At 37.8% G+C, this 72,089-nt stretch overlaps 4 protein-coding genes across 5 annotated transcripts; 1 reads left to right on the forward strand and 3 right to left on the reverse strand.

Annotated features, from left to right (window-relative positions):
• Positions 1-23,803: 23,803 nt before the first annotated feature.
• On the forward strand, positions 23,804-28,455 carry LOC120290600 (TMV resistance protein N-like). The gene is made up of 2 exons (XM_039306918.1): positions 23,804-24,477; positions 27,864-28,455. The coding sequence occupies exons 1-2, from the start codon at positions 23,804-23,806 to the stop codon at positions 28,453-28,455; spliced, it is 1,266 nt and encodes a 421-aa protein (XP_039162852.1).
• Positions 28,456-33,398: 4,943 nt separating this feature from the next.
• LOC104434763 (flap endonuclease 1) lies at positions 33,399-34,560 on the reverse strand (the record flags this gene model as incomplete). The annotated part of the gene is made up of 7 exons (XM_039306919.1): positions 33,399-33,458; positions 33,523-33,642; positions 33,865-33,915; positions 33,997-34,062; positions 34,212-34,259; positions 34,383-34,430; positions 34,534-34,560. Coding segments are annotated over 7 exons (420 nt in total), but the record flags the coding sequence as incomplete, so codon positions are not given.
• Positions 34,561-55,120: 20,560 nt separating this feature from the next.
• Positions 55,121-57,053, reverse strand: LOC120289551 (flap endonuclease 1-like). Of its 2 annotated transcripts, XR_005547572.1 has the most exons (4): positions 56,664-57,053; positions 56,327-56,571; positions 55,614-55,805; positions 55,121-55,280 (listed from the first exon to the last, which is right to left on the reverse strand). XR_005547572.1 is itself a non-coding variant. In XM_039304612.1 (3 exons), exons 1-3 carry the CDS (start codon positions 56,796-56,798, stop codon positions 56,348-56,350), a joined length of 243 nt encoding a protein of 80 aa, XP_039160546.1. In that variant the 5' UTR covers positions 56,799-57,053; the 3' UTR covers positions 56,111-56,347. The 2 variants fall into 2 exon arrangements, 1 of the variants encoding a protein (XP_039160546.1); XM_039304612.1 differs by lacking the exons at positions 55,121-55,280; positions 55,614-55,805 and having other exon boundaries at positions 56,111-56,398; positions 56,515-56,571.
• Positions 57,054-57,109: 56 nt separating this feature from the next.
• LOC104434158 (flap endonuclease 1) lies at positions 57,110-59,348 on the reverse strand. Its single transcript, XM_039306920.1, is given in 12 exon segments — positions 57,110-57,261; positions 57,382-57,409; positions 57,411-57,455; positions 57,519-57,650; positions 57,975-58,025; positions 58,107-58,172; positions 58,325-58,428; positions 58,553-58,611; positions 58,713-58,772; positions 59,009-59,067; positions 59,180-59,251; positions 59,337-59,348. Coding segments are annotated over 12 exon segments (840 nt in total).
• Positions 59,349-72,089: the final 12,741 nt, after the last annotated feature.

A 72,089-nucleotide genomic window follows, 5' to 3' on the forward strand; every position in this document is an offset into this window, starting at 1 on the left:
TTCACCAATGACATACCGATCACCAACACCATGCGTTCTTTAAGGCGCCGTTTTCACCAGCGATATCCTCGATCACCGAACCACGTGTCCTTTCTAGGGCACCGTTTTTGCCAAGGTGACATCAGTAATAGACAACATCGTGAGTTCTTTAAGGCGTCGTTTTCACCAGTGATATTTCCTTAATCACCGAATCATGTTTGTCTATAAGTCATTCACGTGCGTTCTTTAAGGTGCCGTTTTCGCCAGTGATACTTCCAATCACCGAACCATGTATGTCCAATAATATCATACTTGATTGGTCTCAGCCAATAATATTCTCAGTTAGCTCTCACCATTCTCTCTACTATATGGCCCATCAACGTAACTGAAGCTATATACCCATACTCGGCCATTTACCAATCAAATATTTAATTACAAACAATTTAGAACAAATCCTCAAATTTCACAATTTAAATCAATTCCATATAAATTGAAGCTCAATTAAATAAACGGGCTACACCACGACAATCAGCACAAAATTCCGGTCAACGGCCATCCCGGTTGAATTTCCGGAAAAATAATTAATTAAATAATTAATTTCGAAAATTAAATAAATAAATATTAAAAATCCAACTTAGGCCCGTATTGCCTAATCGGAGCCCGAAACAAGTCGGGAAGAATCCCGAGATGCTTTCAATAAATATTAGAGACTCTTTACTTGCTAATGACTAAGTCTAACCACCTAACATGCATCATTAAGTCACTAATTTAATTGTTCTAACCTAATCTAACCACCTAAGTGTACGTAATTAAATCTAACCAACCGTAGGTATAATTAGCAAACTAAAAAAGCATTAGTAAGTAAAACTCACTTGATCAAAAGTGGGTATCAGAACACCGCAACGGCGGCCGAAATCGGGCTTTTGACAATATCGACGGGGCTTAGACCGGGCCTTGACCTTGGCCCAACAAATCTCAACCCAACTAAGATTTGTTCTTACTTTTAGGCTGGACCCAAATTGAGTTGGGCTTGCTGAAGATGGGCTTCAATTTGTGGGCTATAGTTGGGCTTGAAAATTCGGTGGACTATGGGCCAAATTACTGCGAAGGAGAAGGTCCAAAGACTGCTGAAGAGAAGACTGAACTGGGCTGGAAATTGTGGGTCTCAATTGGGTTGAGCAAAATGCAAACTGGAAGCTGGGCTATTCGGTGGCTTCAAATGAGTTGCTGGGCTGATGAAGATGGGCCAAACAAGGCAAAGATGGGCCTCGACAATTTCGTGAAGGCTGAGGGCACGCCGCTGGAGAAGACTGAAGACGGAAGTTGCTCGTGGATGCTGCTTCGCTGGCCAAATTCGACTAACTCGGTGGATTCCTGGACACGTGCTGTTGGGGCGTGAAGACCAAAGGGAAACAACTCGGACGCGTGGACAGCAAGGGCATAGGACTTCGATCGTGGCTAGCATGAAGAGCTGAAGATCGGTGGAATGGAGCTGGCTTCACTAGCAGTCATGGGATGGAGATGCAAAGTCAATAGAGGAGCATCTGCTGGTTCGTTGTTGACCGGCGCTGGCAGTTGGGAGACGCGTGGAGGAGGGCTGCGGCTGGGACGCGAGTAGCCGACCAAACTCGGTGGAATCACACGGCTTCCTTCGACGGTCTTCAATTCCGCTTGCTAACTGAAGAAAGACAGATGCGGCCAAGTGGCAGCAACAGATGGCTGCCAGTCAATCAAAGGCTCCGTTTGCTGCTGGAGTTGACCGTGAGCTGGTTGCACAGGGGAAGGTCTTGGGTTTTTGGTGGGGTTGTGCGAGGGTGAAATGAAGATGGCGCTCAGTGGCTTGCTCCTTTTTGCTTATTGGTTTCTTCGATTAATGCAGCCGCACGAATGGGGGAAAAGTGAGGTGCTTTAGTCGGCAGCTAGAGGGGATAAGGGAGAGATGAGTGAGGGCTCCATCAAGGCTTGATCTTTCCACAAAATATCTCTCACACTCCCTCTGCGCCAAAAGATATCCATCGCCTTCATTAGCCACACCCACACTTTTCACAACTCCTCAATTGGGCACACTTTGGACTAGGGAGGTGAGTTACGAATTTACAAGCCAACTCTTCCAATTGGACTCTCACACTCACTTAATTGAGTCACAATTGGCCTTACTAAATCCAAGTGATGCCTCAGTGCTTCAATTGAATATTTTCCTCATCCAATAATCCCTCTTGCATCTCAATTTTGCCAACAAAAGAAGTCTTCAACCTTTTCTGCTCAAAACGACACAGGACTACTTTTTTTCCCAAAAAGTGCCTGGATGTCAAAAATCTTCCGAGATCGAGCCGACACTCCTAGAATTAATTGTGACATGACCGAAACTTCAATTTCTGAAATCGGACTTGAATTCTCAGTTAATTTCAACTTGGCGCATTTTTAGCGTGATCTAGGATACCGGGTAACTTTCATATATTTTTAAGTGCAAATGATCCGTGGTCAATTTTCTTCGAGCTACTATGAACCTACTTGACTCATTGGCGACTCTTGATTATCGTGAAAATCTCGAGGATTCAATTACAGACACAGGGTACCAAAACAATAAGAAAATCAATCTAGTGTCGGTCGACAAGAATTTTCTAATTCAGTGGTGTCACCCATGATTAGCCACATATCTCCATCGATCCAGTCTATCTCTGATTTTAAATCGATTTTTAACTGTGCCGTAATGACCTCTAAAGATGGACACGGTCTAGAAGCCGATTCCTAATCGAGTTCTCAAGTTTATTGCCTTAAAATTTCTTAATAATTTTCCCAAATAGTCTAGTTATCTCGAGAATGATCAGCTCTGAGAATAACCCTATAGGCGCGTCAATGAAATGCCCGATTTATTTAGTAGAAGACAGGGTTGAAAAATCTGGATGTCACAACTCTCATGTCGTCTTGAGAAATAATTGCATGTATACTGACTCGGTGACTCTATATGTCATCTCGGAGAATGGATGGTATGAAATACCGGCTCGTGACTCTATATGTCATCTCGAAGAATGGACGATATGAAATACCAGCTCGATGACTCTATATGTCATCTTGAAGAAAGGACGGTATGCCATAACGGCTCGGTGACTCGACATGTCATCTTGAAGAATGGACGTTATGATGAATATACTCGGTGACTCTATATGTCATCTTGGAGAATGAATATTATAATATACTAGCTTGGTAACTCAATAGGTTATCTTAGAGAATGAATAGTATATTATAGTGGCTCGGTGACTTAGTATGTCATCTCGGAGAATGAATCATATAGTATACTAACTTGGTAACTCGATGGGTTATCTTGGAGAATGAGCAGTATGTATTAAAATGATCGGGGAATGGTTTGATTGACATGTAATCGACTAGGTCGATTGATCAATGATTTGATCTGATATTGTGAATTGATGTGGTTCATGTATATTTGATATATACTGACTTGCAGGAAGAAACTAAGGCCAAGGTAAGTCCTTTGGCCCGTGTTGTGTTTAAGCAGCCTCTAGAATGTATTGGTTTCCTAATCGGATCTTAGGAAGTAGAACTCGCTGAGACGTTATTTCACTAGTTATTGTATAACCATTTTCAGGTCCCTAGGTGACGATTGTGGAGAATCGGAAGTCCCGGAGTGTGTGAAGGTGGAAGAAACAAAATCGGCAAATCGGTATGGCTTGTTAGTCATAGGACGGTTCCTTTTTTATTAAGCTGGTACTTTTGTAAGTGACATGATGTTGTGAATAAACCCGTTTGTTATAAAAAGGTTTGTTTAGTTTGAAAGGTTATGGAAAAAAATTGGCCCTACTTTTTTATCCCATTGTTTTATTGTCTAGCGATTATTTTTATATGCTTTCGCATGTGTATTAAAAAGCAAAAGGGTCGGCAATGCGTCCTGGGACATCGCTATTAATCAACCATGTGAGGGATGGGTTCACACTCGAGGATCGGGACGTGATAGAAAGGACCTTGATGCGATGAGCGTAACTATATAAATATATTTAATAGAAATTTGAGGTTACGTAATTAATATTATGAATTCACATAAATTAACCATTCCAAAAAATGTGGGAAAAAAATCTTGAAAAGGAATTGATCTTGCATATCTTTGTAGATGTTATTAGCAATACTTAAGAAATCAATAAATGAATTTTAAGATATGTGCATGCACTAATTGCGTACACTGCAAATCAGGAAATGGTTGTGTGGTATTATTACCAGTGAGACAAATGTTATAACTCAAGCAAAACGAACATTTCATCAATTGTCGTAGTATAATAATAATATTGAAAGGATTTGGTCTTACATATCAAATTATAGTCCTTTCAAATGAATGAATTATGGTGGTGAGAATTGACTTTTCACAATGAACTTCAAGGATAACCATTTAAATTTGCTTTGAAATTCGTAAACAAAGAAAAGAGTGAGAAGTGGCTTTTTAATAGTGAATAAATTATTAAAATTGATAGAAAAAGATGAATTTTTAGTACCTAACAACACCAACTAACTTGATCGAACTAAATTCTCAAGCATGCTACGTCATCATTTTACCATCGACCATCCAATCATTTTAATACATATAGATTCAAGCAAGTAAAAGCAAATTTACTTTCCTTTTTTTATACAAAACAAGTTAGGTTGTTCTCAAGATTTATCTTTTAATGAAATGGATGATCGTTGTCCATGTCATACTTAATCGAACAATTGATTTTGCAATTCCTTACCATTCTATTGATTATGTTCCTATAATATTTTAAAATGTTCAATATCATCTTCATTTTAATTATTACAAGGATGGAATCCATGTTAACATCACTTTCTCGTCTTTTGCCTATTAAGAACAATTGGTTGTTCTTTACTTTCTTCAAGCTCTAGCTACTATTGTCGATCTGATTTTGGACACTTAAATTTTTGTTCGAAGACTTCTTGTTCATTTAATAAGAAAACTAGGCTCTAATTCGATAGAATTTGATCCCAAACCAAAATACCAGTCTTGCATAGTCTTGCATTTACAGCTGTTACTGTATTTCTTCGCATTTAGATAAAGGGAAATTTAAATTTTGGGCATGAAGCATTCGCAATTAACAAAACATGGATCTGGCTATGAGTTTGTTTGGGATTGGCCCAATAGTTCGCCCAATATGAGTCTTAAACTCACTTGAGATTCCAAAATCGAGCCCATGCAAGCCCGGCCCTAAGCTAATCAAACTCGGCCTAATTAAGGGAAAGAAAGTGCGGCCATTCTGATTTCAATCGGCTGACACCCATTTTCGGAGCCAATTCCAGTCTGAACACATGAGATGGAAGGAAGGTCTTGTTCAACTGTACGCATCGAAAATGGAAGAAAAGACAAAGGAGAATCAAAGAAGGAAAAGAGCGTGCAGTTTCCATCTTGGCAAAGGGAGCGATCTCAGCATTCATGGACCGGAATTCACGGCCAAAACAGAGCAAGAAAATCTGCTTATAAAAAAAGCGGAAGATTCTCGGCCAAGTGGGAAGGTGACTTTTCAGCATCTATTTATTCATTGCCAAAGAGAACTCGTAAAAGTAAATGTGTAAGCTTTTCTTCACGGCCAAGAAAGAGGAATACAGAGAGAAAGTTATGGCGGGCAAAAGAAAAGAAAATAAAAGAAAAACAGAGGAGGCAAATTCTCGTGGAGGTGGAAAGAAAAAAAAGGAAGAGAGAGAGAGAGATGCAATTTCACAGTAAGTTCGTTTAGTTCACTTCCATATCATTTCACTTTTCCTTTGCACTTTAATTTCCAAGAATTTTATGCCTCACACTTAAATTTCTCCATCATTTCATTTTAAAGCCCGACTTTAATGGACAAGAATTACTTGCTATCTAACTGGCATTTTCAATATTAGCATCTACCTCTAAACAGCCTTTTGCTTTTTGCCGAGTCTTTCAAAGCTAACTTATGGACAAAAATTTCCTGAACAATTTCGTAACCGCATGACATCGTTTATTCGACTCTTCTTTGTTTCCACATTCAACCATCAAATCCAAATGCCCAACACAGACGAAGACCATATCCTCTCATTTTCGCACACACAATAACCGAAGATATTTACAATCAGTTTTTCTTGCTTCAAACCAAATTATTGGGAAAATTTCAAAAAATGACCTGAAGTGGATTTTATCTCAAATAATGGCCTGATTTGATATTATTTTCTCAAATAAAGGCTTAAAGTGAATCTTATTTCAAATAAAATTCTGAAATAGTTATATATGTTTTAAATAAGGACTTGGAGTGGTTATATCCCTTATAAACAAGGACTCAACTTTCTAGTGGTGAAGGGATTTAAGTCATTTACCATTTTCCTTTTTTTCTTCCTTTTGTCTGTTTTCTTTCCTTTTTCTCTAGCTCTTCTTCTTCCCCGGCCATTGGTGATGCCCATAGAGGGCTGGGTGAGGGTCGCCCTCACCCGATTCGGCGAGGGCTACCCATGCTAGCCGCAGGTGAGGGACGGCCTCATCCTGGGGGAGGTTGCCCTTCATAGCCATCTGCGAGGGCTTAGCAACCTAGCTAGCAAGGGTTGGCCTTACTTGTCCAAGGCAAAGGTGGCCTTGCCCCCTGCTCGCAAGGGCTTGCAGGCCCTCTCGCGCTACAAGCAAGAGCTTGAAGGCCCTTGCCGGCTCTTTCCAATGGCCGCTAGCTAACATCGAAAAAGAAAAAAAAAAAAAAGAGAAAAAAGAAAAGAAAATTTGGACGAAAACACCCTTAACCAATCATAAAATTTTGCTGGCTGGTGACAAGCAAGGTTAGGTTCTTATTTGAAACAATCATGGCTATTTCAGGTCTTTCTTTGAAACAACCAATGTTACTTTCGGCTTATATTTAAAACAAGATTTACTTTGGATCCTTATTTGGGAAATGAAGGCATTTCGAGTCATTTTTTGAAATTTTCCCCAAATTAAAACACCATCTTCGAATTTCCCTATTCTAGTTTTAAAAATTTGAGATGTTTGACGTTAATCAAGTTCTGATTTTGAACTTTAAAAGGTTGAAAAATAGAAAAAAAGCATAAAGTTAAAGTATAGAGATATCCAGATATGTGACAAAATTACAAGCCGAAAAACTCCTTTCAAATTTACGCCTAATATCTATTTTATGTCCTTTGGACTATGACCTTTTAACAGTAATATCGCATTAAAATCATTGATTTATGAAACAATGTCACAACTTGTTATATTTGTAATGCACATCATCCACAAATACTAAATCTTTCACACATACAGAATATATCATGTACGTTCTGTATAGTCTGATTGTATCTAGAATCATAATATCGTATATCTATAGTATATTAGTTTATGTTATAGATAAATGATCGAAATTATTTGCATAATGCATTCCGGTGATATACAAAAGGCCTTTACTTAACTATATCTTGCTGACATAACCTTTCAATCAAAACTGGTCACCACGTACTTAGATAGTTTTCGCCACAATTCACTACGAAAGGCTTTGAATCCTAGATTCACATTGTTGAATCGACGCCAACTGCGACTCAACTCCACCATGGATGAAAATATCACGTGCCGAGACAACGCAACTCGTCCAAATCTTTACCTTCGTAGCCCGTTGCCCTTCGGTGCTGGTTACTCAACGAACCGCCTACCGGACAAGTAATTGTCCTCCGAGTTGAACACTGGAAACAGAGACTCGGATCGCTGCCACATGCGGCTGGACGGTTGAGACCACAAACTTAACCTAGTTCATGTGTTACTAGTCTCTTTTTTTATCCGTGCCAGCTACGTGCTCAGGAAGATTACACCAGCATCAAGCAACCGCCATATCATTTGCGCCACTCACTGCTCCACATCACCACAACGTCAGTGTTATTAGAGTTGGCAATTTGTGGCCACGTATCTTAATCGGGTTTTGTAATCTTGTCAAGCAATTCATCCAAACGTAGACCTGTCAAATGACTGGTTTGGGTTCTGATTTGCAAGTCAATCGGTCAAAGCATAAGATCGATGATGGATTTATGAGATGGGCTTAAGGCCCATCCGATCAAGTTGGGCCCAAAAGGCCCGGCCCACGGGAATAGGGCCCGTGGATGGGGGAAGGTATAAAAGGGAGGAGAGAGAGAGAGAAGACACCCTTTGGCCATTTGAACGTACGCTCTTCACTCTCTCTTTCTCTCCAAACGCTTAAGGCGACGACGCTTCCCTTTCAAGGCGAATTGACATCATCGGATCAGAATTTTTCCTCGGTCTTCGGCATTGGTGTTTAATCTATGGCTAACAAGGTACGCTCGAATCCGTGGTGTGCTTTAAGATCGGTGATACGTGATTTTCCCGGGCATTCGCTTCCGCATTGATTTAGGGGTTCGATTCGGTGTCGAATCCGGTTTTCGGGGATCCGTTATTCCCAACATTGGTATCAGAGCCCTAGTTCACGTTTTTCCCGATCAATTCTGATGTTTTTGATTGATTTTTCGCGAACTTACTTCGACCGTACGGAACCGGGCGAAAATCCCGACACCCGAACGCTTTTCGACATTTTTTCTGAGTTTTCGTAAGTCAAAATCAAATTCTGAAGACACTGGGAGAAGCACGACGTCGAGACGAGTCCGGCGATGTGTCGACCGGGCCGCCGGAGCCACCGCACGTGCCCACACGCGCGGGAAGGCGCTGCGCGTGGGCGCGACGCGCCGGGAAGCGCTGGCTGGGCCGCGCGTGGCGCCACACGCGCCGGTGGCGAACCGGCACGTGCGCGCCGGGCGACCGGCGAACCGGGCACGCGCCGGTCCACGGACCGACGCGTGCCGACGTCACCCGATGACGTCATCGTGACGTCATCAACGGCCGATAACCGTAGGGGATGACGTCACCGATGACGCGCGCGACGACGGTTGGCCGGCCGGTCACCGGCCGGCGACCCGACTCGACCCGACGGCGACCGACCCGACCCGATCAGCCCGGCGCATGCCGCGCATATGCGGTTGACGTCTGCGTGACGTCAACACGATCACGCGCGAGGCACGTGCCGGCTAACGTCTGCGTGACGTCAGCCAACGCACGCACACGGCACGTGCGGTAGGTTCGTCCTACCGTCACTGCCGGTCCGACCGGTCCGTCCGGTCCGACCCGCGTGCCCGTTGACCCGACCCGTTGACCGACGACCGTTAACCGACCGTTGACTTTGACTTTGACCGTTGACCGTTTAAAAAAAGGAATTTGTTTTCTTTTTCAGTCATGCCTATATGGGTTATAAGTAATCCATTTTTAATTCTGCATTTTTTACACGAATTTTGGAAAATTATGTATTTTCTCTTATATTAATTATGGATTATAAGTGATCCATTTTTAATTCTGCATTTGTTGCAGGAACTATGATGCATTATGCAAGGATACCTGCAATCCCGAGAACAGACGAGGGAAATGCAAGACTTAAGAGGCTGATGACAGAGTTAGCTGATTATCGATGGCATGATGGTGATTTAGTATCACATGTGGTCAAGGTCAATCAGATGATACAAGAAATCATCTGGAATGGTTATCTTATGCCGGATTTTGAGAAGGTGCCGGCTTTGATGAACACTCTTCCACCTGAATGGCAAGCAATGTTGGATCGGCTATGGGAGGTCAACGTGGCCCCGGGTTATAGGAGGCTGGTGGAAGCTTTTGTAAGAGAGCACTATAGGATTGAGTTGGCCAAAACTTCAACCCTTGGATTGAGCGCCACATGGCGCCGAGTGAATGCGCCTTGGAGGCGACATGAAAGCTCTCCAAAAGTTTTTCCATGGTTGGCAAATGTGCCTTCAGTTTTCTCAGATATTTTGACTGATAGATTAGAAGGGACATTCCCTATTTATTTCTTTGATTAATTATGTAATGTTTACTACCTGATTGTTGTTGATGTAGCAACCGATATGTTAGTTGTATCAAGTGAAAGCATTGTTATTTTATTGGATGTTAAGATTTTATTTGCTTTCTCGTTATTGCTGGTTGTGGGTAATTAGTCAGGGTAGTAATAGAAGTTTTTGTAACTTCATAGAATTTATTTGCATAAGACAATTATATTAATAATAATTTTGAGTTAAGATTTTTGGAGGATGATTGGAAACATAGTGACCTTTTGATTCTGAAGCCTTACTTGAAATTATTTATTAATATGATGGGTCTATGCAAATAGGGATGCATAAATGATAGGCATTAATAATTCGTGCATGTATGTCTGATGTGTTCAGAACGATGGTTCAGCAACTAAGAATGTAATTGCTGATATGAACGGCAACAATTGTGAAATATTGAATATGAAGATTCAATATGTGTTGAAAAAGCAAGAAGCACTAGAAGCTCTTGACCACATTATGGAAGATCTTGAGGGTGTCGTGCACCACCTTGAGCTAGTAGAGGACCGCTTAACGGTATTTGAGCCGAAAATAGACATTTGCTATGCTGGTTCTAACTCAGAAAGGGCTTTGTGCTCTAAGTGCAAGCGTATTGATTCGTTCAATATGTGGAAATGCAAAGGATCAAGTCCTTATTGCAAGAAATCAAGAGTTAACCAACACAAGAGAGGAAAACGTCCTCAAGTGAAGAAAATGTCAAGGGTGAGGTGTTACAATTGTGACAAGAAATGTCACTATGCTTGCAACTGTTGTGAGTCAAAAAAAAAAGTCAACACCTCTTGTACATTTAAGAACTTTGCTTATGTATCAAGTTCTGTATTATTGGCTGAATCCAATCCTTTGTGGATCGTAGATTCGTGTTTGACTGATCATGAAGAGAAGGATAGAGAATCCTTTGTTGAATTCCGACAAGTACCAACTGGAACTAAGTGGATCCATATGGGAAACAACTCCAGAGCTGAAGTAAAGGAATTGGCACCTGCCAATTGAACATGAGTGGTGGACGCACCTTAATGTTCTATATGCTCCGGAGATTCGTCGAAATTTTGTGTCTGTCTTAATGTTGGTTAAGCTTGGTTTTAGTGTGAACTTCCGTAATAAAGGTGTAGATTTGTATTTAGATACAAACTACTATGGTTGTGGTCACTTTCTAAATGGTTTTATTGTACTAAATATTGACTGTGATGATGTCAATATATTATTTCCTTGTTTCACGTCTTCTACCTTATATGATAATGATGTGAATATGGTGGCATGCTAGACTTGGTCATATGGGCCAACAACGTATGAATAGACTAGCCATAGAGGCTTGTTAGGCAATATTGAAAAAGTCGATTTGTCCATAAGTAAGCATTGCCTAGTAGGGAAAATGACAAGGAAACCATTTGGAAAAGGTAAAAGAGCTGAATTTCCTCTGCATTTAATCCATTATGACGTCTGTGGTTCAATGAATGTGAGAGGAAGGCATGGGGCTGTTTATTTCATCACTTTTATATATGATTATATTTGATTCGGATATGTCTATTTGATTTCTCATAAATCTGAAGCATAAGTTGTTTTAGAAGGTTTATGAATCTGGTAGAAAATCAATTAGACAGGAAAATAAAGGTATTTAGATCCGATCGAGGTTGAAAATATTTATCTGATAAGTTCAAAAAATTATGTGATGAAAAAGGAATAGAAAGATAGTTATCTTTTCCATATACTCCTCAACAAAATGGTGTTGCAGAGAGAAGAAACAGAACCTTACTGGAATGGTTAGGTCCATGAAGGCACATGCTAACTTACCCATCACTTTTTGGAGTGATGTGTTGTTAACTGCTACCTATATACTTAACCGGGTGCCTTCCAAATCGGTTATTTCCACTTCATATGAGTTATGGACAGTTAGAACACCAGACTTAAGTTTTCTTAAGCCATGGGGTTGTGCTGCCTATATTCATGAGTCCTCTCACAAATTTGGGAAATTGGGTCCCAAAGAAAATAAGAGTATTTTCATGAGATACTGCGAACACTCAAAAAGGTATGTGTTCATAGGTGAGCAGGAAAGTGGGAGTATAACTGAATTTGAATCACGAAATGTCACATCCTTAGTGGATGAATTTTCTAAGAGGGGCGAAATAAGGGAACATATCTCCCTATTTGAAACCTTGGATCAAGATAATGATGTCAGTGGAGTTCGTTCAAGTGGGAGTAATATGAGATGTAATGAATTGAATTCAACTCATTCTCAATTGCAACCACCTGATGTGACGACATCATCATTACCTAATCCAAGTGGGAGCATGATAGGGAATGATGTGCTAAGTGTACAATCTCCCATACGGTGAACAAGTCGCCAAAGTATTCCCCGTCGATGTTTTGACATTGAAAGGGAAACTTTTATGGTTGCTCCACAAGATGAGGATGAGCCAAGAAATATTAATGAGGCTCTGAACTGCCCTAATAAGGAAAAATGGATTCATGCAATGAAGGAGGAAATGGAGTCAATGAAATCAAACCAAGTCTGGGAATTGGTTGATCTTCCAAAAGGACGCAGAGCTATTGGGAACAACTAGGTTCTCAAAATAAAGTGAAAGGCTGATGGCTCGATAGAAAGGCATAAGGCTCGCCTTGTGGCGAAGGGGTATAATCAACAGGAATAAATTGATTATGACGATATATTTTCTCCTGTAGTGAGATTTACCTCGATTCGCATTATTCTGGCAATAGTGGCTAGTATGGATCTTGAGTTACATCAAATGGATGTAAAGACTGCTTTCCTCAATGAAGAATTAGATAAAGAAATATATATGGAACAACCTGCTGGTTTCATAGTGAAAGGCTAAGAAGAAAAGGTATGTCGACTTTGGGGGTCGATATATGGCCTTAAGCAGTCATCAAGACAATGGTATATACGTTTTTCATAATGCCAAAAGGGCATATGACTTTACAATGATAGATGATGATCATTGTGTATATATCAAAAGATCCTATGATCAATTTGTGATCATATCATTATATGTTAATGATATACTAATTGCTGGAAATAATAAGGAGTTTGTTAATACTGTCAAGAGTTGGTTGTCTTCCAACTTTGAGATGAAGGACATGGGTAATGTTACATATATTCTTGGAGTTAAGATTTCAAGATTGTAAACCCATAGACACTCCTATTGTAAAAGGTGAAGGATTGAGCCATAGACTGTGTCCAAGGACTCCACAAGAGAAGGAACAAATGAAACATGTTCCTTATGCTAGTGCTGTTAGAAGCTTGATGTACACTATGAAGTGTACAAGACCTAGCATATGTTTTGCAGTTGGAATGGTGAGTAGATACCAATCCAATTCAGGTCCAGCATAATGGAAAGCCGTTAAGAGAATACTGAGGTATCTAAAGGGGACTGCTGATTATACGATGAGTTATAAAGGAAAGGATCTGCGACTCTAAGGCTATCCTGATTCTGATTGGGGAGGAGATTTAAATGAAAAGAAATCTACCTCTGGGTTTGTTTTCTTACCAAATGATGGCACCATATGTTGGAGCTGTAAGGAACAAACATGCATAGCCTTGTCCACGATGGAAGTTGAGTTCGTGGCATTATCAGCAGTAGTATAAGAAGATGTTTGGCTTTAGAGATTTTTGGATCATTTAGGTGTTATTGGAAGTGCTGCGGATTCATTGTTGATTAATTGTGATAGCCAAGCAGCAAAAGTGTACACCAAAGATCCAAAATATCATGGCAAGACCAAACATATAGATACCAAGTATAATCTTGTCAAAGATATGGTTGCACGAAAGGAAGTGAACTAAGAGTACACACTACGCATAGAATGGTAGCAGATCCTAAGATAAAGCCAATACCTAGAGATGTGCTTTTGTGGCCATATGAAATATCTAGGATTGCGTAGAAACTGATGTACTGAATATTGTATTTTCCCTAAGTGTTCACAATTTGATGAATTTGTGTTTTCATCATTAATGCCTATGAATCTTTGTTTGATCTTTATGCATTATTTTAAGTTGAGAAGTATGTCAGACAGATATAAGATTAGCCTACTCACACGGGTAATCGCCTCTGTTTACTGTGTGATAAATAGAGATGAGACTGTTTTTAAGCTTATTATCTAGGTGATAATCGAGAGCTCAAGCTTAAAACACGTATGTCGCCTTAACTGAGTGTTAAGATGAGGACATAATTCTTACGATGTCCGAAAGTAAAATACCCCACATATTTTACCTTATCTGTCTAAGATGCCAGATGTGAATTCTGATGAATTTTGTGAATGAGTAGATACGTGAACTCAAGTTAGACATTGGGTATGTCTGAACTATCATCTGTACGGTATTGAAAGTGTAGACATACGCTCCATGGGAAAGGAGTTAATACCGTAATACGTATTTCATACTACGTATGCATGAGACGACCAATAAGAGTGACAAAAGTTTGATCTCAACTTTTATGTCGTGTGAGACTCTTGAGGAAGAGAGTTCCTCAATTTTTTAGTCCCCTCATGACTCTTGCTTATTCTCAAGGTTTCTATTTAGTGTTTGCTATCTTAGGATGTTGCCAATGGTCATGAGTGATTCGATCTAATGGGGCATTTCTAGAAAAGCAAGCTGGACTGAAATTGAGAGTTTTGAAGGAAAGAGGAAGATCGATTTTGGAGAATCACATTGTAGTTTTGTATTCACCGGTTAACCAATTATGACTGTCTTTGTGATAATCATAGTTGTGAATACAATAAATATATCATTGTTTAAAAGAGATCAAGGGAGATATAAATGTGATCGATCGATCTAGGGTACTGCATACTAAATATACTCAAGATGTGATGCCCATTATGAGCTGCTATATACTCCTAACAGATATATGGCAACGAGCTCTCAAAGTATGCTGGTCGCACGGATTATTCACCAGTATGAATGTTGAAGAGAGGAAAAGAGGATTCTGTTTGGCCCACCATGTTGAGTGAGAGTCTATGATGGATTTTTCTCTGATGGGGCTGAGTAGGGCCTATCCGCCCATGTTGGTTTTGTACCATCATGTGCGAGTGGGAGATGATGGATTTATGAGATGGGCTTAAGGCCCATCCGATCAAGTTGGGCCCAAAAGGCCCGGCCCACGGGAATAGGGCCCGTGGATGGGGGAAGGTATAAAAGGGAGGAGAGAGAGAGAGAGAAGACACCCTTTGGCCATTTGAACGTACGCTCTTCACTCTCTCTTTCTCTCCAAACGCTTAAGGCGACGACGCTTCCCTTTCAAGGCGAATTGACATCATTGGATCAAAATTTTTCCTCGGTCTTCGGCATTAGTGTTTAATCTGTGGCTAACAAGGTACGCTCGAATCCGTGGTGTGCTTTACGATCGGTGATACGTGATTTTCCCGGGCATTCGCTTCCGCATTGATTTAGGGGTTCGATTCGGTGTCGAATCCGGTTTTCGGGGATCCGTTATTCCCAACAATCGATAAAGTTGGAAAATATGCCAATTAGCACAAAAAAGAGCGCTCGTGTATTTAGATGCATGAGTGTAAATGATATGTAGGGAAGTTTCGTGAATGCACCGGTTATTCTTGTTTAATTAACGCTTAAAAAAAAAAAAACTAAGGGCAATCCTACCAAAAAAAAAGAGGGAACGAGAAAGGAGGAGCTTATTTTTCTTTTGAGTAGGTTTTTTCCGCTTTTGCCTTATCACTTTCTTTGCAACTTAGCAAGTGAGATGGTGGAAGAATTTTGACTTCTTTGGTAGGAAGAAAAGAAGAGGAAAATGCAATGAAGTGAGCAAGATATTAGAAGACTCTTGGGATGATTTCCATGTTACACGCTCTGAAGTACATTATCCAGTACATTATCCAACGATGATGATTTGGGACTTGTGTGCTTTCCAGACAATTAACAAATCAGATTTTATTTAAATTTGATAATTCATCGCCCTGCTCATTCCCTTCTTTTAATATTTAAATATAAATTTAAAATAAGCATGTTACAACTGGAAATTTCGAATAAAATATATCAAGCTACTAATGGTTGGATTACAATCTATAAAAAAAGTTCATATTGAGAATTTTGCAAATGAATCCATTTTATAAATAAAAAACATATTGTTCGTGGCACTCTACATTCACTCCATTGATAAATCTGATTATCTAGGCTATTTCATAGCTTAATTTCCAAAATCAAGCTAATTTCAGTGCAATCATCTTATTTTATTGGAATGCTAGATATATTTGAGTCTGGTTTTGTGTTATCTTTATTGATATGATCTGCAATTTACCGAATCTTACAAATATCCGAAATATTGTCAAAGTCTTTTATGTAACCGTCTTTATGTTTAATCTGTGGTATTATATATCAATCCATATTGGTTTGAGATATAAATCTATATACTATAATGATCATTTGAAAAGGTACAGCATAGTCAAGCATTCAAAATGTGACTAAGCAATAATATGAACTCTTTTCAATCTCTTATATTATTTTAATTCTTTTATTGGTAACACCGGCCACATAATACTTCATAAAAGGAGGTTAAGATCATGATAACCATATAATAATTTTAATTTAAGTAATAAATTAATTCCAAGTAAGGTTAAGATTCTGATATAATAATTTTGATTTAGTAACTACATTAATCTCAATAACAGATAAGTCTCTTAACTTAAAAGCTATAAATGTGTTTTTCTTATTAGTAATGATGATTTTATAGAATTCGCATCTTAATATTTAATTTGAAAAATTCGGTGGCCAAACCGATGCAAAACAGACAAGATATAACATGAACATGAAACAAATTAATCAAAAGATGAAGGAATAAACCAAACCAATTTGAAAATTTATTGCCTCCTTTCATCACCTTCTTTTAAAGTTATCTAAAAATTTAAGATAAGCGAGTTGCAATTTTAAAATTTAGAATGAAATATATATAACATAATTAATAAAATAATTCCTATTGAAAATTTTGCAAATCAATCCATTTACGTATTGGTGTTCATGGCACTCTAGATTCACTCAGTTGCTAAATCTGATTATCCAGGATGTTTCACAGCTTAATTTCCAAAATCAAGCTGTTTTCATTGCAATCATCTTATTTTGAGTGGGATGCTAGATTATTTGATCTAATTTTATGTAATCATCACTAATATGATCCGTGATTTATCGAATCTCACAAATATTTGGAATATCGTTACCATCTTTTATAGAGTTGTCCTTATGTTTAATGTGTGGTATCATATATATTTCTATAGTTTGAGATCTAGATCTATATACTATGAATGATCATTTGGAAAGGTTTAGCATAGTCAGGCATTCAAAAATTTGTCACATTAATTTGTAACTAAGTAATAATGTGAATAACACTTTTCAATCTCTTATATTATTTAACTGCTTTTTGTTGGTAAAACCAGCCACTTAATACTTCATATAGTGAGGTTAAGATTATGATACATATATAATGACTTTAATTTAAGTAAATAAATTAATTTCAAGTAAGGTTAAGATTCTGATATGTACATATAGTAATTCTGATTTAGTAATTACATTAACTCCAATGACGGATAAGTGTCTTCACTTAAAAGCTATCCGTGTGTTTTTCTTATTAGTAATGGTGTTTTTAGATAGAATTCACGTCTTAATGATTTTATTTTGGGAAATTCGGTTGCCAAACCGATGCAAAACAAGCAAGATATGCATGAACCCGAAACAAATTAATGAAAAGATGAAGGTGCAACAAGGAATGCTGTGCTCTTTCCATTTTTACTAAGTAGTGGAAATATGGATTGACCAATTACACCAAGGTGATCATGTGATCCGCGCATAATATAAATTTTCTTAGTAGAGGGATAGTTTAATCTTCTAACTAAAGATTTTTGTTTGGAGATTAATGCGGTTGCAAATGTCAATAATTCAGAATCGTATATGATAAATACAAAGTTGATTGGATTTTTTAAAAGTTCTCAACTATGGTTAAAATAAAGAAAAGCTCAAAAATCATCTTCATTTTGGGAGAGAAAAGGTCTCGGCGTGACGAAGGAGACTTGAAGATGAATGTTAATTTCATGGTTTTACATATTATGTGAGGAAAATTACCAAAAAAATCTTAAATTTATTGTACGGATGCCAATTCATACCTTAAACATTTCAATTTAGCTAATTTTATAACAAAGTCTTTGATAATTTATCAATTTAGTGCTCCTGGCTTTTTTTGGTTGGGAATCTTTGGTGTGGACTCTGGACTTCTTATGTGACATGGAAGGCATTTACATGGACTTTTTTTTTCACAATTTTTCATTAAAAATGTTTTTTATTTTTATTTTTTGTAATTTTCTTTTTCTTGTTCTTTTTCTTGTTCTTTTCTTGTTCTTCTTCTTCTTCTTCTTTTTTCAATCATGACCAACGACACTAGGATAAGGCCTGCAAGCCCTTGCCTTGATCGTAGCCATAGGCAAAGCTTTCATGGTTGAGGAGGGCCTTCACACCCTCCTTCGCCTATGACTAGCATGGGCCTTGGTGAGGGTCACAACCCTCACTAGCTGCCACAAGGGGTTGCAAGTCCTTGCCTAGTGGTTGACGATCCTCTTTGTCCACAATGAAAAAGGAAAAAAAAAATGATGATACGCATCATTGTAGCTTTGAGCAAGATGCCTCTAATTTCAAGTTAGGCCATGGCAAAGAAGAGAGAGATGCAGACAAAGGTGGGGCTAAGTGTGGAGGGCGTCGTTGGTTTTGATCGAGCAATGACAACGTCTACTGGGAACAAGGATGGTGACATTGACTGGCAGTATGGTTGGGGGAGAGAGAAAGAGAGAGAGAAATGACATGGCAAAACAAAAGGTATTTCATGTGACAGTTATATCATGTGGTGTGATAAGCCAATGCAAAGTGAATATCTTAACGTTTTAGTGCCTTAGACCAAAAAAAGAAAAAAAAAAAAAAAACATTTTAACGCCCATTCGAATGACTTGCATATTGCATGGGCAACATGGATTGATCGATTACACCATGTCAATCATGGTGATCGATGCATAATATCAAATTCCTTAGTAGAGGGATAGATTAATCTTCTAATTAAAGATTTTTGTCTGAAAATGAATATTGCTACAAATGTCAAGAACTCAAGAGTCGTACATGATATAGATACAAAGTTGATTGGATTTTTTAAAAACCTCAAAAATCATCTTCACTTTGTATTTCGATTTCACTTTATATTCTCTATTTTTAGAGCTACGAATCTTTGATTTAAAATTTGTAATTAAATGACTGTGACATGGAAGCTCCTAGTACGATAACCCATTGATTGATAAATGAAACTTCTAGGAAAATTTTGGGATGACTTGTAAACCGTGTTCAACATTTTGGCATGTCCTTTAAACGTGAATAATGGACATGAATTTATTGAAAAATTTTGTAAACCACGTCCGAGGAAGACTCTTTGATAAGGGTCCCTCATCTCACAATGCAAGATGGAGGGAGGAAGACTTTGACTTGCTTCCCTCACCAGTCTTTTCTTTTTGAGTGGGTTTTGTTGGCTTTTGTCTTATCGATTTCTTTGCAACTAAGCAAGTGAGATGGTGGAAGACTTTTAACTTCTTAAGTCAGAAGAAAAGAAGAGAAAAATGCAACGAAGTGAGCAAAGAGAGTAGAACCCGCGTTACACACTATGACGTAGATTAGCTAACAAAGATGATTTGGGACTTGTGTGCTTTCCAGACAAATTAACCAATCAAGATTAATTTAAATTTGATAATTCATTGCCTCTTCTCATTACCTTCTTTTAACATTTTAATTTAAAATTTAAGATAAGCAAATTGTAATTTTAAAATTTAGAATAAAATGTATAAAGTTGCTTGGTTGGATCATAATTCATAAAAATAGTTTGTTTTGAGAATTTTGCAAATATATCCATTTTATAAATAAATAACATAGCGGTGTTCACATCAGTCTACATTCACTCAATTGCTAAGGTAGTGCATGGTAACGCTCCTGTTTCTCCCAAATTTTTGTTCTTTTGTTCCTCAGAACAAAAAAAAGAACAGAAACCTATTTGGTAAAACATTTGTTCCCGAGAACAATTTCTCTAATTTTTTGTTCCCGTGAACAATTTTGAGAAGAAAAAAAAATTTGATTCTTGGTCCCAAGAACAATTTCTAAAAATAAGCTAATTTTCTTTTTTTATTTTTCTTTTATTTCTTTTCTTGCCACGGCCACCGTCACCGCCTAGAGCCACCGCCCACCGCCGCCACCGCCACCGCCAGCCGTCGTCAGCCGCCTGCCACCAGTCATCGGTCACCGGTCATCGGCCGCCGTCGACAGTCGCCGATCGCCGGTCACCGATCACCACCGCGGGCCGTCGGTCTCCGCCGCCATCGCTGCCACCGTTGGTCGCCAGCCGCCGCCGATCGCCTTTCACTACCGCCACTCGCCGCAAAGCAAAGAACGAGGGACGGCAAAGAATCAGTAAACAAGAATAAAAAATGAATAAATACAAAAAAAAAAAAATATATTGTGTTACCAAACGCATTTCTATTCTTTTTCTATTCCAAGAGTAGAAATTTAATGTAGTTACCAAATAGATTCTTTTACTAAGAAATTGTTCCCCGAACAGAAATAGAAAAGAACTATTTCTGAAAAAAAAAAAAAACTCTTCCCGAACAGAAGCGTTGTCATGCATAGCCTAAATCTAATTGTCTAGGTTGTTTTGCAGTTCAATTTCCAAAATCAAAGTTGTTTTCACCTCAATCATCTTATTTTGAGTGGGATGCTAGACTATTTGATTTCATTTGGTGTAATCATCACTAATATGATCCGTCATTTATCAAATCTCACAATATTCAGAATATTGTTAGCATCTTTTATAGAGTCGTGTTTATGTTAATGTTTGGTATCACATACTATATTTGTTTGGGATCTAGATCTATATACTATGAATGATCATTTGAAAAAGGTCAGGCATAGTTAGGCATTGAAAAAATTGTCACATTAGTTTGTAACTAAGTAATAATGTGAATAACTATTTTTAATCTCTTATATTATTTTAACTGTTTTTGTTGGTAAGCCCGGCCACGTAATCCTTCATATAGTGAGGTTAAGATTATAATACATAAATAATAATTTTAATTTAAGTAAATAAATTTAATTCCAAGTAAGGTTAAGTTTTTGATACTTATACAATATTTTTTATTTAGCAATTACATTAATTCCAATGACATATAAGTGTCTTCGCTAAATAGCTATCCCTGTGTCTTTCTTAATAGCAATGGTGTTTTAAATAGATTTCGCATTTTAGCCATTGCAGCACATAGTTATTTAGAGCTAATAGACAAATTGAAGAGTTTGACATAAATTGAGTTTACATTGTGTTGTCAGGCATATAGACTTCTTAGGACACCTAAGAAAAATTATGAAAACCTCATACCATGTGTCACAAAAATAAAGTTCCATATTATCGTTATGTTATGACCAGTTTTATCCATTCATCGTCATAAATGCTGGTCTCTTGTCTCCTAATGCACCTTAGCCCGGCAAGATTGACGGAAGACTCTTGACTTGCTTTCTCTGGTCGTTGAGGGGTCCTCAATGATGGTAACACACTTATTTCTCATCTCCTAATGCAAATTGAAGGGTTTGGTATAAATTGAATTTACATTGTGTTGTCGGACATTCAAATTTTTTAGGACACCGAAGAAAAATTAAGAAAACTATACCGTGTGTCAAAAAAAAAAAAGTTACATATTTTCGTCATGTCATGACTAGTTTTATCCATTACATCATCATTAATACTAGTCTCTTGTCTCCTAATGCAACTAAGCCGGCAAGATCGGTGGAAGACTCTTGACTTGCTTTCTCCGGTCGTTGGGGGTCCTTGGTGGTGACACTCTTTTTTTTCTTTTTCTTTTTTTTTGGTCGAAGTGACACACTCGTTTCATTATGCCTTTTCTTCTCGTTTTCCTTTTCTGGGCCCCGCTGATGGTGCGACGAGGTTTGGCTTAGAAGCAGGTATTCGGATCAGACAGCTGAGGATGATTCCATCAGGAGAGGGAGCAATTAGAGTGGGCCATGGGGGAAGATTAAGGCCCGGATCGACGCATGCTTAGATGCTAACACGTGTAACAATTAATTGGGAAGAGGTGCTTCAAATTTTTTCCATCAAAACGACATGCATATTACACGGACAATTCAAATGGACTGATTACACCATGCCAATTATGTGATCTCCACATAAAATGCATTTTAGTAATAAAAGGGTAATTTAGCATCTACTTAAGGGTTTTTGTCTCTAGATGAACAACGCCGCAAATCTGGAGAATGTGTAGATACAAAGTTTGATTGAATTTTTAAAATTTTTCTAATATAATTAAAATAAAGAAAAATTTAAAAAGTAATCTTCATTTTGTATCCCAATTTCACTTTATATCCTCTATTTTCAAGACTGTAAATCTCTGATCTTGAATTTGTTATCAAACATGTAAGGGACATGGAAACTCCTAGGACTACAACCCATTGATTGGCTAATGGAAACTTCTATAAATCTTCTAGGATGACTCGTCAAATGTGTTCTATTTTTTTTACCCATCTTTTAAATGAGACTTATGGACAAGAATTTCGTAATCAATGTTGTATGACACATGCCATTTCTTTATTCAAACCTTCATTTTCACTCGTACAAATGCCAAAAATATTGACAATTAATTCTTCTTGCCATAAACCAAATTTTTCTTGCTATATAAGAAATGGCACCACTATGATATCATGACATTTTAAAACCAAGCAGAGCCATATACTACATATTTTTTTATAATCCATAATTAAGATCTTTGATATGCTATATCAACTAATTAAGTTAATCTTATATAGTACTATGACAATACTTACTCCATCTTGTTTGTCTATACATTAAGAACCAAAATAGGAGCATAGCTACGATTCTAAGATTGCGCAGTCGACAGTCGACTTGTGCATGAACCGGTTAAAACTTAGTAGGCCTTTCACATTACTAGGGGTTTATCCAATCTATGTATATATATATATAAGGCTTTTCCCATTATTTGGGGTTTATATATACACACACATATAATACTAGTTGCGTTTTATTATTGAATGGATGGGTTTGAAATCTAATGGGTTCCTTAAATAATTTTAGAATGGGTGTCGGCATGATTTAGAATAAATAAGGTAAAGCAATATCTTTCTCTCCAAAAAATTTCCATGGTTTAAAATCTCAAAAATTGCACGGTCCATCTCTCAAAGAAAAATGAAGCAAAATAATTATGATTGTTTTTTTTGGTAAGTAAAATAATTATGATTGTTTTACTATAAATGTTCTAAAAAAATTGTGGTTGGCTGAAATTTATTAAAATGCTTTTAGGGAATATTTATATTCTCTATTGCGCTTTTATCATCTCAAAAATGGATTTGTTTTCTTCCTATTTTTATTTCTAAAAAAATTCCCTCTACCATAGATTCCTTAACTTTGACACAATACAGTTATTGATCGACCAATTCAATTAACGATTCTACTCTGTCAAAGACCAAACTTTCTGATGATATACAGTCTCATCCCAAAAACCATATAATACAATGTGAATCTCACCTTCTCCTTGTCTCCTCTTAGTTCAGTCAATTAAGGCTCAAACAAGAAGACTCCTCCCCATTCGCCCGCACGGCTATCTCGAAATGTCAAAAATGCCATCAACAACACCAATTATCAATTTATCACCGCCATTTATACAACAGAAACAAAAGTCGCTCATCCAACACAATGGCACTTTCGTAATAAAATTGCTAGGTGAGACTTTTAACAATGACATGGCAGATTTTTCACTCTCTCTTTCCTTTTCCTTTGTATCCATTATAAGGTCCTGCACTGCTTTCTCTGTCTCTCTCTGCGCAGAGCTCTCATTCTTCAATTCTCACGCATTCGCGTACTCCCTTAGCCTTTTCCACTCTCTCGCTCTTCGCTCTGCTAGAAACATGGCAGTTTATGGCGAACATCGATCTCTTGACGGCTCTCTCCCTCATGAGCTCACCTCCAAGACTCCCTTCCTCAGCCTCAAGCTCTACGTCCTCATCGGAATCCTCAGCTTCTTTGCGCTCTCCATTGGTCTCGTCATATACCTCTGCATCCGTGCCAGTGGCACCTTAGAGAAGCGCCAAATGCTAACAAAAGAGATGAACTCACAGGCATCATCAGGGCCTTCCCCTGAGGTTTTCCTAAGTTTTCGAGGAGCAGACACCCGTTATGGATTCACCGATTTTCTTTACTATGGCATGGTTGAGGCCGGGATCCTTGTCTTTAGGGACAATGAATCCCTCCATGTCGGTAAAAGAATTGGCCATGAACTTCTTCAAGCAATCGAGAACTCCAAGATTTACATTCCCATTTTTTCCAAGAATTATGCTTCGAGTCACTGGTGCCTCCGAGAGCTCGCATATATGGTCAAGTGTACCTCCAAATCGAATGAGAATAAAGAGATTTTACCCATTTTCTTGGATGTGGAGCCTGACGATGTCATGCTCAAAACAAACTTATACCGCAAAGCTCTATCGAAGTATCAAAAAAAGTTTTGCACTGAAGTTGAATCATGGAAAAAGGCTCTTATTGAGGTGGACGAGATAAAGGGATGGAACTTGAAGAAAGATGGAAGGTAAAATGTCTTAAACATTTCAACTATCATCTATAGATTTTCTTTTCCTCCCTAGTCATTTTAATTGCGGTATAATTGGTAAAATTATTCATCTTGCCGATCCTCAATAGTGTAAATTGTGGTTGTGGCCATTACCGTTATTACCATCGACCATAGTGGCTGACCGACTCTATTGCCGCGATAGCTTTGATTGATGGTGCTACTACATTGGTAGCACACCTACTCATCCTGATTTTGTTTCTCCTATCACACTATCTCGACACGGTAGCCACAAACATTGAGGGCCTGTTTGGTAACCATTATGTTCTTGGTAATAATTTATACTCAAAAATGATTATTTTTTTATTCCGTTCCCTAAACGAGTATTTGAGTATTTGAAGACATTTGATAACTATCCAAAATTTATATTCCCGAAATAGAAACCATTTTGGTACAACCCTCAAATTCTTTTGTGACTTAGAATTTCTTTTAATGTTTTAATAATTTTATTACATTTTTTTTTTTTTTTTTTTGCTTCTTCCTCCTTTAGTCGGTCATTTGCCTCGGCCATAGCTAACAACTGGCTAGACGAGGGCTAATGACCTTGTTGAAGTGCCACTGGCCCCCAACGAGGTTGGCCTCGTAATAACCAAGCGACACTAACCTCATGGTGGCCCAGTTAGGTTGAGCCTCGCCTAGATTTGCAAAGCCAAGTTCACTTAGCCACAGGAAATGCCAGGCCACCACAAGATCAGCCTCGCCTTAGGCGAGTGACACCGGCCTCGTAGTGGTCCGACGAGTTCGAGCCTCGTTGGTGGCTAGGTGAGCTCGACTTCGCTAGATTTGGGCGAGGCTGACCTCGCCTAGCTAAGCAACCAAAAGCCACAGTTGAGCCATTTGGCACCCACCATTTCTCCCTTCCAGTCACTGTCTTGAGTTTGAGTCGGATATGGGCTCGAGATGCCAATTCTGACGTGATCAAGCCAATATCTGGCATCGCCAACCTTGGGTGACCCCAAATCTAGAGTTGCCCAAAGTTGGTGATACCATCCCTGGCAATTACAAGGCCAGGACCCACATGATGTGGAGGATCGAGACAAGGCCGAGATGGGTGGGTCAATGGGGGCGTGACGAGCTACGACAATAGAACGCCACGGTGACGGCTTGGGTTGGGGAGGTGAGTGATGTTAATGGCGGCATGCCAGGGGCAGGGGCCAATGGTGTGCTAACTGGGGGAGCGGAGATAGATTGGGAAAAATTTGGATTGTTTTGGCGTCTGAATTATTTTGCGTAATTTCTGCAAATTGTAAGGGGAATTGAGTCACTTAGGGAGTAGTTTGCAATATAAAATGTATCCCTAACATGGTTGTTATGTTGTGGCAGCCAAGTAGATTTGATACAATATGTAATTCAAATTGTGTTGACTAAGCTGAACATCGGACATAAAAAAAATGTGATTGAACATCTAATTGGAGTTGAAGATCGTGTGGAAGCCATGATCAAAATGTTGCATGTGGAAACTGATAGCGTACAATTCCTTGGAATCCACGGAATGGGCGGGATTGGTAAAACAACACTTGCCAAGATCATCTTCAACCAACTGTCTTCTCACTTCCGAGGCTACAATTACCTTTCGGATGTCGGAGAGTCATCATGACGCCATCGTCTGGTACATTTGCAAAAACAATTATTATCCACGTTCCTCGATTCTCGTTCTATCCTCGACCAAATTAATGACGTGGATGATGGGGTCAACATGATAAAGAGAGTACTTTGCAATAAAAAAGTTCTCATTATATTTGATGACGTAGATGAGAAAGAGCAACTTAGAAGTCTAGCAGAAAAAGGTAATTGGTTTGGTTCCGGTAGTAGGATTATCATAACTACTAGGGACCAAACTGTCCTAATGACTGATGGAGAAGTGACAGGTGAAGGCCTTATAAAAAAGTCTACAAATACTTCAACTTACGAAGTATGTGCAATGGAATTTGATCACGCTCTTAAGCTTTTTAGCAGGCATGCCTTTAGAAGAGACTCTCCACCAGATCATTATATCTCCCTTTCAAAAAAAGTAGTCTCTACTTTGGGAAAGCTTCCTTTAGCTCTTGAGATTACAGGTTCATCTCTTAATGGTAAATCCAAAGCAATATGGGAAGACACATTGAAGAAGCTAAAAGAAGCCCCTTCCATGGGAGTCCAAAGAAAACTGATGATATCTTATGAAAGGTTAGATCATGCACAAAAGCAAGTATTTCTGGATATAGCTTGCTTTTTTGTCGATCAAGACAAAACATACCCTTTGTACATGTGGGATGACTGTGGATACCACCCACACGATGCCCTTGAAGTCCTCTTTCTCATGTCCTTGATAAAAACCAAGGACAACAATACTTTCTAGATGCATGATCAAGTGCGGGACCTTGGAAGGGAAATCGTCCGTCAAGAGAATTTCAAACATCCAGTGAACGTAGCAGACTGTGGAACCGTGAGGAAGCGCGCTGGACATTCTGAAGTTGAAAGAGGTAAAAAAGGGAATGGCAATTTACTTTACTGTAAATTGTGGTAGACTATTCTTATAAAAGGAAAAATAATCGTTTGGCGCTTGAAATTGTTTGCTTTTTACTTACACATGTGGACTTTTTGGTCTTACCATTGTCAGGAAAGTAGGAAAATAGAAGCACTGTCAACGGGACCTCAATATCCTTTCTTTCGTCAAGACATTCTGACGCATGATGGATTTGCTGATTTACGATATCTGAGGTTCTTTCAAGGGGAAGAGGTGTCCCTTGTTGGAGACTTCAATAATCTTCTCTCCAATTTAAGATGGCTTTCTTTACATCACGGCAATTCCAAGTTTGAGACAACGAACTTTCATCCGACTAATTTAATTGTTCTTAACCTTTCACTCAGCTGTATTTCGAGGAATGGATTGGTTGGGACCAAATCGAGTATGATACGAGTCCTGCTCCTAGCATAAGCATATCATTTCTTTTGTCTTGTTTTTTCCCCCTACAGGTTGTTTCTTAATATATATTTTATCAAATTGTTTTGCAGGAGGCTAGGAAACTAAAAGTACTAGATCTCAGCTATTGTGCATACTTAAAGAGAACACCTGATTTATCTACATGGGTGCACCTAGAGAGATTGGTTCTTAAAGGTTGTAGCAATTTAATTGAAATTGACCATTCCATTGTTAAATTAAAGGTCCTAACTATTTTGAACTTGGATGGATGTGAATCTCTTCGAGAGTTGCCTGAAGAAATAGGATGTCTACAAGCTTTGACAGATTTTATTATATCTCCCCTAAAAGAAAATTTCAAAAGGTTAGTGATCAGCAAACAACCATCCTTAAAATTGCCATACTCGATTGGAGGGCTGGCAAAACTTACGCGGTTGAATTTATCTAGGTGTATATACATAGAGGAACTTCCACATTCGGTTGGCAAATTACAATCTTTAGTCGAGTTGGATTTGTCATTGACAAGTATTGGTCACCTACCTGATTCAATCGGCAATCTCAAGCAATTGAAAATACTAAGGATAAGCGGCATAAGAGAGATAACAAGATTACCAAGTGCAATTGGGTTGGTGGAGAAGCTTGAAGAGTTAGATGCTCGAGGATGTTACAACTTGACTGGTGAAATTCTTGAAGAAATTGGGAGATTGTCCCGTTTGAGGATCCTAGATTTATCAAACACGTGTATATCTGGATTACCCGCCACAATGAGTCACCTCTCTAATCTCCAAACACTTAAGCTAGAAAAAAGTCCCAAACTTAAACAATTGCCTGAGCTTCCCCCAAATTTGACTTGTCTGAGATGGGGCCCTAAAAATTGTTGGTGTTCTTCTGCGGAGGAGCATAGATATGAGCCGGAGGAATATTGGCAGGAGCAAAACCGTGCTCGTGAGGAATATGAGCAGGAAATAGAGCGTCATGCTCTTAAAGAATACGGGATAGCTCTCCCTCTTCCCACTAGAATTGGTGCCTTATCTCAATAGGCAACACCCGTCACCACTCTACCCACTAGCATCGGTACACTATCTCAACTTAAAACACTAAAATTGTGCTACAAAAATGTGCAATGCCTCCCCCAGCTCCCATCTAGTTTAAGAGAGTTACAACTTCGAGATCTGGCGACCACACGATCACCGGATTTTTCCAATTTGAAAAACTTATCAATCTTGACATTTTATGGATGTTTGCTAGAATTCTCTAGTCTATTTAATGCGGAGTCGGAGGAACTCCGTATGGAGCTCTGTGAGCTTAGAAAACTGGACACACCGTTGCAGCTAGTAATGAAAAGATTGAGATTATTAGAGATGGCTTATTGTGAGTTCCTTCCGGAAGTACTTGATCTATCGCGCATGAAGAATCTATGCAAGGTAAGCCTGGGATTTTGCCTATTAGTCGAGATTCGTGGCTTTGAAGAATTGGGATCCCTTTTCTCCTTATCAGTTGACTATTGCCCTTCCTTGGAGAGGATGTCAGACCTATCAAAATTGAAAAAGCTATGGGAGCTCGAAGTAAAGTATTGTGGTAAGCTAAAAAGCATGCAAGGTCTCAACCACTTGGAATCTTTAAAGAAGCGGGAAATTTTTGGTAATGGAGAGTTTTGGGGTGACACCTCAAATGCTGCCTCCACTCCACCATAGTGTCTAGGAGTCTCGTTGGCAGCTCTAAATCTTCATCTGCATCTGGCGAGCTTAGATCCGTTGCATTATTCGATGTGTTGCTGCTGCCTTCGCCTTTGCCAGCGTCTTTAGAGCCCCATCGGTGGCTGGAATATGGCAACACCAAGTTCCGAACTAGAACACTTACTGGTAATTCTAAATTGCACACCATATGTTTGCACAATTACCTCTCCCTGTTCAGATCTGGATATAGAGTTTTGTTACAGGGGTTTGATAGGGGAAGTTTATGCTATTGAGGTACTTAGGAAAACTATACAGATAGACATCTTATTTTTGATTTGATTTGGTGTGCAGACGGTGGTAAAAACCTCCCAACATTTCAAGAGAATTTCGTGTTCACACTTGTTGGAGGGCTTGGGGAATCTTGTGGTTTCGAACATTAATATCCTCATTTTCGACAACTTCGTCTATAGTGGAAAGTAATTACTTCCTACCTTGAATCCATTTTGCTAACAAAACTGTTGTTGAGTTGTCTTGGATTTTGGTCCTTGAGTGGCAAGTGTTCTTATCTTTTCCTTTATAGTCTCAACCTACGTTTGGTGGTGATGATAAAATTTAAGATAAGAGAAAATATATCCCATCCTGCATTTGTTGCCTACTTATGATAGGATAAAATTGGATATAAAAGAAATATAGATTGAATAAAATTATTCTAAGGGGGAGGTAGAATAAAGGCAGATAGGATTTCTAATATCCATAATAGAAATTTTTTTCTCAAATAACATTAATTAAAAAATTAAAATTATATTTCAATATAAATAATATTTGGATTCTAATATAAGAAATTCAAAATAACAAAAAAAAAAATTTTAGTTTTTCTAGAAATTATACCGAGATAGCCGATGACCGAAATTTCGTGCCGATTGCAATGGTAGGTTTGGTTTATTTAATTGAGTGGAAAGTGTAGTTTTTGGTATTTATCCCAAATTGTGTGATTTTGGTATTTTAATTAGAAAATACCAAGCATCGGTTTACAACACCAAAAATGTGTTTATAGACTATATTAAATAGTGAGATTTTTGAAAAGAAAGATATTGCGTTTTTGGCTTAGACTGACTGTGTACCAACACACGATTATTTTTATTGGGTATTTTTAACACGATGAATTATCAGTTTGTGAGAGCATATATTATCAGCTTGTGCGAGCATATTTATCGGCAACTTGTGAGAGCCCCTTTACACGTCAGCTTGTGAGAGCAGTATACTATATCGGCCTATAAGCTTGATATGTCAGCTTGTAAGAACAATATACATTATCAGCTTGTGTGCACTATGATTGTTTTATCAACTTGTGGGAGCACAATCTATATATACATTTTTCAGCTTGTGTAAGCTATGATCGTTTTATCAGCTTATGAGAGCGCGATCTATATATATATTAGCTTGAGCGAGCTACTATCTATCTATATCAACTTGTGAGAGCTATGACCATATATTGCAGCTTGTGAGAGCAAATACTATCTATGTTAGCTGATGTAAGCAATGGTCATATCGAATTGATGGATAGTACTAATGGTATTGATTTGAGTGGATCGATTGATCGATGGGTTAATTTGAATTGAATTGAGTTGAATGGTTGAGTATATGAACTATATTGACTTGTAGAAATGAATTAAGGCAAGGTAAGTCATCTGTCTTGTGTGTACATAGACAGCCTTTAGGCGTATTTCCTTTCTAGTCGGGGTTTAGGAGGTGAACTTGCTGAGGCATTGTCTCACCCCATCGTGGGCTTCACTTTTCAAGTCCCTAGTGTAAAGAACTCAGAGCTTGAGGCGGAAAGGTCAGGAGCATGGGTGGCTTAGAAGTTCTTTTTAGAGATAGACCTCATGTACTTAGACCCTAGAGTTGGCCTCTATTTGTAAACCAGATTGTTTATAAAAGCTGTATTGATTGATTTAAAATTTGTTGTCCTGCTTTTCTATCCCGTATTAGTTGTTGTTAGGGGTAATAGTTCGCTTCCACATGCATATTAAAATGAATGAGTCGACGACGCATCATAGGACGTCGTAATTTAATCGACCACTGAAGAATGGGCACATGCTCGAGAATCGAGACATGACATTATCAGGCTTTTAAGCACTACACAGGTTCATTTTTTTTTTTAAAACCTACCCTTGAGAAATAGTGCAACTTGATCATCTAATTTCTTTCTTGTTCTACAACTTGTAGATTGAGATGCAATCTTGCATGACACAATCTGTGCTATTCAATGCATAAATTGATTACTTGTATGTTGTTGCATATGATGATTTGATACCATCCGACCTTATCTTCCTTGCCAGCTAGGTAAGAAATTGATTTGATGAATGACAAATTTCCTCATCAAAGTTAAGGATAAACATGTTTCATTGTTGAATTGTCATCTCGGACTTAACTAGTGTTGGTGAGTTTTCCCAAATTTCACATCGTTGCATTCTCATAGGAAGTCTAGGCTCAAGGAACCAACACTATAGTAAAGCTATAGGAAATTATTATTGTTGAGGGCTTGAAACTCGAAGATGTACCTATAAGATTGTATAAAGTCTATTTCTGCCTTTGAGATTGCCTGGTGCATAAGGATCACCTATAAGATGCATGTTTATCAAATAACTTCTCCAAGTGAGTTTTGTTCTTTTTTTAGGGGAATTGATTTGATGACGACCGTTTTATCTACAATCATCATTATCGTTGTCATTGGAGATCGACTTGTCCCTAATTAATTACCATAGAGATGTCAATTGAAGATTCATTTGTCGTTTTCGTGATTTTGCATATGATAATGCCTGGTGCTAACAATATTTCCTTTTTGTTCCAGTGGAGTAGAAGTTATCACAAGGTCCGAGTGAGAAAGGCATTCGCATGCACATTCTCCTCAGAATTCAAATTTACTTTGATGGGACACGTCTTGCGGAGAATTGGGAACTTTAGCAATCATTTGAATATGTAATATTACTATAGGCAAAGCAGAGGCTATGGCTATGTTTACATAAATAATATTACGCTTTCAAAATAAGACTCATCTAGATTGTTTCTCACGTTTCTTCTTTTCTCTTATTAAAGAGCTGCTGGGGATTGAGTTCATTCCTTCCTCTTAGGAGGTATAGATATTCTTAGCTGGCTTAAAGAAGGATTCTATTCTGTACAGAGTAAACGAAAGGAATCATCAGATAAGAAAAAGTGCATTTTGGAAGTCACTTTCATTTGTTCAAGCTTAAGTTACCGGCCTTGTGATGACTCATCCTTAGCTGCCTTAATCTTCTCTATTGCTCGATACACATGGTAAAACAACATTGAAAACATGTATGCTCTCTCCTTCAGAGGAAAAGAAGCAACTTCCTCCAGTAGACAACTGGCCAACACATTACTGAATATAAAAGCCATACCTTCGTCACTCTGTCAATGTTGAACCCATTCTCATTCATGAGAAAGGAAATTAAGCCCTTGAAAGGGAAATAACAATCAGTTAGGAAACGAGTCAAAAATTCAGAAAGTGAAACGTTGCAAGTAAATCTTAACATGAAAATGGCCCCCCTCCTCGTTTGGAGCAGTCCATTTTTTCTCAGGTTGTTCTTCCATAGAAACTATTGGTTCCTTGAAAAGCAGTCGAGCTTCGCTGTAAGGCCAATTATCTGGTATCTGATGCCTATTCATAAAACAAGCAAACATTTCCCTAAGAAGGATAACTGAACTGAATTAAGACTTCCAGTAATGCAAGGAACCTCTAGGTCTTAAGGATAGAGAAACCATATGAATTTGCTCAAGTGACATGAAGGAACAGACAAAGCAGACATCCGAATAGATAAAAGTATTATAGTAAATCAACACATGAAGTAGCATGGCCAATGCACTGATTGCCAGCTCAAATCTATTGGTGGCAAATGATCTTTCAGTTTCAAACTGTTGACGAAATTTTTCCACACCGGCTGAGTTTGAGAGATAATTCTTTGAAGTCAAGGAATTCAGCAGCCAAGACTATTACAGTGAGAAACTTTGCTGCCTAATTTTGCTTACAAGTCAGGGGACGAGATAAGAGCACAAGAAGCACCTCTTCTTATTTATGTTCTCTAGTATGTTTTCTATGGAACCATGTTGACATATAAGCTTAAGAGCACTCAGCCCTCCAATACCTGATAAATTCATTCCAAAGTAAAACCACTGAAATCATCAAGCTAAAAAATACAAGAGGGACAAATGATATGCGATAGCATAAAACAGTTAACAGAGCACTGCAACAATATCACATCAACCTCGAATGCTTTCCAATAATCACATCCAGAGAGGATGCACACGTCAATGAATTGATCCATATCCAGATTCATCTCCTCCAAGATCTAAAAGTCATGAAAGTGAGAAAAAAAATTTAAGCAAACACAATGAATAAACTTTTCTAAGTACCTTGGAAATTTCAAATTCCATGACTTGAACTTTTCTTGAGCTGGGATCCATCAAATGGCGAAGAAATATAGGAGCTCCAAAAGTAAGGGAATCCACATCTTCAGAAGCAACTGCATAAACCTGAAAAAAAAAAAATTACAGCTAAAACACCATTCATTATAAAAGAGTTCTGGTTAACACACAAAAATTGAGCAATGATAGTGAACAAGCATATGTGTGAATGAAAAGGAAATCAAATCAAGGAAATAAAATGGCAATTTACAAAGAGTTAAACGATTGGTAATCATGGAAAAACAATGAACTATCCTAAATCAGAAGACGATCAAACAGGAGGATACTTGCCTTTCCAGCTTTGCAAAGTGCAGCACACTGTGCCTCTGCTCCTGAAGGAGCCTAACATACAAAAACAGGATCTGGTATCTAAACATTTTGTTAGAAATAATAATGAATAAACTTTCTAGACAGACTTGTAACCTCAACTACTGGGACACCCATAAGTCTTAATAGTTTTTTGCAGCCTTCATTATGCTGTTGTGTCACCTGCAAGGGTATCAAAGCCATGTAGCACAAGCACACACATATCCAGTTAGCTATGCAGATAGGCTTTTCTGGAAAACAGAGACAAAATCAAACTTCACATCAAATAGGACAAAAATATTACACCATAAGGAAACCAAAACGGGACCAACCTTCACAGTTCTTTTACTGAATTTCTTGATGTCTTCCTTGTTCTGAGACTGCAGGTAACAAATACAGAGCTCACAAAGCCTTCTTGCACTCTGTGTTTCTGCTTGCTTATGTGTGTGTGAGAGAGAGAGAGAGAGTGAGAGAGAGAGAGAGAGAGAGAGAGATGCATATACCGCAAGGCTACTGCCAACTCCTCGAAGGCATCTTCCCTCTTTGAAAAACTGCTCAGAGACTCATTTAAGTTAACTAAACATATTCATAGACAATTGCAAAAAAGGAAAAAAGAAAAAATGGAAAATGGAAGGCTGCTTAATAATAAAGTACCCTTTTGCAAGCTCTTGCTTCTTCAAATCAGGCGGATGAAAACCTCGCGTGCCAGGATGGCGAAACTCGTCTAAATCTTTGCCTTCATAGCCCGCTGTCCTTCCGCGTTTGTTACTCAACTAACCACCCATCAGACAAGCAATCGTCCTCCGAGTTGAACACTGGAAACGGAGACTCGGATCGCCGCCACATGCGGCAGGACGGTCAAGACCACAACCTTAACTGTGCCAGCTTCGTCCTCAGAAAGATGACGTCAGCATCAAGCAACCACCACATCATTTCTGCCACTCGCCACTCCACATCATCACAACATCACAACATCATCGTTATTAGAGTTGGCAACTTGTAGCCACGTATCCTAAACAGGTTTTGTCATCTTGTCAAGTAATCATCACAAGATCAAAAACTATGTTCTGAATCGTGAGTCAAACGGTCGAAGCACCGGATCGATAAAGTTGGAAAATCTACAAAGAAATTCATGATATATATTAAAATATGCCAATTACCACGAAAAAGAGCACTTATGTATTTAGATGCATGTTGGGTGTAAATGATACGTAGGGAAGTTTCGTGAATAGACTTGTTTATCTCTTGTTTAATTAACACTTAAAAAGAAACTAAGGGCAATCCTGCAAAAAGAAAGAATGAGAAAAGGAGGGGTTTATTTTTCTTTGAGTAGGTTTTGTCTGCTTTTGCCTTGGCACTTTCTTTGCAACTTAGCAAGTGAGATGATGGAAGACTTTTGACTTCTTTGGTCGGAAGAAAAGAACAGGAAAATGCAACGAAACGAGCAAGATATTATAAAACTTTGGCTTGCTTTACGCGTTACACGCTGTGAAGTAGATTATCCAATCACGATGATTTGGGACTTGTGTGCTTTCTAGATTGTTAAAATATTTAAATAATAAATCATATTTTCATTTAACAACTTAAGTTTTTGGAACAATCAATGATCCCACAAAATTTCACATTGACAATTAACAATTGAGGTTTATCATCTCGCTCATTACCTTCTTTTTAATGTCTAAATTTAAAATTTAAAATAAGCAAATTGCAACTTTAAAATTTGGAATAAAATATATCAAGCTGCTCAAGGTTGGATCACAATCTATAAAAATATCCGTATTAAGAATTTTGCAAATCAATCCATTTTATAAATAAATAAAAACATATTGTCGTGGTACTCTTCCTTCACTCCATTGCTAAATCTGATTATCGAGACTATTTCATAGCTAAATTTCCAAAATCAAGTTAATTTTAGTGCAACCATCTTATTTTTATTGGGATGCTATACATATTTGAGTATGATTTTGTGTAATCTTCATCAATATGATCGACAATTTATCGAATCTCACAAATATTCTAAATATTATAAAAGTGGTATCATATATCGATCCATATTGGTTTGGGATCTAAATCTATACACTATAAATGATCATTTGAAAAGGTAAGGCACAATCAAGCATTCAAAATTTTTCATATTATTTTGTAACTAAGCAATAATACGAACTCTTTTCAATCTCTTATATTATCGTAATTCTTTTATTGGTAACACCGGCCACGTACTACTTCATAAAAGGAAGTTAAGATCATGATACATATATTATAATTTTAATTTAACTAATAAATTAATTCCAAGTAAGGCTAAGATTCTGATATAATAATTTTGATTTAGTAATTACATTAATCTCAATAAAAGATAAGTCTCTTCACTTAAAAGCTATTAATGTGTTTTTCTTGATAGTAAGTATGTTTTTACAGAATTCGCATCTTAATATTTAATTTGAGAAATTCGATGGCCAAACCGATGCAAAACAGACAAGATTTACATGAACATGAAACAAATTAATCAAAAGATGAGGGAATAAACCAAACAAAATTGAAAATTCATCGCCTCCTTTCATCAAGTTCTTCTAAAATTATAATTTATAATTTAAGATAAGCGAGTTGTCATATTCAAATTCAGAATGAAATATATCACATAATAAATAAAATAATTCATATTGAAAATTTTGCAAATCAATCCATTTAATAAATTAAAAACATATTGGAGTTCATGGCTCTCTACATTCGCTCAGTTGCTAAATCTGATTATCCAGTCCGTTTCACAGCTTGATTCCAATATCAAGTTGTTTTCATTGCAATCATCTTATTTTGAGTGGGATGCTAGATTATTTGATTTGATTTTATGTAACCATCACTAATATAATCTGTGATTTATCGGATCTCACAAATATTTGGAATATTGTTACCATCTTTTATAGAGTCATCTTTATGTTTAATGTACGGTATCATAGATCTTTCTATATTTGTTTGGGATCTAGATCTATATACTATGAATGATCATTTGGAGAGGTTGGGCATAGTCAGACATTCAAAATTTGTCACATTAATTTGTAACTAATGTGAATAACACTTTCAATCTCTTTTATTATTTTAACTGCTTTTGTTGGTAAAAACCAGCCACGTAATACTTCATATAGTGAGGTTAAGATTATGATACATATATAACGATTTTAATTTAAGCAAATAAATTAATTGCAAGTAAGATTAAGATTCTGATGTGTGTGTGTGTGTGTGTGTGTGTGTGTATCAATATAGATATAACAATTCTGATTTAATAATTACATTAACTCCAATGACAGATAAGTGTCTTCACTTAAAAGCTATCCATGTGTTTTTCTTAATAGTAATGGTATTTTTAAATAGAATTCACGTCTTAATAATTTCATTTTGGGAAATTCGGTGGCCAAACCGATGCAAAACAAACAAGATATACATGAACTCGAAACAAATTAATGAAAATATGAAGGTGCACCAAGGAATGCCATGCTCTTTTCACTCTTACTTAGCAGTGGAAACATGGATTGACCGATTATATCACATCAATCATGTGATTGGTGCATAATATAAATTTTCTTAGTAGAGGGATAGTTTAATCTTCTAACTAAAGAATTTTGTTTAAAGATGAACGTTGTTGCAAATGTCAATAATTCAAAATCATATATGATATAGAGACAAAGTTGTTTGGGTTTTTTAAATGTTCTCTACTACGATTAAATAAAGAAAAGCTCAAAAATCATCTTCACTTTGTATCCCAATTTCACTTTATATCTTCATTTCTAAAGCTATGATCTCTGATTTAAAATTTGTTATTAAATGAATGGGACATAGAAACTCTTAGCACGATAACCCAATGATTGATCAAAGAAATTTCTAGGAAACTTCTGGGATGACTTGTAAACCGCGTTCTACTTTTTGGCATGTCCTTTAAATGTGACTAATGGACAATAATTTCTCAAACAATTTTGCAAACCACATCTGAGGAAGACTTTTCAACGAGGTTCCCTCGTTTGGCAATGCAAGATGGAGGAAGACTTTGACTTGCCTACCCTCGCCAATCTTTTCTCTTGAGTAGGTTTTAGTCGGCTTTTGCCTTGTTGCTTTCTTAGCAATTAAGCAAGCAAGGCTATGGAAGACTTTTGAATTCTTCGGTCAGAAGAAAAGAAGAGGAAAATGCAACAAAGTGAGCAAAGATATTAGAAGACTTTGGCTTGTTTTTCTGTGTTACATGCCGAGAAGATTAGCTAACAACGATGATGATTTGGGACTTGTGTGCTTTCCAGACAAATAAACCAATTAGGATTAATTTAAATTTGATAATTCATTGTCCTTTTCATTACCTTATTTTAAAGTATAAATTTAAAATTTAAGATAAGCAAGTTGCAACTTTAAAATTTGGAATAAAATATATGAAGCTACTCATGGTTGGATCATAATCTATGAAATAGTTCGTATTGAGAATTTTACAAATCGATTCATTTTATAAATAAAAAACATATTGTTTGGGGCACTCTATATTCACTCCATTGCTAAATCCGATTATCTAGGCTATTTCGCAGCTTCATTTCCAAAATCAAGCTGATTTCACTACAATCATCTTTTTTTTTTATGGGATGTTGATATGTTTGAGTTTGATTTTGTGCAATCTTCATTGATATGATCTGCGATTTATTGAATCTCACAAATTTTCGAAATATTGTTAGAGTCTTTTATGTAGCCATCTTTATGTTTAATCTGTGGTGTCATATCTTTCCATATTGGTTTGGGATCTAAATATATATACTATAAATGATCATTTGAAAAGGTAGGGCATAGCCAAGCATTCAAAATTTGTCACATTATTTTGTGCATAAGTAATAATGTGAATAACTCTTTTCAATCTCTTATATTATTTTAACTACTTTTATTGGTAAAACCGGCCATGTAATGCTTCATAAAGTGAGTTTAAGATTATGATACATATATAACAGTTTTAATTTAAATTAATTAATTAATTCAAAATAAGGTTAAGATTTTATACATATATCATTATTTTGATTTAGTAATTACATTAGAATTACATATAAGTGTCTTCACTTAAAAGCTATTCATGTGTTTTTTTATAATAGTAATGGTGCTTTTAAGTAAAAATCACATCTTAATATTTAATTTCGGAAATTCGGTGGCCAAACCGATGCAAAACAGTAAAGATATACATGAACACTAAACAAATTAATCAAAAGATGAAGGTGCATCAAGGGATTAAAAAGAAGAAGAAAGAAGGGTGTTGACTATATTGACTGAAGTAATATTCGAAGTCTAGCGCCTTTTTCCCTACCCCCATGGCGCCAGAGACTTGAGAGCCTATAATATTGACAGCCATCTCTCAGATCCAAGCACACCCAAAGCAAACTTCCCTGAGAGACAGAAAGGATTTGAAATCTGTGGTGTTTAGAGATCCTACAATGGAGAAAGGGACGAGTTCATGGGCATCACTTAGATCTTCGTATGAGATTTTTCTAAGTTTTCGAGGAACAAACACTCATTATGAATTCACCGATTGTCTTTACCATGGCATGATTGAGGCTGGGATCAACGTCTTTAGAGACAATGAATCCCTCCATGTCTGTAAGGAAATTGGTGGTGGACTTCTACAAGCAATTGAGAACTCCAAGATCTACATTCCCATTTTCTCCAAGAATTATGCTTCCAGTTATTGGTGCCTTCGAGAGCTCGCATATATGGTCGAGTGCACCTTGAAATCGAATGGGAATAAAGAGATTCTACCAATTTTCTTGAACATGGAACCTGCTGATGTCAAGCTCAAAACAAACTCTTTCAAAGCGCCAGCAGATGTCCTGCACTGAAGTGGAGTCATGGGAAGAGGCTCTCGTCGAGGTGGGCAAGATAAAGGGATGGAATTGGAGGAAAGATCAAGGGTAAATTTTTAAACTTTTCAAACTCTTTCAAAGCGCCAGAAGATGTCCTGAAATTGTGTGATTTCTCGTCTTGTCGAGTTCCTCTCTATCTGCTGGATAGAGTTCTTCTTTCTTAAACCATTTCTTCAACCTTCAGCACTCATCGTCACCATGCAAACAGCAATTCTTCATCATCTCCTTCTCTTCGTCTCCTCCATGCGTCTCAACAGTTAACCTACACTCATCCCATCCTTTTTATACCTTGTTAATAATGTCTTCTCGAGTTCCTCTCTATCTGCTAGATCGAGTTCTTTCTTAAACCCTTTCTTCTACCTTTAGCACTCATTGTCACCATGCAAACGGCAATTCTTCATCATCTCCTTCTCTTCTTCTCATCCATGCGTGTAAACAGTTAACCTACACTTATCCCATCCTCTTTATCGCTCTGCGGGTTTCTGTTCTCCTCCACTTTGGTCTTCTCGGTTTCTACTTCTGCATGTCGAATTTACTTGAAGTTCCGACCTTCGTCAATTAAGAAGCTCCATCATTTTCTCAATGGCAACTGAAGATGATCCCGATGCAACTCGGGTTGCTGCGCTTTGTCAAAAATTAGGCCGATTATGCACAGAAAAAGCAATTGAAGAATGGCAAATTGAACCCGCACCTGGCGCAGTCGAGGAATGCAAACTCCTGTTAATTGGTAAAATTGCTTCAAACCCTACCTTTAATTACCAGCTTTCCAGTCAATCTTGAAGAGGGCATGGAGGTCGGACCAAGTCGAAATCCTACAGCGAGAAGCCAGAATTTATTTAGCCAAATTTAAATCTCACGCTGAAAAACAGAGAATTCTCGATACAGGACCTTGGCAATTATCTAGACATCTTATAAATTTTAAACCATGGGTAGCCAACACCCCTCTACACTGCTATGACTTTTCTATCTGTGCATTCTGGGTTTAGGTAATTGGGCTTCCCTTAGAATGTTGCACTGAAGATATGATCCGCAAGGTTGTCAGTACGGTAGGCTCTGTTCTGCAAGTTAAGTCTGATTTTGCTACAGGTTCCACCCTGAAAACAGGCCGCGCTCGAGTTGAGTTGGATTTATCTGAACCATTGAAGGTAGGTCGACTGATTAAATTCAGAAATCAAACTCTGTGGTTGGATTTCAGGTACAAGAGGTTACCTCATTACTGTTATTCTTGTGGACGGTTGGGTCATTATGCTGACTCTTGCCCCTCCGTCCCTTTTGAAGAGGACATGATCACTGATGCTCTAAAAACCCCTTATGGTCCCTGGTTAAAAGTTGAAGTTCAGCAGTACAGCCCATATTGGCAATGTTACTATGGACAATCACTTACGGAGGAGGAGAGTGAGGAGACCATACCTGAAACTCCTCCCATGGCTATTCGCCCTCTCCCTCTACTCCTTCCACCTGCACCAAATACAACCCCTCAAAAATTTACTCCAATCACAACTCAGACCAGGACTGATACTGTGAGCATCACTCCTTCAGTGCAACACAATCTGACCACAGCTTTAATTCCAGCTTCAAAGAAACTTAAAGGAGTGCAATGGCCGACATCGGATCCTCAAGTTAAAAAAGGTAAAAGTACTCGACCGCCTAGTAAAATAGGCCCTGCCAAGAAACCAAGGCGCTATACTCCCTACGACTTACCAGGAGGGCCACAGGGAGTTTATGATGACTCTCTCTTGTTGGATACTCCAATAATCGAGGCTTCTGAAGAGGATTTGCGGGCGACGGTGGCTGGCCCTAAACAGTCACCCAATCAGCGATGAAAATTATTAGTTGGAACTGTCAGGGTTTGGGCAATCCCCTAACAGTCCTATCTTTAAAAGCCCTTTTGGCTAAAGAGAAGCCTGACCTGTTATTTTTGATGGAGACGAAAAATGGTGATGAAGTCCTCCTTCGCCTAAAACGGTCCTTCAATTTTTTGCACCACAGGCTGTTTAGTCCAGTTGGCTCTGCAGGTGGCTTAGCTCTTTTTTGGAATGCTGGGGTCTTGCTGTCTAATTTCTCCTCCAATCCGCACCTTTTGGACTTTACTTGTTTGGATATTTCCGATGCCAGATCTCTGTGGATTACTTGTATCCATGCTCCTGCAGTTTTTCGTGAGCGTCAGCATCTTTGGCAGACCTTGCGTCATCTTAGTAGTAACAATATCTTACCTTGGGTGTGCCTCGGTGACTTTAATGAAATTCTTCACCGATGGGAGAAGATCGATTCTAGGCCTACGGACTCTTCTAGACTGTCCTCCTTTCGATAAGTCCTCAATGATTGCAGTTTGATGGATTTACCTTCTCATGGTTGTGCTTTCACGTGGTCCAATAACAGAGCTGGGGAAGCTTTGGTGAAGGAACGCTTAGATAGAGCTGTTTGTAATGCTGAATGGCATGTCACATACCCGAATGCCCAAGTGCTAGCTCTCCCTACAGTAGGATCAGATCATAGCCCACTTGTTTTAGATACGAAACCCTGTTTGAGTCGTCGAAAGAGACGCTTTACCTATGAAGCATTCTGGAATCAGGATCCAGGCTGTCCATCAGTTGTTCAATCCTCCTGGCACTCTGTCTTGCGAAGGAACTCTCCTCTGCCGGTCAAGCTTCGTGCAGTCACCACAGCCTTGTCCAATTGGAGTCGCTAGAATTTCTCCCACAATAAGCAACAGGCCATGGAATTAGAACACCAATTAGAAATTTTAACCAACCAGCAACCTACTTTATTGAATCAGTCTAGGCAACAACAGATAAAAACAGAACTTCAGCAAGCATGGCAAAGGGAAGAGCAATATTGGGCGCAGCGATCTAGGATAAATTGGTTACAATGGGGAGACCGCAATACCAAGTTTTTTCATGCTACCACTCTTCAAAGAAGACAACGCAATCAAATTACTATATTGAGGGATGCGAATCAGCAATGGGTCAGGGATCCTAGACAGATCCAAGATATGACTACCACCTATTTCTCCCAGCTATATACAACTTCAAGACCTCGCCCTTATGCTCATATATTAGAATAGTGTCCACAGATGGTCAATGCAGAAATGAATGCAACTCTCCTTGTACAACCAACTCTTGAAGAAGTTCAAGTTACTACATTTCAACTAGGTGCTTCAAAAGCACCAGGCCCCGATGGTTTAAATGGATTATTTTATCAGTCACATTGGGAAACTCTTAAACTGGACATTCACAGAGCAGTTAAGCAATTCTTTACTTCTGGATCATTACCTCTCTCTTTAAACAGAACCGCTATAACACTAATCCCCAAAACCCCAAACCCAGAAAGCTTGGATCAATATCGTCCTATTAGCTTATGCAACTATGTCTATAAAATCTTCTATAAAGTGCTGGCTAATCGCTTAAAACCCCTGCTGCCTACACTGATTACTGAGGAACAAAGTGCATTCGTTGCTGGTAGACAGATTCAGGATAATGTTCTACTTGTACAGGAAGTTATTCATCAACTCAAGACAAGGCAAAGGCAGAGTCATTTCAAAGCAATTATTAAGTTGGATATGCAGAAGGCTTATGACCGTGTAGAATGGGATTTCCTTCGAGATTATCTACTTCGATTAGGCTTTCATTCCCATTGGGTCCATCTAATCATGCTGTGCATTTCAACTCCATCTCTTTCTATCAAAATGAATGGAGAGTATCTACCGAGTTTTCACCCAACTCGAGGACTGAGACAGGGAGATCCCTGGTCCCCCTACCTGTTTATCCTTATAGCCAACCTTTTATCCCTCCTAATCCGCAATGCTATAGCTATGGGCTTGCTCAAAGGTATTAAGCTGAATCCCTGGTGTCCCACTTTATCACATCTCTTCTTCGCTGATGATGCTGTCTTTTTTCTTGATGGTACCTTATTGGAGTGTCAGAACCTATCTAATCTCTTAAATTAGTATTGCTTGGCATCAGGACAAACTATTAATCGCAATAAATATGGAGTTTTCTTTAGTCCTTCTTGTCCTATCTCTCTTCAGGAAAATTTAGCTAATGAATTAAGGGTACCAGTTTTACAGTGATGTGGGAAGTATTTAGGGATCCCTACTGATTGGGGCAGCTCTAAAAGGGACATGTTTTCTTGGCTGTTGAGCAGAGTTCAATCTAAATTAGAAGGGTGGAAGGAGAAACTCATTTCTAAGGGAGGGAAAGAAGTTCTCCTAAAGACTGTCATTCAATCTATTCCACAATATGCTATGTCTGTGTTTAAGATCCCTATCTCATTATGCAAAGTTATTGAAAAAGAATGGCAAAATTTTGGTGGAATAAGGATACCAGCAGATCTGGAGTGCATTGGTAGAGTTGGAAAACTTTACAGAATAGAAAAGAACTCGGTGGATTGGGTTTTAGAAATTTGGTGTGTTTTAATCAAGCCATGCTCGGTAAGCAGGCCTGGCGTTTACTGCATCAACCATTATCTTTATGGGGCAAGGTTTTTAGGGGTTTATATTTTCACTCATCTACTTTTTTAAAAAGCTGAAAAGGGCCATCGCCCATCCTGGGGCTGGCAGAGCCTCTTAAGTGGAAGGGATGCTATCCTACCACATGTTAGTTGGTCTGTAGGAGATGGAAAATGTATAAACATAAGAAATGATCGATGGCTTCCTATGGGAATTCTAGGTGGACCTAAAGCTCTAGCAGAACCTACACTAGTAGCTGATCTTATTGACCGACTACCGCTTCATGGAAGATTGATTTACTTTACAGTTTTTCGACTTGCCAATCATTCAACGGATCACGGACATACAACTCAGGCCTCACTTCACTTCAGATGAACTTATAAGGACAGCAACCAAACAAGGAACATTCACAGTCAAATCAGCATATCACGCTATCACTCAAACACAATCAGGTATCCCAAATTCTAGTGCTTCTACATCATATCAGATTTCTACTTGGTTGTGGCGCAATATCTGGAAGATGCCTGCTGCACCCAAAATCCATGTATTTCTCTGGTCCATCTGTAGCAATGCCTTGGCGACGAGAGAAAACCTGTATCGAAGACATATATTAGACAGTCCCTGCTGCACATTATGCAAACGAAAGATTCCAGAAACTTTAGAGCATATTTTCTTACTCTGTTCGTGGACTCAACAGGTGTGGAATCATCCCCAAATCGGGGTTTCAGTCCTCCCCAATAATATTCAGCGTCTGGACTCGTGGATTGTTTCCATGATTGGGGACGGCAATCGATTACCTCGACTGGCTTTTATTTCTCATCTTCTGTGGCAAATATGGCGAGCCCGGAATGCCTTCATTTTCCGCGGAACTCCTCCCAATCCAACGCAGGTAGTAGAAGTGGCACTAACCCACACCAAAGTAGATCGGTTATCTTTGACTCCCTGCACACATCAAAGGCTTTCGATTAAAAACAAACCCTATCTATGGCATCCCCTGGATCTTGGGGTTTTGAAGGTTAATATCGATGGATCATTCCATCAGGGAAGCAATCATGGTACTATCGCCTGTATGTGCAGGGATCACCAAGGACGACTTACAGAGGGCTTCTCCATGAGGGTTGTGGCGTCCTCGGCTCTTCAGGTTGAGATCCAAGCCTTATCCTTTTCGCTCTGCCATCTTCTGCATCAAGGGCTTCAACTCGCACGGATCATCGTTGAATCAGACAGCCTCACCTTGGTTGAATCGTTGAATCACCGCACGCCGCCGCCGTGGTGGGATCGATCTCTCTTCTCGAGGCTTCGTTCCTGCTAACCCTATTTCCCCATCTCACGCTAGGTTTCTATCGAAGAGAAGCGAACGCGGTAGCCGACTGGGCCTGTAAGGCCCATACTCCAAATCGCTTGACTTGTAATTGGGCCCTTACTTCGCCCCCACCTCTCTTAAATCTCTTATGCGCAGATGCTATCGCTGCGGGATGTACTGGTTACTCCTCTTAATACCACTTGGGTCTCTGTTCAAAAAAAAAAAAAAAAAAAAAAAAACTTCCATTTGTAGATTTCGTTTTCCCGGTGAAAATATAATATATTCATCTAGTCCATTTTATACAGTTTAGTAGCCGACGACGCCACTACCGCTACATCGTTGGCGCCACTATAGCGGTGAGAACGCAATTCACATGCAAAGGGGCCAATAGCTGCCACTATCGGTGGTATTGCTGCAATAGCCCCAGTCAATAGCACTATTGTGGTGGTATAGCACCCTACTCATCTTTACTCTCTCTCTCTCTCTCTCTCTCTCTCTCTCTCTCTCTCTCCGTTCAAGACCGATGACACCATCGCCAGAGGTTGCAAAGGCCATGACCCACGTGACTTGGAGAATTGAGGCAAGGTCGAGATGGCACGTCAACCGGGCGCAATGAGCGACAACACCGGAACTTGATGATGACAGTGTAGGAAGGTGAGCGATGTCAACGGTGGTGTGGTACGACAGGGGCCGACGGTGATGGTCACTAAAGCTTGGGAGCGGAGAGAGATTTGCAAAAATCAGAATCATATTGGTGTATAGATTTTTTTGCATAATTTCCTCAACATATGAGGGCAATTTAGTCTCTTTGGGAGTAGTTTTACCAAAAAAAAAAAAAAAGTTATCCTAACATAGTTCTTACCTTGTGGCAGCCAAGGGGATCTAATACGATCGGTAATTCGAACCGTTTCACTTAAGCTGAAGGTTGCACATGAAAATGTGACTAAACATCTAGTCGGAGTTGATGATCATGTAGAAGCTATAATCAAAATGTTGGATGTGGGATCTGATAGTGTGCAATTTATTGGAATCCATGGAATGGGCGGTGTTGGCAAAACAACCCTTGCTAAGGTCATCTTCAACAAACTTTTTTCTAGCTTTGACCGATGTTGTTTCCTTGCAGACGTTCGGGAATTATCAAAAGGCAATCATGGTATGGTAAATTTGCAAAAACAATTGTTATCCAAGCTCATTGATTATCATTCTATCGGCCAAATTTATCATGTGAATGATGGGATCAACATGATCAACAAGGGAGTACTGAGAAATAAAAAAGTACTCATTGTTCCTGATGACATGGATGATAAAGAGCAATTGAAAAGTCTAGTAGAAAAAGGTAATTGGTTTGGTTCTGGTAGTAGGATTATCATAACCACTAGGGACCAAAGTGTCTTAATGATTGAGGGAGCAGCAATAGGTGAAGGCCTCATAAACAAATCATCAAATGTTTCAACTTACGAAGCGTGTGAAATGAAATTTGATTATGCTCTTAGTCTTTTCAGTAGGTATGCCTTTAGAAGAGACTCTCCACCAGATCATTATGTCTCCCTTTCAAAAGAAGTCGTCTCCACTTTGGGAAATCTTCCTTTAGCTCTTGAAATTATAGGTTCATCCCTTAATGGTAAATCCGAAGCATTATGGGTTGACACATTGAAGAAGTTAACAGAAGCTCCTCCCATGGGAATCCAAAGAAAATTGCTAATAACTTATGAAAGGCTAGATCATGCACAAAGGCAAGTATCCTTGGATATAGCTTGTTTCTTTGTTAATGAGGACAAAACATACCCTTTTTACATGTGGGGTGATTGTTGATACTACCCACACGATGCCCTTGAAGTCCTCATTCTCATGTCCTTGATAAAAATCAAAGACGACAATATTTTTTGGGTGCATGACCAAGTGCGGGACCTTGGAAAGGAAATTGTCCGTCAAGAGAATTTCAACGATCCTTGCAAGCGCAGTAGAGTGTGGAACTTTGAGGAAGTCCTGAGCATTCTAAAGCAAAAAGAGGTAAAAAGGAAACGGCAATTTATGAATTGTTGTACACTATTGTTGAAAAAGTAAAAATGAATGGCTATTAGCGCTTGAAATTATTCGCTTTTGACCTTCGTATTGGGACTTCTTGGTGGTTCCATTGTCAGGGAAGTAGGAATATAGAAATACTATCCGTGGGATATGATGGATTTGATGAAGACGCTATTCTAAAGCATGATGAATTTGCTAATTTACGGAAGCTAACGTTCTTTGACGCGGAGGGAGTGTCCTTTGTTGGAGACTTCAATAATATTTTCTCCAATTTAAGATGGCTTTCTTGGAAAAATTACCTTCCCAAGTTTGAGGCAACAAACTTTCATCCAACTAATTTAGTTGTTCTTGACCTTTCATGGAGCGATATTTCAGAAGAATGGATTGGCTGGAACCAAATCAAAGTCCGATTTGAGTACCACTCCTTGCATATGCATATCGTTTCTTTTATCATTTTTTTTCCAAGTCATTTCTCAGTATATATTTTACGAATTTTCTTTTGCAGGCGGCAAGTAAACTAAAAGTACTAGATCTTCACCATTGCTCATTTTCAAGAACACTTGATTTATCTCCATGGATGTCCTTGGAGAGATTGGTTCTTGAAGATTGTTACAAGTTAATTGAAATTGACCCATCCATTGGTAAATAAAGCTCCTAATTTCCTTGAACTTGAAGGGATGTGAATGTCTTCGAAAGTTGCCTGAAGAAATAGGATGTCTTCAAGCTTTGACAGAGATTGTCATGCCTATTATGCTACATGAACTTCTGGAGACATTTGGTAATTTGCAATCTTTGTTGACCTTCAAAGTACCAAATGAGCAAATCAACAAACTACCATACTCAATTGGAGGTTTGGTGAAACTTACGCAGTTGAATTTATCTTGGTGTAGATACATAGAAGAACTTCCAGATTCGGTTAGGAAATTACAATCTTTAGTCGAGTTGGATTTGTCAACTACAAGTATTGATCACTTGCCTGATTCAATTGGCAATCTAAAGCAATTGAAAGTACTAAGGATGATCGGCATAACAAGGATAACAAAATTACCAAGTGTGATTAGGCTGGTGGAGAAGCTCAAAGAGTTAAATGCTCGAGGATGTTGCAACTTGACCGCGAAATCCCTAAAGAAATTGGGAGACTATCCCATTTGAGGATCCTAGACTTGTCGTACTCACGTATATGCAAATTACCCACCACGATGAGTCACCTCTCTAATCTCCAAACACTTGAGCTAGAAAAATGTTCCGAGCTTAAACAATTGCCGGAGCTTCCCCTAAGTTTGACTTGTCTCGCATGGGACTGGCGTAATTCGCTTGACGTGAAATGTTGGCAAAAGTGGTCCCCCGCGGAGATCTATTTGCGGGAGGAATATTGGCAGGAGGAAGATGAAGACAAAGTAGATAGTGTTGCTGCTAAAGAATACCTCCAGATCAGTACCCCATCTCAACAGGAAACACCTGTCATTACTCTTCCCACTAGCATTAGGAGCCTATCTCAGCTTAAAACACTAAAATTGTGCTGCAAATATGTGCAATTCCTCCCTCAGCTCCCTTTTAGTTTAAGAGAGTTAAAACTTCGAGATCTGGCGACCACACGATCACCGGATTTTTCCAATTTGAAAGACTTGTCACTCTTGACATTCTTTGGATGTTCGCTAGAATTCTCCAGTATATTTGATGCAGAGTCGGAGGAACTCGGTGTGGAGTTCTGTGAGCTTAGACAACTGGATGCAGCGTTGCAGTTGGAAATAAAAAGATTGAGATCATTAAAGATGGCTTCTTGTGAGTTCCTTCCAGAAGTACTTGATCTGTCGCACATGAAGAATCTAGAAAAGGTAGATCTGGGACTTGAAGAATTGGGGATCCCTTTGCTCTCTAATAGTTGACAATTGCCCTTCGTTGGAGAGGATGTTAGACCTATCAAAATTGAAAAAGCTACCGATGCTTCAAGTACGTAAATGAGGTAAGCTAAAGAGGGAGGAAATCTATTGGAATTATTGGAATGGTGAGTTTGGGGGTGACATCTACAACGTCGGCGGCTTCGATTTGTTGTCTGTCCCCGACGAGTTCAAAATTGATGCATTCTTCTGCTTGCCTGTCCCCTATACGAGCCATAATTCTGGAAAGTTTGGGTTTGACACCTCAGACGCTACCTCCACCTCCGCCGTGGTATAATGAGTCCCATCGGTGGCTTCGATTCATAGTCTGCGTCCAGCTAGCTTAGACCTGCTGCATTCTTCGGCGTGTCGCCGCTACCTCCGCCTCTGCCATCACCTCTAGGAGTTCCATCAACGACACCAATTCGTCATTCGCGTCTGGCAAGCTCAGACCTGCTGCATTCTTCGACGTGTTGCCTCCACCTCCGCCTCTAGGAGCACCATCAGCAGTTGGAATATGGCAGCACCACGTTTCACACCATAACTTGCACTGGTAATTCTAAATTGCACACCAAGTGTTTGTGCAATTACCTCTTTCCCTGTTCGGATCTGGATATGGAGTTTTGTTACAAGGGTTTAATGGGTAAATTTTTCTGGTGTTGAGCTAATTGGGAAAATTGTGCAAATAGACATCTTAGTTTTAATTTGATTTGATTTGGTGTGCAAACAGTGGTAAAAACCCCACATTTCAAGAGAAGTTTATGTTCACACTCGTTGAAGGGCTTAGGGAGTTGAATCTTGTGGTTTGGAACAACAATATTCTCACTTTCATTTACTTCAGTGGCAGTCTTACATTGAATCCATTTTGCTAACAAAAACTGTTGTTGAGTTGTTTTGGATTTTGGACCTTGATTGGCTAGTGTTCTCATCATAATTGTGTTTTCCATGGTCTCAAGGTTTGGCTCTGTAAGGTTCTTTCTCAAAGCTTCGGTAATACGGCCTAGCCTCTTCGGACTAAAAAATTGATAGGTATAATCAGCTGAATCTATTCCTCTTTTTTTATGCATGTAAATTATGTATCAGGTTCAAAAGCAAAATACGAAAATAACATGTCAAAAGATGGAGTACATAAGATGACCTTTGTGTAAAAATAGTGATGTGATTTCTCTAATTCACTCATTTGCAATAATAACTCATACTAGGTTCTACTTTACCATTGAAATTACATGTCAACTGTCGAATGGTTGGTGTTGTCGTCATTATCATCATGATTGGTAAGTAGGTTTGATTGCTTGAACAATTTGCTGGAAACTTGGGTGCTTCATAGGACTGGCTGCATTTTCCATATCCATTTTAGTTAGTCATTTGTGTGTTAGGGCTTGGCATTTCATACTTGCCAACTTATATTGTTTTACCGTCTATGGATATCATATATCTTGTTTACTAGTGAACTATAGCTATTTGCTACTATTGAGTTTATTTATTCATTCCAGCAAGTAAAAATCTAGCACAATTTAGTTCTGCCAGTAGTGAACATTGCTGGCAATACGCTACTTCTTCTAGTTAGATTATGATATTGTTAATTTTGCAATGGAATAAGTAGAATACTTGTCTTCGTAGTGAGAACAAGGCCTTGGCTTCTTCCTTCTTTTTATTTTTATTTTTTATTTTTTCAAGAATATTGTTAAGTACTACTAACATTTGATATGACAGCTTTTGAGATTAAAACATAGTGATATGTCGAACAAATTCTATTAGAATGATATAGACTACTTCCTGCAGCTGAAGTAATGGAGTTTTTATATATTCCCAAGGGTGTGAGACAGGTGTCGCTCAAAACCTTGATAATGTCAAGTAAAATTCTGTTCTTGAAATCCTTCTGTAGGTCATTGTTAGTTGAGCTAATGTGTGATTTCCGGATTGTTGGAGCACTCATATGACTATCTATACTGTGGTGTTAGTGAGTGCTATGATCAAAAGGACGAATTTGATTGGGCTTATGTACAAAAAAAGAGTTTGACATGAGCTATGTGGAATTCATGAGAGATGGAGCAAAATGGTTGTTAGAGAACAAAGACATTAAAAATTTTGATAGGATTTGTCCCTCTTTGCTATTATGAGGCAATCTTAGTGAGAAATTTTTTTGTGGGGGGAGGGTTGGTTTGGATGGTGGCTTCACTATCATCTTATCTTCACCTTTTACCTGGACTCACTAATTTGTAGTGTACTCGACCTTTGTTTGGTAACCAAACAAAGGCTCGATTCTAATTTTGTTCCTGGGATCGGTTTGGGAACTAAATCGCATTCAAAAAATTTTGTTCCCTAAAACAAAATTCTATTTTTTTGTTCCCAAAAATAGATTTGGAATAGAATCAAGAATTGAAAAAAAAAAAGTTGATTCTTATTCCATGAACAAATTTAAGAATCAAAAGAAATTCTTCTTCTTCCATTTTCTCTTTTTCTTCTCTTTTCTTTTTCTTCATTGACTACCATCCCGCGGTTGCCATCCGCCGCCACCCGCCGCCAATCACCGACAACCAGTCCGATGAGCTCACCGGGAGGCCCGCTTGGCCACTTATGAGCTCACTAGAGGGCCGGTGAGGCTTGCCCGGCCACCGACAAAGCTCGGCCTCGCCAAATCTAGCAAGTTCAAGCCTCATCGAGGCTAGGCAAGCCTCGCGACGGGTGAGGCCGAGCCTCGTTGGTGACAAGCGAGCCTCGCCTAGCCCCGGCGAGGCTCACCCAACCCCACCGGTGGCCGGGGAGCCTCGCCGATGGCCAAGCCGGCGCCCGCCCCAACGAGGGCGACACGCCCACCAAGAAGGCTTAACCAATGAGGGCCGGAGACGCTCCGGTGAGGTCATTGAGCGTCACCGACCCTCATCTAGCCGATCGTCAAATCGATGACCGGAAGAAGAAAAACATGAGAGAGAAAGGAAAAAAAAAGAAAAGAAAAAAATATTTAAAAATTAAAAGAAATTGAATTTGGAATAGAATCAATGAGCACGATACCAAACGCAATTCTTTTCCAGAATCAGAAATTTTGGACAGTTACCAAATAGCTTAAAATGCTTAGAAATTATTTCCGGAAACAAAATAAAAAATAATAATTTATGGTCAAAATCTATTCTCGAGAACAAAATCGTTACCAAATGCACCCTTAATGATATTTCTCAATTATTACCCAGAAACCATGCTAGGATATATTTTTATATTAGGTAGCAACCTTTTCTAGTACCACTGATTTTTACTTGCAGCTTCACTACAACCAAATGTTATTTTTCTTAGGCATGGCAAGAAATGCATACTTCCATCTTATTTGATTTTCTCCCTGATGACATGAGAGTTGTAGTATGGTGCTGTAATAACTGTCAACATGAACACGTGATATTCGATTGATCTCTAAAGACACGTGTGTGAGAAAATGCTCACGCATAAGTTGCTATCAGGCTTTTGAGCAATACGCAGGTTCAGTTTTTTCTAAACCTCCCTCTTGAGAAAAGGTGAAACTTGATTTAGTTTCTTTCTTGTTCTGCAACTTATAGATTATTACATGTCTGAGATTGAGATGCAATCTTGCATGACGCAATCTATGCTATTCAATGCATGAACCGGTTACCTGTCTGTTACTGTATATGAGATTTGATTCCATCCCATCTTATCTTTCTTGAAAGCCGGGTAAGAAATTGATTTGATGTATGACAAATTTCCCCATCGAAGTTGAGAATGACCATGTTCCATTGCTGAATTGCCATCTTAGACCTAAACTAGTGTTGGTGATTTTGACTAGATTTCACATCATTGCGATATTATATGAAGTCTAGGCTAAAGAAACCGATGCTACAGTAACTGTAGGAAATCATTCTTGATAAGGGCTTGAAACTTGAAGATGCACTGACAGGAGTTTATACAATCCATGTTTGCCTTTAAAGTTGCTCGGTGCGGAAGGATCACCTATGAGATGCATCCTTATCAAAAAAATTTCTGCAAGTGAGTTTTGTTCTTTTGGAAGGGACTTAATTTGACAATGATTTTTTTAATTTACAATTACCATTGTCACATGAGATTGACTTGTCTCTGGTTGGTTACCATAGAGGTGTCGATTGAAGATCCATATGTTATTTTCGTCACTTTGCATTTGATGATGCCAAGTGCTAACAATATTTTTCTTTTGTTCCAGGGGAGTAGAAATTATCAAAAAGGCCGAATGAGAAAGGCATTGCATGCATTTTCTCCTCAAGATGAAGACTTACTTTGATGGGAGACGTTTTGCGGAGAACGTGGAACTTTAGTGATCATTTGATTATGTGATATTACTATAGGCAAAGCAGAGGCTAGGGTTATGTTCACATAAATAATGTTACGCTTTCAAAATAAGACTTGCCTGGATTGTTTCTTATGTTTCTTCTTTTCTATTACTAAAGAGCTTCTGGGGATTGAGTTCATTTGTTATAGTGATTCATGCTTTCTACGCAAATTCTCTCTTCCATGGTGTTGTAACCATCTTTGCAGTTACCTTTAGCTTCTGCTTAAAAATGTAAGATATGACATGCTGATTTAAGAGATCAAACCAGGTGGAAACCGAGGTGGTCAATGCAAATGAACTTCAAAATAGATAGGGAAAATGTCAGAAATGGTCCCTATACTATTATTTAATGTGCAATTTGGTTCATGAACTTTCAATTGGCTTAATTTGGTCCTTTAACTATTGATAAATGTCCGATTTGGTCTCTGAACTTTCGATCGGCTCAATTTGGTCTCTAAACTATTTGATAAATGTCTGATTTGGTCCCTGAACTTTCGATCGGCTCAATTTAATCCCTGAACTATTGATAAATATTCGATTTAATCCTTCGTTGCTGTTTTTTTTTTTTTTTTTTTTTTTTTTTGCTTCTTCTCTCTTCCCTCCGCCGGCTCAGGGGGAGGGAAGCCGGCATCCGGTGAGGGCAGCCCTCGTCAACGTCGAGCGAGGGGCTCCCTTGCAAATCCGCGAGGGAGCCCCTCGCCCGACATCGACAAGGGGCTCCCTCGCAAATCGGGCGAGGGAGCCCCTCCTCGACATCGGCAAGGGGCTCCTCGCAAATCCGCGAGGGAGCCCCTCCTCGACATCGGGCGAGGAGCACCCCGACGTCGAGTGAGGGAGCCCCTCGCCCGACGCCTGTTGCAAGGGAGCCCCTTGCGGCGTCGAGCCACTCACCTACGTCCCGGCGAGGGCTCGACGGAGTGAAGAGAGAAGAAGTAAAAAATAAAAATAATAAAATAATAAAAAAGGAAAAACAGTAATGAATGACTAAATCGAACATTTATCAATAATTCAGGAACTAAATTGAGCTAATCAAAAGTTCAGGGACCAAATCAAACATTTATCAAATAGTTTAGGGACCAAATTGAGCCGATCGAAAGTTCAAAGACCAAATCGGATATTTATCAATAGTTCAAGGATCAAATTAAGCCGATCGAAAGTTCAGAGACCAAATTACACATTAAATAATAGTATACGGACCATTTGTGACATTTTCCCAAATAGATACAACTATTGTGTAATATTGAAAACTGCGAAAGTTCAAGAGAAGTGTTTTAACAAATAGGAGAGAGAGAATGGCAAAATTAGGATGTGAAAATTAGAGGTTGGAAAGATGCTACAAGCTTGAAATGGATGTGCATATGGAGGAGTTTAGGAGCTTATGGGAATTGAAAGAATGATATGTGAACCTACATACCGACTCATTCGTATACGTTCATATAAACTATTGAGTAGGATTAGAAATAGATTTGAAAAGTGTGGTACATCCTCATTGTGTTCTAAACTATTATTTCTTCTTACAACCGCCAGAGATGGAATTCCTGTTAGTTGCTTCCTTGGCAATATTCCCAGGTGTTTCCTGTTGATGGATGACAATAATATAAAATTTGTATGAGTGATATTTAAGTATCGTAAAATGTACAGTACATGGAAGAAAGGAATCCTTAGGACAGCAAATACGCACACTGTAAAAGGAACACTAATATGCACTCTGCCTGACAAGCAGTACCCCTCTCGTTCTAGCATAGAGGGCAAACTTCATCCTTCCAATAAAAATATATACTACTCTTCCAAAATTGCAGTACCATAAGACATGACCCCTTTTTTTTGGAAAGGAAAGCATCGACTTGCTTCCAACTACGGGCAAAAACAGCAACTACAAGTCATGACTTGCTCAGAATAGGGTTCTTACATTCGCCATTATTTAGATCCACGTCAGGACGCAGACAATTCTCAATGGCTGTTTGAAGTTCCTCAAACCCAGCACCATGGTTGGCATTTTAAAGCTGCCAAGGACCCTGGGCTGGGGATTTACAGATACCTGTGTAGAGAATATCTTGGGCTTGAATGCCAGACTGGGGCATTGAAGTGTGCATTTGCCTCCCTGTCATCCAGTGCAATTACGGGAGTTAATCAGGCCAAAACTCCTAACATATCAGTACAAGCACACTGGTGTTTTTGTTTATCTAATTGATTTCATGAATAGAGTGATGCAACACCATTAGCACATCAGTAAAGTTATATTAGAGAAACCGGGCATAAGCAGCAGGGGCACGGCAACATACTACCTTTGACTTACAACACTATCACCAGAAGTTTAAAATGATCACAAAGATCTGAAAATTTGTGCACCGCTAGGGCAATCAATGGCTAACGTTGTGAGTTAGAAGGATTACTATTTATCCATCAAAAGTAGCATCTGAAGACATCTCTTCACCAGAGCAATGTGTGACATTACACCTTCGCATACATTAAAAGAAGGAAAATTCCAGGTGCTCAGTCCTTAAAGATATCAACATGACATACCTTCCTCTTAGCAGGTACAGATCGATTCTTAGCTGGCTTAGAGAAGGAAAATATATAAAAGGATTCATCAGAAAAAAGAAAGTGCATTTTGGAACTCACTTTCAATTGTTCAAGCTTTAGTTACCAGCCTTGTGATGACTCATCCTTAGCTGCCTTAATCTTCTCTATCGCCTGATACACATGGTAAAACAACATTGAAAACATCTATGCTCTCCCCTTCAGAGGAAAAGAAGCAACTTCCTTGAGTATGCAACTGACCAACACATTACTTAAGATAGAAGCCATACATTCGTCACTCTGTCAATGTTGAACCCATTCTCATCCACGAGAAAGGAAATTAAGCCCTTTGAAAGGGACATAACAATCAGTTAGGAAACGAGTCAAGAATTCAAAAAGTGAAACGTTGCAAGTAAATCACAGCATGAAATTGGCCCACCTCCTCGTTTGGAGCAGTCCATTTTATCTCAGGTTGTTCTTCTGTAGAAACTATTGGCCCCTTCAAAAGCAGGCGAGCTTCACTATAGGGCCATTTATCTGGTATCTGATACCCATTCAAAAAACAAGTAAACATTTCCTTGAGAGGGATAACTGAACTGAATAAAGACTTTCAAGTAATGCAAAGGACCTCTACGCCTGATGGATAGAGAAACCATACAATTTTGTTCGAGTGAGAGTGAAAGAACAGAAAAAGCAGACAATAGAATAGATAAAGTTATAATAGTAAATCAAAACATGAAGTAGCATGGCTGATGCACGGATTGCCAGCCCATATCTGTTGGTGGCAAATGATCTTTCAGTTTCAAATTGTTGATCAAATATTTCCCTGCCAGCTGAGTTTGAGATATGATTCTTTTAAGTCAAGGAATCCAGCAGCCAAGACTATTACAATGAGAAACTTGGCTGCCTTTTTTCGCTTACGAGTCGGGGGACAAAATCAGAGAATAAGAAGCACCTTTGCTTGTTTATGTTCTCTAGTATGTTTTCTATGGAACCATGTTGACTGATAAGCTTAAGAGCAGTCAGCCCTCCAATACCTAATAAAGTCATTCCAAAGTAAAGCCACTGAAAGCATCAAGCCAAAACATACAAGAGGGCAGAATGATATACGATAGTATTAAACAGTTAACAGAGCACTGCAAGAATATCATGTCTACCTTGAATGCTTTCACAATAATCACATCCAGAAAAGAATGCACAGATCAACGAATTGATCCATATCCAAATTCATCTCCTCCGATCTAAAAGTCATGAAAGTGAGGAAAAAAAATTTAAGCAATCCCAGTGAATAAACTTTTCTAAGTACCTTGGAAATTTCAAATTCCATAACTGGAACTTTTCTTGAGATGGGATCCATCAAATGGTGAAGGAATATAGGAGCTCCAAAAGTAAGGGAATCCATATCTTCAGAAGCAACTGCATAAACCTGAAAAACAGATATTACAGCTAAAGCACCATTCATGATAGATGAATTCTGGTTACCGCAAAACAATTAAGCAATGATAGGTATTCAAAGTCTGAAAATTCCCTGGACAAAAATGGCTTAGTAAAGAATATTCCAAATGTAAATGACTACGCATACGAAGACATTAGACAAGTGAACAAGCATATGTGCGAGTGCAAAAGGAAATTAAATCGTGGAAATAAAATGGTAATTTAAATAGAGTTATTACCAAAAAAAAAAAAGGATTAATTATCATGGGAAAACAATGAACGACTCTGAAAGACAATCAAATGGGAAGATACATGCCTTTCCAGCTTTGCAAAGTGCAGCACATTGTGCCTCTGCTTCTTAAGGAGCCTAACACACAAAAACTGAACCTGGTATATAAACTTTTTGTTAGAAATAAGAACGAATAAACTTTCCAGACAGAATTGTAACCTCAACAACTGGGACATCCATAAGTCTTAATAGTCTTTTGCAGTCTTCATTGTGCTGTTATGTCACCTGCAAGAGTATCAAAGCCATGTACCACAAGTGCACACACATCCAGTTAACTACGTAGATAGGTTTTTTTTTCTGGAAAACAGAGACAAAATCAAACTTCACATCGATAAGAATAAAATATCGCACCGTAAGGAAACCAAAACGAGACCAACCTTCACGGTTCTTTTACTGAATTTCTCTCTGTCTTCCTTGTTCTGAGACTGCAGACACAATAAATACAGAGCTCACTAAGCATTTTTGTACTCTGTGTTTCTGGGTGCTCATGTGCGAGAGAGAGAGAGAGAGAGAGAGAGAGAGATGCATATGCCGCAATGGCGATTGCCAACTCCTCAGAGGCATCTGTCCTCTTCAAAAAACTGCTCAGAGGTAACTAAACATATAGTACCGCTTTGCAAGCTCTTGCTTCTTCAAATCAGGAGGTCGACCATCAAATACGTAGCTATCGTGACAAAAGCAAAGCATAATTCAGAGAAGCATGAGCTTCATTCTTCTAACATTCCATCCCAATGAAAACAAGGCAGGTAAAGAAAAAAAGTTTACATTGGCTTTATCCCCGCTTCTAACAGCCTAATCGTCCAGTAAAACATGCCTTGCAGATGACTACATGAGAAGACAAATCCAAAAGCAGCTCAAGGTCAACACTTTCCAAGCACAAAGATCACATCGCAAGTACCAAATAATGCAACAGGCGTCAATCTCTTATGCATAAACCCGAGTCCAAGAAATAACATCTGAAGCATCAAAACAGAAGGCTAGTCAACAATTCAGCCATAAACTCTACGAAACTCAAGCAAAGTGGATTTTCATTTCCATGGAGTATTACAATGCCAGTGTACCTGGTGATTTCACCAGCCTCATTGGTGAGCATCTGAGTCCCCTTCCTCCCAACCACAACCTAATCCACCAATCAAAAGAACCCAAAAAACCCCCAACACTCAAAATCCAAATCCCCACCGACAAACCAAAACGTGCAATCGCAGGCATCGATCCATAAAAAGCAACTTAACGAGGAAGAAGCTCTCGTGCTTCTGCTCCTTCATGGCGTTCGGGGCGTTGTCCGCCAGCAGCTTCGTCAGCCCCTATCGAAATCGGTGGACGAGACTCAATGAACAACATATGGAAAATGATGGGTTTGAAAGGAGACGGAGGTGGAACTGAAACTACCTTGATGCCCATATCGAAGAGAGAGAGAGAGAGAGAGAGAGAGAATTGTTGCAGTGGAATTTGAGGGATGAAATGGAAGCTGCTTGATATGAATTGAATGGCTTCGAGCTCTTCCGCTTCCCGCCAAATTTTGGAGACTATCGCGTTTGGGGGTGGAGCGTGTGAGTCACGCGCAGGTGTCACGACTGGTTTTTTTCAGCATTAGTTATAAGTTCTCGGCCCATTCGAATTAAGGTGCGCATTATAAAATTTCAAACAAAAATTGATTTTTAGCCAGAAATTGATTTCTCAATTTTATTTTAGAAATTGAGAAGCTAAAAATTTTAGCCTCGATTTCTTCTTCAAATCTATTTACGGAATAGAAATCTATTTTAAATAAATCAAATTACGTTACCAAACGGATTTTTGTTTTGAGCACTTGCGGAACGGAAACGAGAGAAATCAAGAAACAGAAATTTTATCATGCGCACCTTAGCGACTGTTATGATATGTACGTATCGGGAGTTTTACTCGTATGATATGCACATCCATACTCCCATAATTTCTTTAGATTTCCAAAATATCGAATTTAAATATGCAAATTGATATTAATGAGTAATGACTTCTCGTTTCTAGTGATTGGGGTGGATGGAAATGTTGAATTCACATAGAAGTCGAAATCGATCAATTGATCAATTTGGATTTGAGTATTTGAAAGACTTTTTTCTACTTTACTAATTCAACCAAGGTATTATTCTACCTGTATGTCTATAGGGAAGAGAAAATGGACTACTATAGTTTCTTCATGTTTTAGATAGAGATATTCGAAGGGTCGACCCATCTCGAATTCGAGACATTTGATTAGAACAATCAATATTGTATTCTCGATGGTTGAGATGATGGAGGTGGCAACGAATTCATTGGTTTGACATCCCTCTTTTAGAGGAATTATCAAAGGAAATCAAGTGAATTATTAAGCAAGGACAATCAGTTATCTCAAAAAAGATATGTGCCATCACTCAGCATGAACTCTCTTAAGCTCATACCAATAACAACTTTTGAAGTTTTATTTAAATGATTTCATATGCAAATTAATTCATTTAGGAGCGTAGCTAATCTATCATAAGTCAGATAAAAAAACCCAAGCAAAATATGGTAAAACATTTTATGTAAATGTGTAAAAGGAAATCTGGTTTTGCATAGCAAATTATAGTCCTTTTCAAATGAATGAATTTGGTGGTGAGAATTGAATTTCTCACAAGTCACAATGAACTTCAAGGTCAACTATTTAATTTGCTTTTGAAATTCAGAAACGAAAGAACAGAGCAAGAAGTGGCTTTTTAATATTGACTAAATATTAATGCAAAAAGATTAATTTCTAGTACCTAACAGCGCCAACTAACTTAATTGAACTAAAAAAAAAAAAATCATGTTTTACTTTTTCCTATTCATCATCCGATCATTATAGTAAATATAGATTCAGGCAAGTACAAGGAAATTTACTTTTTACATTTTATATGAAAACAAGTTAAGTTGTTGTCAAGATTTATCTATTAATGAAACATCTTTTCCTTGAACTTTTGTGTAAATATGTCCATGTCATACCTAATCAAACAATTGATTCAATTAAATCTCTAAAGTTGTCTAATGTATGTCATGATTCCTTATCATTTAATTGATTATGTTCCTATACTATTTTGAAATGTTCAATATCATCTCCATTGTAGTTATTACAAGGATGGAATCCTTGTAATGTCACTTTCTTGTCTTTTGCTAATTAAGAACAATCGGCTGTTCTTTACTTTCTCCGGGCTTATGCTAACTAATTTTGATATGATTTGTGTTACCTAAATTTTCATTTGAAGACTTCTCAATCATTGAACAAGAAAACTAGGCTAGAATTCGATGGAGTTTGATCCTAAACAAAAACATCGATCTTGCCTAGTCTTGCATTTGCAGCTGTGGCTATATTACTTCACATTTAGATATTAGGGACATTTAAACTTTGGGCACAGGACATTCACATCGAGCAAAGCATGGATCCAGCTATTATGCGTTTCCTTGGGATTGGCCCGATAGATGGCCCAAAATGCGAAATGAGTCTTGAACTCACTTGAGGCTCCAAAACCGAGCCTGCTCAAGCCCGGCCCTAAGCTAATCAAACTCGGCCAAGTGGAGGGAGAGGAAACGCGGCCATTCAAGAACAATAAGGGAAATTGCAATCGATCAACGCCCATTTTAGAAGCCAACTGCAGTCTGAACACAGAAGATGGAAGGTCCTGCTCAGCTGTACGTCGAAATTGCAAGAAAAGGCAAAGGAGAATTAAAGAAGGAAAGGAGCGTGCAGTTTCATCTTGACTAAGGGAACGACCTCGGCATTCGGGGACCGGAATTTACGGCCAAAAGAAAACAACAAAATCTGGACATAAAGAAGCAGAGGATTCTCAGTCACGTGGCGTGGCGATTTTTCAGCATATAATCATTACAAAAGAGAGCTCGAAAAAGAAAAGATGAAAGTTTTTTTTTCCCGCCAAGAAAGACGAGTACAGAGAGCGTTATGGTCGGCAAAAGAGAGAAGACTAAAAGGACAAAAAAAAAACAGAGAAGCGGCGGACAAAAGAGAAGAAAGGAAAAGAAGTACAGATGGGGCAAATTCTCGTGCAGGAGGTGAAGAGAAAAAAACGAAGAGAGAGAAAGCTAGCAGGCCACCTTGCACATGGAAAAAGCCAAAAACAAAATCAAGTTAAAGTAGGTTTCTTTCTATCTTTCTTTGGAGTAGGTTTCGTAGGCTTCTTATCCCCTTCTTTGGCCGGAGGAAAAGCATAGGAAAATGCAACGAAGCAAAGTTAAGATAGTAGAAGACTTTGACTTGGGACTAATGTGCTTTCCAGATGATTAACCTTCGGCTTAATTTAAATTTTGATAATTCATTGCCTACTCTCAATTGCCTTCTTTTAAAATTTTAATTTAAAACTAAGATAAATGCGTTGCAATTTTAAAACTTAAAATAATATATATCAAGCTGCTCATGGTTAGATCCTAATTAATAAAATAGTTCGTATGAAGAATTTTACAAATCAATCAATTTTGTTAATAAAAAAATACCACTCGCGGCGCTCTTCATTCACTCCATTATTGTATGAAGTAATATTTGAACGCCATGCTCTTTCCACTCTTATTTGGACTAAGACACTCCTCAACACAGTATTTTGTGCGTTTATTATTTTGTGGATCCCACGTTTCTAGCATCCTTTTCTGTTTTTTTGGTCGGTAGCATCCTTTTCATACTATATGCCAAGGTGCTCCCTCCTTTTCTTTGGTTTCTTCTTTTACTTATCATGTGGTCAACACTATGTTTTGACCATATAATAAATATGTATTATAAGTGCAATTGTTTTGCGCTTGCGTAAATCATCAACTTGATCATGTCGTCTGCCTGAGCACGAGGGAGGGGAGGGACTAATAAAAAGCGCAAGGAACATGTGTATCCCAACATTTTTCTCCCAAGAAATCATTTGATGATATATTTTCAAGAATTTGTTGTTAAAGAAGAGAAATCAATGGGTAGCTGCCTCAATTGAATCACGGATCTCAACCTTAATATTGGAGAATCTCATAAATAACAACAGGGCAATCAGTTTAATGGAATCAAAATTTACTTGACGAATTGACTCGAATTACTTAATTGAAAGCCACGATGCCCCATTATTCTCCTTTTTTTTTTTTTTTTTTTTGCTTTTCATATTGTGGCCAATAACACCAGGCAAATCACAGCTGTGGGCAAGGGCCTCACCCAGGTCTAGGAAGGGCCTTATTGTACCTTTGAGCGAGACGCCTTGAATTTCAAGTTAGTCCATGGCAAAGAAGAGAGATAAAGAGAGGAAGAACGAGATGCAGACAAAGGTGGAGCTACGTCGTGGAGGATTGGGGAGTGGTAGTGTCGGTTGAGGACAAGGATGGTAACATTGATTGGCAATATGGTGGGGGAAGAGAGAAATGGTGCGGTAGAACAAAAGACATTTCGTCTGACAATCAAATCACATGGTGTGATAGATCAATTACGTTGAACATTTTAGCACATTAGATGATTTGCACATTGCATGGACAACATGAATTGATCGATTACACCACGTCAATCATGTGATTGGTGAATAATATAAATTTTCTTAATGGAGAGATAATTTAATCTTCTAATTAAGGATATTCGTTTAAAGATGAACATTATCGCAATTGTCAATAATTGAAAATTCGCATATAATATAAGTACAAAGTTCGATTGGATTTTTAAAATTTTCTCTAATGTGATTAAAATAAATAAAAGCTCAAAAATCACCTTCACTTTGTATCTTGATTTCACTTTATATTCTCTATTTTTTAAGCTAGGAATCTTAGATTTAAAATTTGTTATTAAATGAATGGGACATGGAGACTCCTGGTACGATAACTTATTGATTGATCAATGAAACTTCTGGGAAATTTCCGGGATAACATGCAAACCGCGTTCTACTTTCTGACATGTCCTTTATATGTGAGTAATGACAAGAATTTATTGAACAATTTTGTAAATCGCATCTGACGAAGAGCCTTCAATAAGGGTCCCTCGTCTGGCAGATGGAGGAAGACTTTTGACTTGCTTGCCCCCTCTAGTCTTTTCTTTCGAGTAGGTTTCGTCGGCTTTTGTATTGTCATTTGTCACTTTCTCTGCAGCTAAGGAAGTGATGGTGGAAGACTTTTGACTTACTTTTGTCAGAAGAAAAGAACACGAAAATGCAACAGAGCGAGCAAAGATATCGGAAGATTTTAGCTTGCTTTCCCGTGTTGCACGTCGTGAAGTAGATTATCCAACAACGATGATTTGGGACTTGTGTGCTTTCCTAATAAATTAACCAATTAGGGTTAATTTAAATTTGATAATTTATTGTCACTTCTCAGTGCCTTCTTTTAAAGTTTAAATTTAAAATTTAAGATAAGCAAGTTGCAACATCAAAATTTCAAATAAAATATATTAAGTTGCTCATGGTTGGATCATAATCTATTAAATAGCCCGTATTGAGATTTTTTGCAAATCAATCCAATTTATAAATAGAAAAACATGTTTGGGGCACTTCACATTCACTCCATTGCTAAATTTGGTTATCTAGGCTATTTCATAGCTTAATTTCCAAAATCAAACTGACTTCACTGCAACATCTTATTTTTAGTGGGATGCTAGATATATTTGAGTTTGATTTTGTGTAATCTTCATTGATAAGATCCATGATTTATCAAATCTCATAAATATTCAAAATATTGTCAAAGTCTTTTATGTAGACATCTTTATGTTTGATATGTGGTATCATATATATTTCCATATTGGTTTGGGATCTAAATCTATATACTATACACGATCATTTGAAAAGGTAGGGCATAGTCAAGCATTCAAAATCTGTCATGTTGTTTTGTAACTAAGTAATGATATGAATTATGACCCAAAAAAATGTAATAGTGTGAATAACTTTTTTCAATCTCTTATATTAGCGTAGTTGCTTTTATTGGTGATACTAGCCACGTAATACTTCCTAAAAGGATGTTAAGATCATGATACATATATAATAACTTTAATTTAAGTAAATAAATTAATTCCAAGTAAGGTTAAGATTTTGACATAATAAAATCATGATTTAGCAATTACATTAATTCCAATCACAATTAAGTCTCTTCACTTAAAAGCTGTTTCTCTTAATAGTAATGGTGTTTTCATGGAATTTGCATCTTAATATTTAATTTGGGAAATTCAGTGGCCAAACCAATGCAAAACAGACGAGATATACATGAACATGAAACAAATTAATCAAAAGATGAAGGAGTAAGCCAAACCAATATGATAATCTATCGCCTCCTCTCATCACCTTCTCCTTAAATTTTAATTTAAAATTTAAAATAAGCAAGTTGCAATTTTAAAATTTAGAATAAAATATATCAAGTTACTCATAGTTGAATCTTTATTAATAATATACTTCGGATCGAAAATTTTGCAAATCAATCCATTTTATAAACAAAAAATGTATTGGTGTTCATGGATCCTCCTTTTTAGCATCCGTTTTATATAAATAAAATATATCAGGCTACTCGGGAAAGTGTTCTTTCAGTGTGCCCCTCTTTTTGTTTAGTTTGTTCTTTTCCTTATTATATGGTCAACACTCTGTGTTGAGCAATGAGCATATAGTAGATCTTTATTATGAGTGCAATTGTTTTGCATTTGCATAACTTGTCAACCTGATCATGTTGTCTGCCTGAGAGCGAGGGAGTGGAGGGACTAATAAAAAGTGTAAACAACATGTCTATCCCATTTTTTCTCACAATAAATCATTTGACGACATATTTCAAAGAATTTGTTAATAAAGAAGACAAATTGATGGCTTGCTGCCTCAATTGAATTATGGATGTCAACCTTAAGACCGGAAAATATCATATCACAATAAAAATAACAACATGGTAATCAGTTTAATAGAATCTAGAATTGGAATTTGCTCAACAAATTGATTTGGTTTACTTAATCGAAAGCCTTGATGCCCCATTATCTTTTTATAAATAGGTAACATGTCACATCTCAAGAGGGTAAATGGAATCAATTTGTCTTTACTAAATATCTATTCAAATAATGTCTAGCGTGTTATATCCCAATAATGTAATGAGTTTTCTTATGCATGGTAATGTTTCAAAGAGAAAAGCTCACTTGTGAAGTTTTTGATAAACAAGATGCATCATCAAGTCAATTTCAAAAGGAGTATCGATGTAATGACACTAATTACTTTATTTAGAAATGTATTACCATATTGTCATGTGAAGTAATCTTAGGGTTGTTGTTTCGTCTTAACTTAATACTTAGTCATGGGGATAACTATACAAATGGTCTCTAAACGGAACTTTGGTCCAATGTGTAATGTCGTCCACAAACTTTTACTTGTTTAATATAGTCTCTAAAATTTTGGTAAACGTTCAATCTAACTTAAACTATATGAAAATATCTAACGTTATCTTTTCATTAATTCAAATTCGAGGATAACATTGAACAGTTTTATATAATTCATAGATTAAATTGAACTTGTACCAAAAGTTCATAAACCACACTAAACAAGTTAAAAGTTCAAGGACGATATTCCACATTGGACTAAAGTTAAAAAATAGTCAATCATGTAATCGATGCATAACATAAATTTCCTTAGTAGAGGGATAGTTTAACCTTCTAATGATTAGCATATTCTATACTGGATCTTCTAAACGATACGTAGGGTGTGTTTGTTTTGCGGGATACATTTTCAGAGAAAACATTTTCTTCATTTTCCAGCATTTGGTTCGCTCAGGAAAATGAGTCAATGGAACACATTTTCTTAGTCAACGGAAAAGTTTTTCTAACGAAGCTTAAATTCAGGAAATGATTTCCCCTCTAAAAGAATTGGAAAACGTTTTCAAATCTACCAAAGCTTAGATTTGGGGCATGGTTTATAAACAGTTATTCTTATATAATTATTTTTTTATTTTTATTTTTCTTCCTTTTTATTTTTGCTTCTTCTCCACCCATCACTGGCCACAGGGACGGTTGATGAGCTCTAGCCTCATTAGATCGAGTGAGCTCACGGCCTCTGACAGTGAGGCTCAAGCTTGCCTGAGGCTAGTGACCTCTAGCGAGCTTGTGGTCATCACGTGGCAAGGCTCGAGCTCGCACTAGACCAACGAGCTTGCAACCTCCGGCAATGGCTTAAGCTTGCCCCTCGTAAGCCAAGCGAGGACAAACCTTGATAAAAGTAAACAAAAAAAATAATTAAAAATTCTAAGTTCTTTTAAATTAAAAAATTCGAATTTTTTTTTGGCTGCGATAAAGTGTGAAATCATTTTTTAATGGGATCAAAATAGCAGAAAACATTTTCAATTATATTACCAAATGAAAAAAAAAAAAACAAACAAACCATATTCTTAGAAAATGCTTTCCCGAAAAGTATTTTCCTTTATTATTGAGTTTTTCGTGAAATAAACGCACTTATAATATTACTTATTAATCTTCTAGGATCGAGTGGTGAGTAGATCATGTACTTTAGAACTAGAGCTTTTATATATTGAGTATAGATTGGTCAAGTTCAGAGTTTAAGGGCATTTTAATTTGCGCTTCCAAAGATCTCTTTTTAGGACTTGATTAGTGTACACAACAAGAGTAGGGGAATATATTTTGTCTTGAGAGTTTGATTATGTATAGTTGTGTTTATCACTTGAAATAAAATTATTTATTAATTTGAGGTTAAAATTGTATGTGAAATTCAGATCGTGACCCCAACTTCCAAGTTGCCTCTATTACCTTTGAACACATTATCTTAACTTCACAAACAATGGAAAGTCGCTACATTTTAGGATATTTAAATTTTAGTTCATATATCAATAAAAAAAATCATAAGGTATACAAATTAAAGATCTTTTACAACCAATATCTGCCATTCATTTCAGAAATTTGCATTTTCAAGAGAACAAAAAAATATGTCAACATAGAAGAATATTAATTAAACACTAGCAACTTGATATTTGGCATTTCATCTTTTTCCCACACGCAGGGCATATACACAATTTTCCGTGACCACTAGATTAGCCCATGAATTTAAGAGCAAAGTTGTCAATTATAGAAGGGAAGAACATGAATGACCGCTACGACTAGATGTCAATAGTTCTTAATTGAATGAACGGTACTATCACAGTCAATAGGGATTAATCAAGTCTTTAAAGAGTCCCGGACATTCAGTTGATATTGAAAAGGTCGATGACTAATGTTACTTTCTTGGAAATATTACACATTATGTGGACAAAATTATCAAAAAAAAAAATCTTAAATTTATTAGATGAATACCAATTCATATCTTAAACATTTTAAAATGGCCAATTTAATTATATATCCTTTGATGATTTATTAATTTAGTTATTTCAATTAATTTTGATCGTCTTATGGGATATGACATACATTGAAGTTGATGACTTTTGCAATTTTTCAAATTGCCCGGCAAGGGCTAAGTGGACCTTGGCATGGGCTGAGAGCTGCGATCATCGCCAGCTGTCAACAAGAGCTTGTCCGCAATCCCCTCCAGCCACAATGAAAAAGAAAATAAAAGTGCAAAAGAGATACAGACAAGCATCATTACACCTTCGAGCGAGACGCCTTGAATTTCGAGTTAGGCCATGGCGAGAGGAGAGAGAGAGAGAGAGAGAGGTGGGCAGGCAAAGGTGTGGCTAAGTCGTGGAGGGCGTTGTTGGTTTTGATCGGGGAGTGGCGGTATTCGTAGGGGACAAGGATGGTGACCTTGACTGGTAGTACGGTGAGGGGAGAGAGAGAAATGGTGTGGTAGGACAAAAAGTATTTCATATGGTGTAATGAACCAGTGCAAAGTGAGTATGTTGTAACATATCAGCACCCAATAGAATGACTTGCACATTGCATGAGTAACATGGATTGACAAATTACACTATGTCAATCATATGATCAGTGTCTGACAAAAAAAAAAATCATATGATCAGTGCATAATATAAATTTCCTTAGTGAGGGGATAGTTTAATCTTCTAATTAAGGATATTCATTTAAAGATGAACGTTCTCGCAAATGTCAATAACTCAAAATTGCATATAATATAACTACAAAGTTTGATTGAATTTTTAAAATTCTCTAAAATAAAGAAAAGCTCAAAAATCACCTTCACTTTGTATCCTGATTTCACTTTATATTCTCTACTTTTTAAGTTATGAATCTTTGATTTAAAATTACCACCGCCCACAGTGGCATAGCTGGCTTTGACTCTCTCTCTCTCACGAAGCGGATGAGTTCAAATTCCAGAAGTATCTTTAGGGATTCTTACCTTGACTACTTTGGTGGTGGGTTCTGTAGTTGCTTTCCCAAGATTTGCTCGCTAGCCGTCGGCTTACGAGATTTCTTAAATCACAAAAAAAATATATATATATTTGATTTAAAATTTGTTATTAAATGAATGGGACATGGAGACTCCTAGTCCGATAACCCATTGATTGATCAATGAAACTTCTGGGAAATTTCCGGGATAACATGCAAACCGCGTTGTACTTTTTGGCATGTCATTTATATGTGAGTAATGGACAAGAATTTATTGAACAATTTCGTAAACCGCATCAGAGGAAGAGTCTTCAATAAGGGTCCCTCGTCTGGCAGATGGAGGAAGACTTTTGACTTGCTTGCCCCCTCTAGTCTTTTCTTTCGAGGAGGTTTCGCCAGCTTTTGTCTTAACACTTTTTCTGCAGCTAAGGAATTAAGATGGTGGAAGGCTTTTGACTTGCTTTTGTCAGAAGAAAAGAAGACGAAAATGCAACGAAGCAAGCAACGATGAGCAACGATATCGGAAGATTTTGGCTTGCTTTCCCGTGTTGCACGTCGTGAAGTAGATTATCCAACAACGATGATTTGGGACTTGTGTGCTTTCCTAATAAACTAACCAATTAGGGTTAATTTAAATTTGATAATTCATTGCCACCTCTCAGTGCCTTCTTTTAAAGTTTAAATTTAAAATTTAAGATAAGCAAGTTGCAACATTAAAATTTCAAATAAAATATATCAAGTTGCTCATAGTTGGATCATAATCTATTAAGTATCTTGTATTGAGATCTTTTGCAAATCAATCCATTTTATAAATAAAAAACATGTTCGTGGCACTCCACATTAATTCCATTGCTAAATCTGATTATCTAGGCTATTTCATAGCTTAATTTCCAAAATCAAACTAATTTCACTGCAACATCTTATTTTTAGTGGGATGCTAGATATATTTGAGTTTATTCATTGATAAGATCCATGATTTATCAAATCTCAAATATATTCAAAATATTGTCAAAGTCTTTTATATAGACATCTTTATGTTTAATATGTGGCAATCATATATCTTTCCATATTGGTTTGGAATCTAAATTTGTACACTATAAATGATCATTTGAAAAGGTAGTCAAGCATTCAAAATTTGTCATGTTTTTTTGTAACTAAGTAATAATGTGAATTATGACAAAAAAAAAGTAATAGTGTGAATAACTCTTTTCAATCTCTTATATTATCATAATTGCTTTTATTGGTGACACCGGTCACTTAATACTTTATAAAAGGATGTTAAGATCACAATACATATATGATAACTTTAATTTAAGTAAATAAATTAATTCCAAGTAAGGTTAAGATTCCGACATAATAATCATGATTTAGTAATCACATTAATTCCAATCACAATTAAGTCTCTTCACATACGCTGAAGTTGATGATTGTTGCAATTTTTCAGATTGCCCGGGCAAGGGCTAAGTGGACCTTGGCATGGGCTGGCAAAGGTGGGGCTAAGTTGTGGAGGGCGTTGCTGGTTTTGATCGGGGAGTGGCGGTATTCGTAGGGGACAAGGATGGTGACCTTGACTGGCAGTATGGTGAGGGGAGAGAGAGAAATGGTGTGGCAGAACAAAAAATATTTCGTATGCTGTAATAAACCAGTGCAAAGTATGTTTAACATATCAGCACCCACTATAATGACTTGCACATTGCATGAGCAACATGAATTGACCGATTACATTACGTCAATCATATAACCAGTACATAATATAAATTTCCTTAGTAGAGGGATAGTTTAATCTTCTAATAAAGAATTTCTGTTTGAAGATGAACGTTGTCGCAAATGTCAATAACTCAAAGTCATATATGATATAGATACAAAGTTTAATTGGATGTTTTAAATTTTCTTTAATGCGGTTAAAATAAATAAAAAAAGCTCAAAAATCACCTTCGCTTTGCATCCTAATTTCACTTTATATGCGCTATTTTTAAAGCTATGAATTTCTGATTTAAAATTTGTCTTTAAATGAATGGGACATGAAAACTCATAGTACGATAACCCATTTATTGATCAATGCAACTTCTAGGAAACTTCCTGGATGGCTTGTAAAACGCGTTCTACTTTTTGGCATGTCCTTTAAATGTGACTAGTGGACAAGAATTTATTGACAGTTTTGTAAACCGCGTCTGAGGATATTGACAGTTTTGTAAACCACGTCTGAGGAACTCTTCAATAGGGGTCCCTTATCTGGCAATGCAAGCTGGAGGAAGACTTGACTTGCTTCCCTTTGCCAGTCTTTTCTTTTGAGTAGGTTTTGTCGACTCTTGCCTTATCACTTTCTCAGCAACTAAAGGGATGAGAAATAGTGGAAGACTATTGACTTCTTTGGTCGGAAGAAAAGAAGGGGAAAATGGAACGAAGCGAGCAAAGATATTAGAAGACTTTGGCTTGCTTTCTCGTGTTACATGCTGTGAAGTAGATTATCCAACACCAACGATTTGGGACTTGTGTGATGTCTAGACAAATTATCCAATCAAGATGGATTTAAATTTGATGATTCATCGTCCTTCTCATTACTTTCTTTTAAAGTATAAATTTAAAATTTAGGATACGCAAGTTGCAGCTTTAAAATTTGAAATAAAATATATCATACTGCTCATGGTTGGATCATAATCTATAAAATAGTTCGCATTGAGAATTTTGCAAATCAATCCAGTTTATAAATAAAAAAACATATTGTTTGTGGCACTCTATATTCAATATTGCTAAATCTGATTATCTAGGCCATTTCACAGCTTAATTTCCAAAATAAAGCTGTGTTGCAATCATCTTACTTTTAGTGTGATGATACATTTATTTGAGTTTGATTTTATGTAATCTACATAGATATGATCTGCAATTTATGGAATCTCACAAATATTCAAAATATTGTT

The sequence above is a fragment of the Eucalyptus grandis genome, chromosome 2 (assembly GCF_016545825.1).
Source record: "Eucalyptus grandis isolate ANBG69807.140 chromosome 2, ASM1654582v1, whole genome shotgun sequence".
Classification (NCBI taxonomy): Eukaryota; Viridiplantae; Streptophyta; class Magnoliopsida; order Myrtales; family Myrtaceae; genus Eucalyptus; species Eucalyptus grandis.

Coding starts and splice junctions, on each gene's coding strand:
- LOC120290600 (XM_039306918.1), top strand. CDS start 23,804: ATGGCAGTTTATGGCGAACATCGATCTCTTGACGGCTCTCTCCCTCAT. Junction 24,478..27,863: donor AACTTGAAGAAAGATGGAAG/GTAAAATGTCTT, acceptor GAATTTATCTAG/GTGTATATACATAGAGGAAC.
- LOC120289551 (XM_039304612.1), bottom strand. CDS start 56,798: ATGTTTACTTGTTTTTTGAATGGGTATCAGATACCAGATAAATGGCCC. Junction 56,572..56,663: donor GGACTGCTCCAAACGAGGAG/GTGGGCCAATTT, acceptor TCCCTTTCAAAG/GGCTTAATTTCCTTTCTCGT. Junction 56,399..56,514: donor ACATTGACAGAGTGACGAAT/GTATGGCTTCTA, acceptor CATGTGTATCAG/GCGATAGAGAAGATTAAGGC.